Genomic DNA, 72,089 nt, shown 5'->3' with positions numbered 1-72,089 from the left:
GGGTATTCACATAACTGTCACCGTAGTGATATGGTAGAATTTCTCATCTGAAATCATTAAAACATTATAAATTACATGATGTCTGAATATGCTACACATTTATATTTGCACAAGTGTCAATATTTCACAAATAAAAGTTGCAAGTTTATTAGGTACACAGCTCGAGCACATAAATTGATATTTAAATTACCCAGTTAACATAATTTGATGTTATTGGAGATTGCAGCTTCCTGCACTGAGAACAGAACAAACGTCCTCAGAAGAATCAGCAAGACCTGATAGATGATTGTAAGACTATCATCTTTTGATGAGCTGAGACTTCCAGGACTCTGTGGGTTTGAGTTACTCTGCCATGTTCATTGGCTCTTCAGTGAGAGCAGGATGTGAGACAGGCTCATCTCCCCGTTGCAGGATCCTCTTACCAAAGCAGAAGAATATATACCATAAACAGTGGTGCGAGGGGCAGTGGTGGCTTGGCGGTTAAGGCTCTGTGTTACTGATCGGAAGGTCGGGGGTTCAAGCTGCGACTGTTCGGCCCTTGAGCAAGGCCCTTAACCCTCTCTGCTCCAGGGGCGCTGTATCATGGCAGACCCTGCGCTCTGACCCCAACTTCCTGACATGCTGGGATATGCAAAGAAAATAATTTCACTGTGCTGTAATGTATACATGATCCATAAAGACTCATTATCATTATAACACTCCAAAAATAAAGCTTGTACTTCAAAAGTATTATTCTTACTGCATTAGGATCTACATAAGAACAAGCAACTAACTTTCATCATTAATTAGATGGTTAAAACTGCAGTGTCCTGAAATCATGTCTTAAAAATATCTTCAGCTATTGACCTTAAAGTGCCTTATGTTCTAATGGAGAAACATTAATAGCTTGCCAATAGGAAATTCACTCGAAGATGATTAGAGAGTAAAGGAATGAAGAAGTAAAAGATTACCTTTCTTCAACAAATTACTGGAAGCATGTTTAATTTGGCTGCTTTCAGCAAGGCTAGTCATCAAAGCACTGTTTATTTCACTTTTCATACTTTTTGTGCAGTATTCTGTTCTTTACAATTTTCCAATTAAATGGAGATCATTATCTAAGTCAGTGGATCTAAAAGTGGGCTCAGGAACATAGCTAAGTAGGTCTTTAGTTAAAGAAGTGCAAATCACGAGTTATTTATTCATGCACTGATGTTCAATGACTGCTTTATCCTGGTCAGGGTCACGGTGGATGCCAAGGCACCATGTAAACAGATCATCACATGGCACCATGTAAACACATACACTCATTTACACCTAGGGGCAATTTAGAGGCAATGCATTCACTGGCATGTTTCTGGGAGGTGGAAGAAACTGGGGATAAACACTGGAAAACATGCTGGAGAACACAGCAGGCAGTAACCTAAGCTCGTGATTGAACTGGGGACCCAGGAGCTGTGAGTTGACATCACTACTCACTGCAACCCCTCGTGTATCAATAATTAAATTCTCCATACATCATGGTCGCCAATTATATAAATGAATGCAATTAAATCGCAGATTCTATATTTTAGACGGGAAACGTGTTACATAATGTGAAGCAGTTTCCATTTGATCACTTTTACAAATTCAAGTAAATATTTGCTACATCCATTTGCTTCAGCTTTCCTCATTAACATCACATTTAGGACTTCAGAAGACAACTGCGTAGGAGGAGTTGCTTGCAGTTTGCACTACTGCTGTTTAGCTGTAAAGATGTCCAGGGCCAAGTACTGTATTAACAGCAGCCACAGTTGTCCACATGATGTGTTTTTCTACACACAGCAGGATGGTTCGTGAGAGGCTCTGTGGCATAAATAGATTCCCTCATACAAAAGCAGCTTGTCGCTCATGCCAGCCGTGAGATGCCTTCCTCCCGCCACAGTTCATGGGCACCTGCTTGTGGTTATGAGCTCATTACGTGCTGCTTGGCAACCAAAATTCCCTCCCCATTATCACTTCTTATAGCAAAGTGCTCAGTACACTGGTACTGTTGAGGCGCCAGTGGGATGGCTAACATTATAAGGTCATTCTCTTTTGTCACTAAAATCAATAAACTACATACTGTAGCTGTACAACGTGTTGTGGTTGGTGTTTAAGTTGCTCTTTGCCACATGTTCCTGTGCGCACTTACAATGTGGAAGAAGAGACTGTGAGACATAAAAGGAGTCAGTGACCTTGAAACCTTTGTGGACTCCCTGACCACAGGCAAGCTGCAATGTAGTAAAGAAGTATAGAGGTGAACTTTAGACATGCAGAAGATACAAATATAATGAAAAGATGGAAGTAAGTGTAGTTTTTAAATAAAAAAAGAGTGTTCAGTAAAAATCTGTTCACTTTAAAGACTTTGAATTTTAATGTATTTCAATAGAGTTTTTAACAAAAGCAGCTTTACAGAAAGTTAAGTCCACAATAATAATAATAATAATAATAATAAGTATTAAAATAAATATTTATAGTAATTAATGTACATTAATGTATAAATCTACAGTCATTACATAGTTAAGTATAAATAAATAATAATTAACAATGTGATAAATCAATAATACATTTAACAAAATATACTAAAGATATTTATTAAGACAGAGAGCCACTCCTGGGCTCTTGAGGAAAAACCCTTATCCCTCCCCTACTCAACTGTGTACATGGACTGGATGCTCATTTACTGTTTTGATAAAAGTTTATGCCAAAGCATGAATTATGCAAAGAAGCAAAAATTTATTGGAACAGATGATTTTTTAAATGTGAAAATGCACTAAGCTGATGAAAACAGGATAACATTAAATGAGGCAAAACGTTTTCTAATTAAAACAGTCTACTTATCAACCATCGGATTTAAAAACTGATCCATCTTCAAGAGACTGCAGAACTGCCTAAGCTAGAGACAAAACCCCCCACATTATTAAAAAGCAAAGCTTAATTTTGAACAAGAGCCAAAAACTGCTGCATCCCTCTCTTTATCTCTCTCGCTCTCTCCTGAATGAAAAGTCCTCAAAATGCAAGTATCTCATATTGTAAGTGGTATTAATAAGACATTTTAAGTTCTTATTGAAGGTTAGATTCACCTGTAGATTAATGTGGGCTAGGTGCAGTTTCAGTTAAGAACTGGTGTTACACTGGGTTTTCAGCCAAATGTAGGCCACACAAGGGCCTGAACTCACCAATATGTTTATATAAAGTGGAGATGTGGACCATATAAAGTTTTCTACTATAGATTACTTCTGAGATGTGAGCAGATAGGCGCTGTATAAAAATTTATATGAAATTTTGGCTGAATCCTGCTAGAGCTGTACACACACACACACACACACACACACACACACACACGTAGCAACTTCTGCATTCACAAGCTGCTTTTATAAGGAACCAGAAGAGAAACAGAAGAAAACTTGCTTGTTTATGATTTCCTCTTGTGGGTTTTAACATTCCAACCTCCACAATTTATTCTCTTAAATATACAGTATATATAACTCAGTGTTATGTAATTGTCTACAAGGTTTTGTAAAGGTTATATAGAAGTCTGCAGGGTGCACATATTTTACTTGTTTGTGGAAGAGCAAAACTCATTGTTTTTTTCCATCCAGTTTGACAATTTGCTTTTTGTAAGTGTATTTTAATAAAAAAAAATGTCTTCTGTTGAGTTTCTGCTTAAGATCATCTATACTATTTATCTAGACTGTATACAACAATTACATACAAGTCTAGTCTGTGACAGTATGAGTGCATTGCTTGTTAGTCAGGATCCCAGCAACAAGCACAACGCACTTACTCAAACGAGAAGTAGTCAGCATCAGTAGGTGGCAACTTCCTTCAAACAAACCATGCAACAACTTTGCAGTTATTCTGCCACAGAATTGTATCTGTTTTCCTAGTGAATTAATTGACCAATATATACATATTAAATGAATATGGCCTTCTACAAGGCAATACTACAATAATAAAACAACAGATTTTTTGGAGGAATCCTTCTGGCACAGGTAAGATTACTTTAGCCACAATCAGTGCATGAAAAAAACACAGTGGTGGAAATGCCTTTTGGGCCCGGGGTTAAAAGATGTTTGCTATTTTTCCCCAAATAAGCTATTGCCCACATACTATTTAGTTCTCTGCAATCATACAACAACTACCAGCTAGGAACAAAGGAAGCTACTGCTTCTTGTCAGCATTGTCTTATATTCCTTACAAACTCATAACATGAAAACTTCAATAACTATTTTCCACATTTATCAACACTATGGGAAGATTGTTGTACTATTTTGTTCGATTGTTCCTTTTTGTTATACTATACATTTCTCTGATCAGCCTATAACATTAAAAGCACCTAACTAATATTGTTTTTTTTGCCCCTTGTGCTGCCAAAACAGCTCTGATTCGTTGAAGCATGGATTCCACAAGACCTCTGAAGGTGTGCTGTGGTATCTGGCACCAAGACCATGCAGCAGATCATTTAAGTCCTGTACGTTGCGAGGTGGAGCCTCTATTGATTGGACTTGTTTGTCCAGCACATCCTACAGATGCTCGACTGGATTGAGATCTGATCAATCCAGACTGGTTACCTGGAGTGAGATCTGAGGAATTTGGAGGCCAAATCAACACTTTGAACTCTTTGACATGTTCCTCAAACCGTTCCTGAACAGTTTTTGCAGTTTGTCAGGGTGCAATATCATATTAGGGAATACTGTTGCCATGAAGGGGTGTATTTGGTCTGCAGCAATGTTTAGGTAGGTGGTACATTTCAAAGTAACATCGACATCAATGCCAGGGCCCAAGGTTTCCCAGCAGAACATTGCCCAGAGCATCACACTTCCTCCGCTGGCTCATCTTCTTCCCACAGTGCATCCTGGTGCCATCCCTTCCCCAGGTAAGAGATGCACATGCACCTGGCCGTCCACATAATGTAAAAGCATAATTCATTAGACCAGGCCAACTTCTTCCATTCCACCATGGTCCTCTAATGATCACATGCCCATTGTAGGAGCTTTCAGCAGTGGACAGGGGTCAGCAGGGGTGCTCTGACTGGTCTTCGGCTACACAGGCCCATATTGTATTGTGTGTTCTGGCATCTTTCTGTCATAGCCAGCATTAACTTTTTTAGCAGTTTGCGCTACAGTAGCTTTTCTGTAAGATCGGACCAGACGAGGTAGTCTTTGCTCACCACGTGCATCAATGAGCTTTGGGAACCATGACCTTGTCACCGGTTCACTGGTTGTCCTTCCTTGGACCACTTTTGGTAGGTCATACCACTGTGTACTGGGAACACCCCACAAGACCTTACATTTTGGAGATGTCAAAGTCACTTACACTTGCCCATTTGTCCTGCTTCCAACACACCAACTTCGAGAACTGACTGTTCACTAGCTGCCTAATATATCTCACCCCTTGATGACAGGTTCCATTTTAACAAGACCCCCCCCCCCCCCCTTCAGCTGCTTCCATATCAGGGTCGCCACAGAGGATCACCCATCCGCATATTGAATCCAGCACAACTTTTATATGAGATGCCCTTCCTGATGCAACCCTCCCCATTTTCTGGGCTTGGGACTGGCACTGAGAATACACTGGCTTGTCCAACCCTCCATTTTAAAAACATTGTAATTTACTTAACCTGTCAGTGGTTTTAATGTTATGGCTGATCGGTGTGTATTTCAATTCAGTAAAGGAATAAGACATTGTTTAATTCACTGTCTAAAAACACCAGAAAACAGATCTTCTTACATAGCGAATGTCATGGCAGCTTTTATGATGTATTGATGTATCTAAAAATATTATTATTGTGGTCTAGCATTTTTTACTTCAATTCCAAAATAGATCAGATTATATTGCATCAGTATACAGTATGAAAAACGAATGCCATGAATGTACAGAAAAATAAATAAGTACAATATAATCTTCAGGGCTGATGTGATTTCACTGTGAAATATCTGACCCAACTGATACATAGTGTAACACATAATACATCTCTGTCTTCTTCTTTTTAAAATACATACAGTACATATACACAATGATGTTGACAATTCAATTCAGTTGAATTCAATGTGTATTTATGTAGCTCTTTGAACACTTAACAGTGTAACAAAGCAGCTTTACAGAAATCCAGATGTTGATTTAGATCAAGCCAGAGGCAACAGTGGTAATCCTAAACAAGAAAGAATATTAGACAAGAAGCAGCCCATCATAGTATTTTTACATAGAGTTGATGGATGTTCCTTAAATTGCCTCCAGCAAGGAGTTTCACACTGAGAGAAATTTCAATTTCATACCCAAAAACATATACACTACAAACTTTCTCAATATTTTATTGGTGGTTCTAATGTTTGGGTAAGTGAGTCTTTGCTGCATCCATATATGTTGGTTCTAAAAACATCATCCCTCACTTTTATGACTAGAAAAATAGCTCAAAGCATTTGGTTGAGTGTCTTTGGTCTCCTCTGGATGTTCACCTCCTTTCCTCTTTGGGACAAAAGGAGGGAGCAGACCCATATTTCACAGTGACAGCAGTGGGAGAGAGGAGGGGACGAGGGCAAATGGAAAACTGCTGGGGCATGACTGAGGGACACTGATATCAAGGCAAACCCAAAAGACCACTAAGCTTTATGGAACATCAACAAAATATGAACAGACCAGAACATAACAGTCCTTGTCACAGTTTTGCTCTGTGACTCTCTGATGATTTGTTGGGAAAGAAATATCAACGATTTTATTAATACAATATACAGTATATATTATATAGGCCCTTGCTGGACTACACACATCACCTGAGGCACAAACTTCTAGATGGAAGAACAATTTTTACTAGACGATTTAATTAACCTGTAGGAATGACGGAAGCTCTTTCCAGAATCAGGAACATGCAAGTATGTGGAAATAATGACAAATCCAATCAAAATATAGTTCAAAGTAAATCCATCATATAACTCTACTTTCTTTGTAAAACACATCAACAGAATATGAAGACACAAGCCAGATTCAAATAATATGTTTTACAAGCAAAGTGAGTACAGGACACCACATCTTATAGCTGAAATGTTTGCTATTGATGTTCTGGCTTTTAGCTGAGGGTGAAAACGCATTATGCTACATTATGTAGAATATGTTTCCTAGTTTTCTTTGGTAGATGCACCTACCTAGCAGACTAGCTTTCCTTTTAGTGTAGTCAGTTTTTTGTCAACCAAAACACGGAACTGGGCAGGACATTTTTTTTAATTGGTCCATATAATACCACTGTAATATCGTAAGTATTGATATATAATTTTGCCATACATAAAGAAAGCAACATATAAATTTAAATAATGAACTGAGTTCATACCAGTGAATATAACAGCATGCATAAAAGCCCCAGCACTCATGGCTGATACTCCCAAATCCAAGATCAATACCTGACAAAATCAATATATTAAATAAATCCAAATTATTAAAAACTGTGAGTGGTTAAGGTCAGTTTAGCATCAGTGAGCTTTCCACAGCTGATCTGCTAACTGGAAGCTTTTGATGCTGCCTAATTTCAGCAACACCCCAATGACAAATAAACAGGAAGAGACACTGCTAATCCCACATCAGTGTTGTGTTGCTGTCCAAATATGTGTGAGATGTTTGAATGACTTATTAGATTCGGTCACGGTTATCTTATAACATGAGCTAAGACCGTTGGCATCCTCTGAGCGAAACACCTTACCAAATGGTTTTATGGCTTCTTGGTTATCTACACTGATATTGATAGAAGGTGGTCCAGATGGTACCAGTCTCAGAGCTGTTGCCTTATGGAGAGGCCTGTCAGGGACAATAAGGTGGAGTGCAATAAAGTCATGTTTAGAAACGCAGATCAGTGATAAGAAAAGGAACCAGGAATCATAGCAGTGATATAAACTGTGAATGGTGCCCAACCCTGTCAACCAAGCTCAGATAACAATCTGGCGAATAAGGAAATGCCTGTATGCTGGAGCCATACAGGACATTATAATAACAACACTAATGTATAAAGGGGAAACGCACATTTAGCTGCAAAAGAGGTAATCTGCGACTGTCAGAAAAAAATAGATGGACACTGCCTGGCAATTGAAGGATGTTTGCCTCAAAATAACAGACGTATCATTACTGCCATTTTCAATCGTCTCAGAGACCGGACCAGGTGCCAGCGGATTAATAATGATGCACATGATACCAACAGCTGTGCAAAACAACAGCTTGACATGTTGAATTTATTACATAGCCTACAAGCCACTGCTTACAAAAATGCATGGTCTTTAAGGATGCTGCTATAGCATATTCAAGCTTTGTACAATAGGAAGCTTGTTGAGGAAGAGACCCTGAAATCTTTGTCCAATTGGAGAGATGAAGGGTGCTTTAAAAAAAAAAAAAGACATGTACTCTTTCTATCTCTATCAGTACCCATGAGATGTTTTTGGCAGCCTTTATTATTTGCCATTGTTGTGTCTCTAAAGTAGAGAGAAAAGTGATTTTAGGCAAGGGGTCTTGTCTTTTCCTACTTCACTTCTCCACCCCCACCTCTGTGCTTGCCTTTCCCTATGCTGCAAATGAGCTTCTCTCTGACATTTAGCATTTTGAAATGTTGCCAGTTCAGCTGTCCAGTAATATTTGCGTGGCTGTCTGAATCTGTCCCTCAGTGCCGACGGCCTAGATTCGGGAACAGACAGCACACATTATGACCTAGAGATGAGGGAAGAAAGCTCAGGGTTCAGCTCCAATCAGTAGAGTAAAATCTCTTGGCAGTGGAGAAGAATGTGGAAAAAATCCAAAACAAATGTGAAAACATGATTCAAGTAAGAAAGGAAAATTTTAATATCATATGTGTGATTAGATATTATACTGAAGCTTGGCAAGTATGCACATGTTGGAATGAAGCCCTTAAGCTAACTTTTTTTTTTTCAGTTCTAGCGACGTCTGTGAAGGCTCCAATGATGACATGATGCACAATATTTTGGTCTCATGGAAATTTCCACTGGTCAGGCTCTCAAAGGTCTCCTGAAAAAAAGTGATATTTTGACAACTTGTACCTTCTTATAGTAACAGGATTTTGCACAAAATACAGTCCAATTCCCTGTTGGAGAGCTGCAATTTAATTGCTACAATAACTTTCAGTGTTATGTACTGATCAGCTGAAAAATACTTTACTTTGAAAGCCAGATTTATTAAATAACCTTTAGCAATACAACAAAGAAAAGAAATGCCATCACACATAAGGACCATACTGCAAAAATTTCTTTAAGTATCTCATTGTTACTATTAAGAAACCATTGGGATTAGTCTTATAGCATGGAGTCTCATCATACAGTATAGGCATAAATCTATTATGCATACACAGGAACCAACACATACCTATATTTTTAAAATCCATAATCATTCCACATCTATTCCAAATAGCAATTATAGTACACAGAAAAGCTGCACTTGATATTACCCTGTGCTTTCTTACAACCAAAAAAATATACTGTTCTGTTGTTTGTCTTTTTGTGTAATTCGTTCTTCAAATTGGTCTATGTACCGCAACTCCCACCAAGATGAAAAGCAGAAAGAAAATGAATGAATGAATTGGGAATCAATGTGTGCTTGGTTTATTTACTTTCTGTATTTCCTCCAAAGGTATTTTGGGGAAACATTTTGATGTATTATCGAGAAAGGAATCCACTTCATTCATGTTTATTACACCCACTATTGTATTTCACATACACCTTCTCCATCACTTAAATTAAAATGAAATAAATGAAATAAATTGGCTCTAAAGGTCACTAAATCTAGGGAGTGTTTTTCCCGCTGAATAATAAAATGGCAAAATGGTCAGCAATAAGCTGCATGAATCAGCAGTTTGGGCTAGAAAGAATTCATCTCAGGTTTTTTTTCTTATGACCATTAGTGGTACTGTTGTTTTTGGGTTCACCAAAGGAAAAAAAAGAGAAAAGGAATCCATTAAAACCAAGTCATATGTTAACAGAATATTTACTTATTTATTTGTTTCTTGAAAGAGAATATTTATATGAAATAATTCATTAGAATTCCATTAAATTATGTGACAGATTCATTTGTCATTGCTATGCAGCTATGCAAGTGTGAGATGAAGCTTATTTTAGTTATGGGCCAGATTTTTAAATTCCATTTATTTATTTATTTATTTATTTATTTATTTATTTTTACTGTTTATTGTTAGTGAGCCTGCTAGTGTGATAGCAACCATTTTAGGTTAATAAGCAAAGTAGCTAGCCAACAGAATGAAGCTTTTGAAACTAGTCACAGCTAAGATGTTAAGAACTCATCCTGATACTTCTTCTGCTTTGAGTTCTTGCACTGTGCTTCTTCTGCACCTTCTGCTGCTGTGAACTGATCCCACATAGTAGATACCCTAAATATTGCACTTTCAAAAACAGTTCATGCCCAAATCTGACTTCAGTGGATAATCTCACCGGAATACTGTAAATTTGTACATAAAACTGCTGCTGAAATCATGAAAACATTCCTGTGCTCACCCCGGAATTCCTTACAATATGCTCATGAACACACTTACTACTATTTGACTTTAGAGTATACAGCTGTAGAAGAGTAATGATTTATAATCTCACTATCCAGTGTCACCCAGAAGGGGATGGGTTCCCTTATGAGTCTGGTTATTCTCATGGTTTCTTTCTCAGGTTGCCTTTTTTCCTTTTCTGTTGCCTTGTTATGGATCTAAAGTTAAATCCAGATTTCTGTAAACCCGCTTTGTGGCAAGTCTATTGTTAAAAATGCTATACAAAAAATTTAATTGGAGTCTGGTTCTGTCGTGCCTACTTCACAAGGTGCTGCAAATAAGTTTCTACAGTGACTGCAGCTTTATGGTGAGTGACCTGATGAGCAATTCAATGGCAAATTAACAATCAGTGGCATGTGTTAAAAAGATCTCTGATTGATGGGCTCTGACTCCCCATAGAGATTAATAACTAGTAAGAGAGAACACAGACCCAGTTTAAAATGTCTAGGACATGTTTATTAATTAGATCTGGGCGATCTGTCCTCTTGCTGTGGACTGTAACATGTCTTTCTTGGCTAGACGTAACATCAATCCTGTACTAAACACATTTGCAGAGTGCATGTGCCAGCATTTATTACAATAGTGTAAAAACAACCATAAGTATGCAAGAAATAGTAGTCATCCATGGCAGAGTACCTCATTAAATCTCTGACAGCATGACATAGAATGCTGATTTCAGAAGGAAATGAATGAAGGGCAAAGCAACAATGCAGAGCAATGGGGAGCCAATGACAGTTATTTATCATATGAGAAAAAAAAAACCTCCTTGGCTGTCACTGGATCACCCTTCAATGCAAACCCTCTCGGTGCACAATGACCCAAATGTTCTACATTTATCACTTTGTGTGAATTCACAAGCAAGGCTAAATCCTCATTTGCACATTTGCGTGCCAGAAACACACCGCTATATTAACAGGTGCATACTTTGCAGGTAGCCACAGACACAGAGGGTGATTTTATTCTTGGCACAACAAAATGTACTATGCCAGACTGTCCATCTCTGTCTAGACAATCTCTAATCTCCAGGCCTAACACACTGAAATTCTTTTTGTTCCCACATTTAGGTGACATTAACATTCTGTAACCATTTTATACATCAGTGGTGGGTTTGTCGAGAATACATAAGATGTTTGGTTTGTATGATTTCTCTCAACATGAAATTCTATTAGCATTATTTGCAGATTAATCAGGATTGTTACTGCAAATGTTAGACCTGTATAGGAAAAATCCACCTTGAACAATTAATGCATGTTTTCTGTATTATAGTAGTCCTAGACATAGGTTTTATCTCAGAGGGTATGTGCTGAAACTGTGATTGGCTGCTGTGCACTGGAACAGTGCTTTCCCCAATTATAATATTGTAGATAGATTGTGGTTAAAAATGTAACAAGTATGTGTACAATCAATACAAAAATATCAGTGTAGAAAATGGTGCACAAATATTTTACAGAATGCAGAAATATTTCAGTGTCCTATATGTCTGGGAAATGCTAAATGTGAATTTTTTTTGTTTGATAATGTGAGCTATAATTATTTGGCAATAGTAAATCTGCCACTTTGTTGTCAGAATAGGCTACACAAACAGCACATTTTAGTAATTATGGGCGTAAAGTACTAAGAGGCAAACAAATACAGTATGTCAAAACAAAATGCAATCTTGAAAGTTCTTTATCAATATTTCATACACTCTTACCCTCTAAAGCCAAACATAGTGAGAGCTTCTTATCAGTTACCTGCACTGAAGTGCTATTTGCATGTTTCTACAGCCAGAGTAAGATGAAGAGGCTTAGAGTCTGAGGCGAGAGAGCTACCTTTATGGTTAAATGGTGATGCTGAAGGGTTTAAGTGTTTAAAGAAATCCACGTGAGTGAGTAAATCAAGCAGAACCTCCTCCACCATACGTCATGAGCAAGTCTCAGGAGTGAATCAAGCCATTCTCTCTGCAAAGCAGACACTATGAACCAACTCCCTCTACCATGCATTGTTTACTCTAGTGATTTAAAAAAATGTTTCTCTAGCCATACGTGAAGAGGATTATTGGTATGTAATAATCTAATGGCTATTAATGAACTCTGGTTTTTAAAACAAGGAAGTCAATGCAAGGTTACAGTCTCCCAATATACCCTTTTAAAATCTTTAACTGGAATGCTGGTATCTGAGGCTACAGTGGGCACAGGTTCATTGAAACTGGACAGTTGAATATTTGAAAAACATCACTTTTTTCTTTCAATAATCATCTTCCCAATTTTGGCGAACCTGTGCCTACTATAGCTTCAGATTCCTGTTCTTTGCTGAGAGGAGTGGAACCTGATGTGATCTTCTGCTGTTGTAGCCCATCCACCTAAAGTTTCAGCATGTTGTGTATTCTGAGATGCTTTTCTGCTAAACACATTTGTAAAGAGTGGATATTTTAGATACCATATCCTTCCCGTCAGTTTGAACCAGTCTGGCAATTTACCACTGACCTCTCTCATCAACAAAATATTTCAACCCACAGAACCTCCACTAACGGAATGTTTTTTGTTTTTCACACCATTCTCAATAAACCCTATAGATGTTGTGTGTGAGAATCGCAGGAGATCAGCAGTTTCTGAAATTCTCAAGCCTGCCTGTCTGGCACCAACAACCAGGCCACGGACAAACTCACTGAAATGACACCTTTTCCCCAATCCAAGGTCTGATGTGAACATTTACTGAAGCTCTTGACCTTCAAATATATCTGCATGATTTTATACATTGTGTTGCAGTCACATGATTGGATAATTGCGTGAATGTGCAGGTGCACAGGTATTCCAAATAAAGTGGACAACAAGTGTACAGTATATATGAGTGAATATTTTTGTATTTTGTATTTTTCTAAGCCTGAAGATTGAAGAAAAACGATGCTGGTCCTCTGTAAAATGTTTTCACTCTTCAATGCTACAAATAATATACAAAGTATTTACAAACGTTTTTGAATTTATTTTCCATTTAAAAAATACAGACTGCCTGTTTGCATATTCTGTACATAAGATGCAGTAAAGAATTTTACTAGAGGCACTTTGGATAATAAGCTACAACAGCATTAAATTTTATACACGAGCATTAAGATTTATATATGATCCATATATACAGACCTACAGTTTAATAGCTTACTTACTCGCCATTATTATGATGAGTGTGTTTTCATTTCTGTGTTGATATCTGGAAAATGGAGTAAAACTTTAAAGCCCAAAACACTTCTAACATTATATATATATTGTTTCTTGGTTTCAGTCAGGGAAAGTGATAAAAACACACACTCCTTATCCAGGCTGCCAGTACATGAATCAGCATGTATCTGCTATATTTCTACTACAATGGCTGTTTTTACTCCCAGTTAATGGGAATAATTCGTCTGAACATGTGAGACCTATTTTTTTGCCCTTTTTTCCTGTCTCAGTAAAGACAATGTGAAATAAATTGCAAATTCTTTTTAGTAATGTAGTAGTCACATGTTTGTTAGTATGGCTTGAATTTGCTCTATTCTATGGGCACAGGTATTAGCAGAAGGGCTATTTAAAGTTCAACATTTTTCAAAGTAATCTCTGAGTAGTCTGAGTAGATGATTCCACAATTGGAGTCCCATTTGCGTCTCATTAAACATAGGTAAAGTGTCATTCGCAACAACCTTTATGCATATTTTAGAACATATTTAAAATTTTAAAGCTTTAATAAAATCTTTACAACACATAGAAAAACGTCCACTACAACTACACTTTACAGTGAAATATATTTCAGTCATGACAACTCTAGGAATGAAATTACCAAGCGTTTATTGATGAGAATGAAGTGCAAGTAGGTTTTGTTTTGGAGGGCTAGATCCCCTATACTGCTGCTGCTGAAGACTTGTTCAGTTAAACATGCTTGGACATAGACATATTAAGAACCCTGCTGCTGCTTTGAAAGGAGAGGTTTAATTATTATTATAGCTAAAGGACGTGTTAATCCGATGGAAGGTTTAACATGGTGTAATGACCATATAACACTATTCACAAGACAGTACTGGTGAGCTCAAACCTGTCAATCATAAAGGTTATGTATGTAGTATAATTTATTATATAAAATGTTGGAGGGGTGTTAAAGAAACACTAGTGCTATGCCAAACTTATGCCAACAATAAACCAATAAAGCCAGAGCACAGCAAAAATAACCATGACAGGGAATGTTGGTCACCTTGCATGGGGAGCATGGTGCCTCTGTCAGTTGGTGTCAGCATTCAGAGCAGGCTCCTACAAAGAACTGATAAGCCCACCTCCTCAACGAAAGGCTTTTTATAAAGGAGAAGCAAGCAAGAGGCAGGATAATGATCATCCCTGATAATGAGAAAAGAAGGCATGAAAAATACCTTGACACATGATGTAGCTCATCTCTTACTAGCACTCAAGCTAACACAGATAATTTAACATGGTGGATATAGACTTGTGATTGGATATTCGTGTAGAGTAGCTTATTTCTAATGACACTCTGCTGTATTTTGCCTATCTATTTATGCAGCTGGTTAAGAGGAAATGCAAGACAATAAACTCATTAGCTGCTTACTTTGAACACCCAGTGAGCTGCTAAATAAAGAAGTAAATTCATTCTCAAATGGGCGTTATGTACACACTGCAGATGTCATGTTATACGCCACGTACTCGGAACAGATGAGATGTCTGTTTTGAATTTATGAGAGGAAAATAAACACATAGTCCTCTGTTCATTTGACTTTAAAATTTCTGTTTGCCTCATTGACTTTTTTTTTTTAAACAAGCCATGCTATCAGACCAGAAAGGGTAAATAAAACGAAAAAATCTATGAAAGTCTGTGAAAACTTTCCCATTTCTGACTTAACGTCTCTAGCCCTCTAGCTATTTTCTATTGTCTAATTAGCTGTCTTAACGCAATAACAGTCTAACCTTATTATTCAAAGAAAAATAATATTGTATGTTGAAATGCAACACTGCATAGTGTGTAGTTTATTTTTTTCCAGTAGACGTCCTTTAGGGCAAACCATCCAAAGAACACTTTTTTACTACAATCCATGCCGACATCCATCGTACATGCTCACCAAAAAGCTCCTTCGGTTTTTGACCAAGGCCACTTGTGTGTCCAGCTCCTTTGTACAGCCTCATCATGCTAATGCAACAGTCCTTATTGGCTGACAGCTCTCAATTCTGCCAAACACTAGCTCACAGTCAGTGTGAGGAAAAATGGATATGCACCAGTTTTTTTTTACCCAGTAAAGGGGTTGCAACTGAAACACTAACATTCTCTGATGCTGAGCAGGAAAACAAGGTGTGTAAATGTCTATATGAGTTCCAGTTTACGTGAACATGATATGAGCAGAGCTTAAGGAATGATAATGTACTTTGCATGGCACTGTAGCAGCTAAACCCATACAATGATAGCTTAGTTGTGCCTCCCCAAACTAGCGACACCAAACTAGCCATGTTAGAAAAGTTTTATATTTTATCAGTCTGGTAGTCCTACAAACAGTGACCACACCCGAGGCAAGTGTCATGGTAAGTCCAACTTTTTCTGATCATGTCATACACTGTGCACTAAAATTACTGAAAGAACTATGAGTTTCACTTTATAGTGTATTTTGTAGGTTTGAAAGTAACGTGAAGTTAAAGTAATTAGTAATCTGATTACTTTTTACATGCAGTAATCAGTAATGTAACCAGATCACGATTTTAAAGTAGTAATTAGTAATCTGAAGTGGATTACTTTTTTTTAATAACTTACCCAACATTGGGACTCATACACTGGCACTGACTCTCATCCTGGCCCTTGTCTTGTCTCAAACACTGTCCCTGACCCTATTCCTAACTCAAACATGGACTCTGGTCCTCATCCTGGCCCTAGCCCACAACAGTGTTATCATTGCATGCCGTTTGCCATTTATCAGTATGTATACCTTTTCATTGTCAAATTAAAAAAAAACATTTAATATCATCTTTTAATTGAACCCAATTATATATTAGAAATAATGTACAGTAATAATAATAATAATAATAATAATAATAATAATTGCATGAATATTTAAATCTGGTGCATTTCATAGGTAGATTAAGACTAGATTCAGATTTAGAAAATGTACTGTAAATGTATACCAATGTATTTATGTTTAAAAAAGGCATTACAATTATTACAACATGACAATGTTTTGGTGAGTTTATAATGAAATAAATCTCTCATTATGTAAAAAATCTTTATTACATTATGAGCTCAAGATTTTATTATGTTTTGAGAAAATTATTACATTATGAACATTATATTAGACTAATGATGTAATACTTATTATATTATGTGCAGTTATTACATTATGAGTTGCTACATATCCTGTTAGATTTTATACCTTCATATAATCCTGTAGTCATCAGCTCAAAGGGTGATCCAGCTACAGAAAGCTGCCATTAAAAACTAATGACTAATGTACATTAGTACATCAGTCATCAAACAAGTCATAGGTTTATGAATGACAAGTCACAGTCACATGAGTCAGAACTCACTACTCTTATCTCATATCTCAAAACCGAAATATTTCCTTGGTGCTTGCCAGTGTCTTGAATGGAAAATTCAACACTGCTAATTAAGAAACCTTTCCTAGTTACCCACTGCATTTTTATACACAGTCTCTCTTCCATGTAATGTAACACTGACTGTCAAAGTCATGTCCAAGCGGCCAGATCCAAATCATCTCATACCACCTGCTCTGTTTACTTCTTAAAGACTGGAGCGTGTACAGCAAACTGGAAGGTCAATATCCGGAAGCATCAACATTGGAAGCATGAACATTCATCAAGGAGGAACCATATGGCCTGGCAATACACAGAAATGCTCACAGACGTCAGCAATTCAGATGTTTTATATTGTTATCCTAACAGAGGGAGATGTGTGAAGAACGCTAGCACTGTACATAGCTATAGTTAGAACAGTGACTCCATGTGCACCTGTTACTGAGCTCTCCATGCATGCATTTTACTGCCTGCACTGTGATTGTAATCCTCACAAGGCAGCAAGCAGATTTAGATTCAGCCACAGGGGATCAGATCATGTTTAGGAAAGAATACATGTTAGGTGTATATAGTGAACTTTGACAAAAATGAAAGGCAACAATTTTTAGACTTGTAAATTATAAAGAGTGGAAATGCATGGAAAATCATTGCTGACAAGGGGGAAAATGTCCCAAATGTAGTGTGTATTGCCCCAAATGTAAGCATTTGGCAGACGCCCTTATACAGTACAGCGTGACTTACATCTCTCTGTCTCATTTATACAACAGAGCAGTTGAGGGTTGAGGGCCTTGTTCAAGGGCCTAGCAGTGGCAATGCTGGGATCTGAGCTAACAAAGTTCCAATCAGTAGTCCAATATCTTAACTACTGAACTGAGCCAGACAGCAAATTTTTTAAAAGTTTACAGTCTACATTACAGTTTACAAATGTCCACATTCAGGATAAACATATAAAGATGAAAATAACATCAGGGCCATTTAATAAATGTGTTTTCATATTCATTTTATAGCTGAGAATGTCAAAAACTCACCGATGTTCAGGTAACGAATTTCAAAGCATGGAATTCAGCCACTTTGTTGGATTCAGCAGTATTTGATTAACTGAATGATCCCTCATATGCATACTACAGTATTTACCAATAATTTCACTAAGAAATAGAAAAGAAACCTCCTTATGTCTACTACTAATAGTGCCACTGTTCAGTTTTCTATTGGTGTGATTTTCTATGATGGACTAATGATAATTTATTTAATATGGCCAGAAATGTTTGTGATTGGTCATATCATGATTAGTTTTTCCAAAGCAGCAGTTTGAAAAAAGGAATTAAGTAATGGCCTTGTGAAATATTTTCTCAGAAGAGTTTTCACCTGAAGGATTTCTGCTTGTTGGAGTGAGATGTAAAATAAGAAACTGTGTCTACATTTAACTTTCCTCTATCCTTGCTGTGGCTGGAAAAGCAACTTCATGATTTGCAGCAGCAGTAACCATAAAGAGTACTTTCTACTTTCTAGTCTCTACGTTTGAACATTTTTTATGGATTAAACATGAAAGGATGAAGAAAATCATATTCTTTTATTTATTTATTTACAAAAAAAAACAAAAAAAAAAACAGCATTTTTACAGGCTGAAACAGTGCAAATGACCTTAATAGCTCATATTTATTCGCAGACATACTGCATGTGAAAAAGATGAATGATTTTCGAAGCGTCCATTTATACACAGAAATTTAGGAAACCCATCGATTATCCCAAAGTACTTGCCAATGCCCCTTTAAATGAAAAGATACAATATAAAAATTGCATTTCTTCTTCTTTGTAAAGTGAAGACAGTCCACTTAAGCAGTCCTGACAAGCCTGTTTTACTTTGCTGAGTGTGAGCGATTGCAAGAGACAACACATTACCCCAAACAGATTTCATGTCTACCCACTAATGAAAAAAGAAACTCATGGCTAATTTGTCTTATCCTGGACACCATTTAAGACAACATTTCATTTTCCTTACCAAGACAAGCTCTAGCTGACTTCAGATAATCTAATATGTGCAAAAGCTTGCAGGCAGCATGAGAGAGTTCATAAGAGAAGCCCATAGATTGTAGTTGCTGACTGGTTGATGTGAGCACATGTTGGAACATCACCCAAACCCCAGCCCCCTCCCCAGGTATTGCTTGGAAGGAAGCACAGTATCCATAGCAAGATTCCAGTGGTGTTGGAAGGGTGGAGCTATGTGAGAAAGGGTGATTCCCATCTATCTTTAGATGGGGGGACGGGGGGGGAAATCTTATGAACCCATGTGACTGGTGACAAAATTCAGAGGGAAGCACAGAGAGGCATGGGAAGAGGCAAAACCACAATACTTCATTAACAAATTAATTCATTATAATCCGAACATTCTTGCCATTCTATACTTTAACCCCTCAGCCTCCTGTCTTACTTATCTTACTAGCTCTCATTCTAACTCTGTTTTACTGTACTCCAACATCCTTGTTTTTAACACAAGTGCACTATCCTCTATTTCTCTTTTTCATTCTCATGTTCCCTTTTATTTGTCTCTGTCTTTCTGTCACTTTCCTCTGTGATAGCCAAGACCCTGAAATGATAAGGGCAGACGTCTGTTCATCTACTAAGTGATTGTGACCCAGAATTAATTTAAGAAAAAGAATTTAAAAAATCAAAGGCATGAGCACAGGATCTGTTCAATTATTTCATACAGGCTCAATATATCAATATATCATGTTAAAAATTTTGAAGCAGGCACATATTTAGCTTTGCATCATAAATGTTCTAGATACTGGTAATCATATGTTCCTTGTTGTTAGTATTATGATAGCAATGTAGAGTCTGGACTTAGTCTTGATTATGCCTACGACTCTGACTTTATTTTTATACCGTATATTTTTTTTAATGAAAGTGCATTGTGTAATTTATTTCTTCTAGCTAAAATAATACTTAAGTCGTGTTACTATAGAATACAGTTCATTATGCTATTCATATGGTGTCAAAGTCCCTCTGTAATTTAAAGAATCAGTTGTGGCAACATTCAGTCAATCTGAGCCAGTGGTGGCTGGGAGATTTCTGACAAAAACGAATGAAATTGTCAGTTTGGGCAATTTATTCAGTACTGAGATCTATTCTTATTACTTCACCTTCCTTTTGTTTTGCATAAAGTGGTATATCATAATAGCAAGTGATCTGAAAAGCACTACCAATCAGCAACAGTAAGTAAGGTATAATATGATGGGGCATGCTGTTATGGGGAAATAATCACAGACAGGGTAGCATGATTCATTACCACTCTTAAGTCCTGAAGTGTTTTATTCCCCTCTTACCACAATAATTTACCAACACTAACATTTTGAATTTATTTTTGTCCACTTACAGTTATGTTTAATGTTGTGGATAGTCAGAGACAAAAAAGTTCCTGTCATCACTTACATTATGGCAGCTATAAACAACTGTTCTCTCAGCAGCCTCTCTTTCTCTCTCTCTCTTGAACTTAATAAAACAACAACAACAACAAAAAAACACACTAAAGACTAAAGTCCTAAAGACTTTCCCATTGTCTGTACACTCAGTTACTCTGACTGTTACAAAGATACTGTTACAAAGACTCCTTCCAAAAAAGTTAAATAAATGGCTCCTCATAGAAAATTCACCCTATTAACAATTACACATATTTTTAAATCTCTTTATGTAGCATGTCTGCAATATAGTCAAGAATTCAACCGGCCTGTGATATCATTGGCTTTATTATATTAACTCCACAACTGAACTCCAAACCAGCATCAACCAAAACAACACAACCAGCAAGACTACGCTAGTCACACCAGTAAGACCTGCTTTTTAGCAAAGATTTTTCTAGGCAACCAGACCAGTTCAACCAGCACCAGACCAGCACTAAACAGCATGAAGCTGCTTCTAATGAATGTTTTAACCTGGTTTATTTTCAGCAGGGAAAAGAGCTGAAAGATCAAACTGCTCTCTGGCAAATTTTGGGCTTTAGTTTTATAAAGAGATTAAAAAGGTTTCTCTAAAACCAGGTTTTACCACAACTCAAAATTTGGTTTTAAAAAAGAAACTGAGCTCATGACATTCAGTTAACTTAGCAAACAAAAACAAACTCTGGACAAAATGACAATTTATTAAATTAATGTACACAAGAATTGGCTCTGGCAAAAGATAATGACTACTGAATTTGTCTTCATCTGCATTTGCTTTTAACTGATAATGCACCATGGGTAGCATTGCTGCCTCACAGCTCCAGGGTCTCCCCATGAATGTGGGGTTCCTCTGGGCTTTCCGGTTTCCTCTCACCTCTCAAAAATATGCCAGGAGGTAAACTGGCTATGCTGAATTGCTCCAAGGTGCAAACTAGTGTGTGAATATGTGTGTGCATGGTACCTTGAGATGGACTGGCATCACATTTAGAGTGTATCCCTTTCTCATTGTTCTGGGAATAGGCTCTGGATGCACCATGACCTTGGCCAGGATGAAGTGGTTATTTAAGATGAATATATACATAAGCACATTTGCACTGCAAAAACAGCCCTACTAGAAAGAAGCCAAATATTTAAAAGAAAAAAAAAAATCTAATTGTCTTGTATCAAGCAAAGAAATCTTCCAGTGGGGTAAGCTAAAGTTGCTTGGTTAGAATTCTTAAAACTAGCATAAAAGTTTAACAACTAAAAGACCATAATGAGCCTTAAAACCAGACAAATATGCCAGAATTTAACCAAGTTGAGCTTATTACAAGCAATGGAAACTCAGTTATTTAAGACATACTTACTTAAAATTAGTGTTTTGGTCTATTTATTGAGCTGAATTTAGGAATTTAGCACTTAATTTAAGATGAATAATTAGCAAAAAAAAAAAAAGAAAAAGCTTATAATAAGACATCATTTCGTCAAACAGCATAATAAACAAGTGACTTATTAAGGCACCAGAAGCATTGTTATTTTTAGCATTTTTACTGAAACAGCGAAAAGTTCTGCAATATAGTTTCAGGGATTGCAGAAGGCTGCAGATGCAAGTATGGATTTTTATTGAATAAAGTGTAAAGCAAACATCCAAAACTGTGAAAACAAGAACCATAAACATAACAGTGGACACAAGGCAAAAACACATGGACAAAGAGAGTGGCTGTGGCACACATGACAACACATGAACATGACAACAACAAAAGCTTGACAATTAGGTGCTGAAATACTGGAACTAGCTGTATATAAGTGTTTATTAGGGGCACCACAGGTGTGAGTGATCAGAGTGATGGTCATGTGATGTGCTGGGGCTAATGGGTAATGTAGTTCAGTGTGGATTTCAGCATACCATGACACACAGCTGCTTCATTGAAAAATTTAAGTTGTGCAAGTGGTCTTACTTTTAAAATAAGTAAAACAATCTTGTTCCTCTGCTGGGATATTATGCACACCATTGCTGCAGCTTGTTACTGGTTCAAGATTGCTCAGTATTAGCTGAAATATCTTATTAAGACAACGTTAGATATATTTTCTTAAAATGAGATTACTTTTTTAATGCAAAACATGCTTGACAAGATTATTTTTCTTTTTTACATAAAAAATAAGGCTTATTTCCCAGAAACAAGGATTTTTTTACTTGCTTGAAATTCCTTTTTTGCAGTGTAGAAGAAACTGTGCTTCATATGCAGTCCTAAAGCCCTGACCTCATTCAGCACTTATCTTGAACTGGACTTGAGTAGCAGCTGGGAGAAATTTTCCCATTGAGCTAGCTGCTGACTTGAGACTTGATTAAAACTTTAGGATGACAACAATAAGTCCTCAAACTTCCTGTAGGAAACTTTCATAACTATCATGCACATTCACCAAATTGTCAATATCTTTGTACTGTATTGTTAACTCAACACTACTGTAACACTGAGCCCACACACAAAGAACAAGGTCAAACCAACTATAACAGAAATTTATGCTCACACATCTGAATTTGATCCAGGTCAGCTTGTAGGAGTTAATCCAATGGTAGTGATTTTACAATGAAGAAAATATTGCCCTTGACAAGAGCAAAGCCACTGCATCCGGCCATTAGTGTAGTGCAACACCTATGTACCCCGATCCTTTAGCTTTACACACAATCAGCATTTTTTTCATCATCAGCACTCCGTGGCCTTCATGCGTGTCTAGCGGTCACACGCTGAGACCCATTCACACACAGATCCCTCCTCACTGCTTCATCTTTTGCCTGACTGGATAAGTCATATGCTCCCACACAGGGTGATATAATGTGCATAGCACCATTAAACCTGACCTCTAGTATCACTGCAACTCCTCCAGGGCTGATCAGTTATTAGGGTTGGAACACCTTCCCAAAGCACAATGAGGTTTGCCATCTTGATATGAGGTCTGAAAGCCTGAGGTAGATCAGGCAAGAAACCTGGATCCATCACTCTCTCTCTCTCTCCAGACTATTAGGATGTGCATTATGATGTGGACTGGTATGATCTGGTTGTGCATGTGTTTTTAGCATTATGTTCCTTTCCAGTGTAATACAATGAATCTAATCTGCATAATGTAAGAGAATCTAATAATACTGTTGCTGTTAACTCTAATATCACATATGTGTGCTATCCAGTACTTAATTCTCTTACTGAGTCTGCAGTAACAGCTTTGACTTGCAGATGGTAGTTTTCTGGAGACTGCAAAAGGGCAACGTGAAGGTGAAAAGGAAGAGATTAAATGAAAGGAGAATAAAGGAGAGGAGAAAATATCCTCTCCATAACATCCATAGCAGAACACCTGTATGAGACTCTTGGTGTAGCAGGGACTATTCATTATGTTATCTAGGGGACCTTAGTGGGACGGTCGATATCCTGTAATCAAGATGGATATTTATAGGTTCATCAGCAAAAATATCTTCCCAAAGGGACTCGTTTCAGAAATCCTTGGCTCCCATGTCTCATCTTTTTATGGACAGGAACAGGCAGTGTGTATTCAAACTACACTTCCTCTTTTATCATAATACTGTAAAAGTTAATTTATAAACTGAATATCTTTTTGTGCACTTGTCCAAGCAGAGTGAAGCAAGACTGTAAAGCAATGCAAAGCATCCTATTTCCAGTTAATTCATGTTAATGATCAACAATTTATGGCCTTCAGGAACAGAAAACCTTTGTGAGGTGTGGAACCGAAAGGCAAATGAGGACTGCATTGCCCCAAGTCCCTTATTGATCATTCTTATCAGTCTCCATTGTGAAGGCTGCTGAAATTGAAGACTCTGTCCAAATCAAATAGAGCACTTAGAGAGACAAAAACAGCTTCCCTTCTAACCATTGGCAATCATTCAACAACTCAAGCTGATGGGGTGATAAACCAAGTTGTATGTGCAGTAAAATGGACGTGACTGTATCCACCCTGACTTGGATAATATCACACACAGAACTGCTAATTCAAGAAAATATAGCACACTTTGGTGGTGGGGATAATTGGTGGCTTGAGAAGAAAATAGTATTCTCTATTGGGAGGATTTCCTCCTCATCAATCATGTGATTCTGGTTGTTCTGACAGTAGATTGCACTTCTGGCGAGCTGAATAGCAGCTGGGCTGACTAATTTGTCATCTCTGCTGAAAACTCATGCTTTGTCTGATGAGCTACCAGTTGCTTAAACATAGACCAAGTTAATCAAGCTGGTAAACCTACTTGTGCTGTTATTAAATGATGTGTGATTACATTCACTTTAAAATATATGATCAATTTGGACACATACACCAGGTTGAGGGATCCTGATCGTATTCTCTAGCTTCAGGGTCCCCATGTGAGTTACTATCACATGTTGTCCACATGTCTATGTGGGTTTCCTTTGGGTTTTCTGGTTTCCTCCTGCTTCCCAAAAACATGCCAGTAAGTTGACAGACTGTGTTAAATTGCTAAATGATTGTGTGAAGGTGTGTGTGTGTGTATGGCTCCTTGCAATGGATGTCCCATCCAGGGTGTGTTCCAACCTCACATCTAGTGTACCAGGGATAGGCTTCAGATCCACCATGACCTGACCAGGATAAAGTGGCTATTGAATATGAATGAATGAATTATTACTTGATTACATTGGTTAATAATTCTATTGAGATTTTCTAGTTTCCTTGCTTTGACTATAACGTTGCACTTGTAGTGGTAATTCCAAAACTGTTTCCATCTGCCAACTTGATCAGTTCTGCCTACATTTTGGCACCTGGTAGCTGATAAGAATCCAGATAATCCACATTTGCTAGCTTAAACAAGAAAGAGGTTTCATACAACCCAAGGTTTTGAATGGTGTACAAAATGTGCACTGCAACAACTTACAACCAAAATTTCATACTAAATATCACATAATCTCCAACAGCTGTTCTGTATCATGATTGATTCTGTTGATTAAGTGTCCATGACTCTTGACAAAAGCATCAGCTGCTGTTTATGAGGTCAGTAGAAATTAGTACTTTGTCAGCACACAACATTGTGTCATGATAGTGATATCTGACACCAATGCATGTAGCAGCTGGGAGTTCCTTCTCTCTGAGATATACTGTATGTCAGCATGGCACTGCTAAAAAAAAAGTCCTTAATAAAGGCTGAAGACTTGTGGAGTCATATATATCTTCCTGACTATATCAACAATGTCAGAGAGCCACAATCAAGGCTCTTACTCACTAAATCAAGAGCAACAGTTTAGAGCTGCACTTAAAAGTAGTGACTTCTGGTACTGCAGATGTGCAAATGACTTTTGCAATTGCTTTAGACTTCTAGTGGTGCCATTTTCTGTCTGCAGGTGGCTGGAGGTGCAAAGGGCTACAACAGGATAGTAATGAAAAAAAAAAGTTAAATCAATGAAAACAAAAAATCATAACAACACCAACAACAATGACAAAGAAATCATAACATCATCATCATCATCAACAACATCATCATCATCATCAACAACAACACCAACAACAATGAAATTATAACAACACCAACAACAATAATGAATAATGGGCTATTCAGTGCACAGCAAGACTTCAAGGCAGTGCTCATATTTATTATTGTTTCCATTTATCAGTTCAGCCTTAAATGTGGCTGTCTGGCATTGTGATACAGACCAATTCAAAATCCAAATTAAATATTCTATTGGCCATAATTTGCTGGAATGGGTCAAAATTGGTCTGTCTGGCCTGCAACATAATTTCAGGTAGAACAGGGAATCACAAAGAATCCTGGACAGTGGTGTCCCAATATGTCATAAAAACAACTACTTATGCAGAATACAATTTGTTTCCCATCTTCCATGTCTTCCAAGTGGATATGACCATGCTGAAATTAATGTGCAAAATTTATCTTTAAAGTTAGGCAACAACATAGATTAGACATGTACACAATTAAACAATTGAATATGTATCAATATACATATTATAAACCAAATAGCTATATCCCTTACATACTGGAACTAGGGCACCTATAATGGAATGGGAAGAAAATTTCAACCTGACATTATCTAATATTATTAACATAGGAGACAAGGACATTGGGACATTGCCATAAAAAGGACAAAATTGTTTGCCCTTACATGCCACCATACCAAGTACCTAAAGGCAGGCTCATATTTCCAATGAGTCCTTGCCAGTAGCAAGAGAACATTTCGACAAACTATAAAATTGATTTGCTGGGAAAGCCGTGTCTTATTTTGGACTTGGCTTTTTGGGTGAGGTGGCTCCTGCTCTCTCAGAGTTCTAGTGTATCCAGTGTTTATTTTCTCAATGAGGGTTCTTTGGTGTGACTAAGTACATTCTAGTTGCCAATAATGTGTCATAAATAGGGAACCTGGAAGATGTCTCACAGCAAGACTGAGCTTCTAGTTTGCACTTCTATTTGCCACAGTAGTGGATCCAGTACTGAGCAGTTATAACTGAGACATTGAGTACAAGTACGTACATGATTAAAGTATTTGACTGTGAAGATGGTACTTGAAGAGAAATTCCCCCTGACTGGTATGCATATTAACCTTCATAATCAACATGTGATCTTCAGTGGGGAAATTCTGAGTTGATTTTTTTTAGCTGAAACTTTAATTGACATGTTGGTCTGTTGTCACTGTGGTTAATGGTTTTCTACATTTTATCCACAATGCTGTTTGACTAGCTGTGACATTGCTTCATCTCTACCTGAAGAGATAAGCAACTGAGTTTTTAATCTGCCCAGCTCTCTCACCTCAAATAGATTACACTTCAACTATTATCCTAATTCACGGTCAACACCATCATGCTCATCATCTCTTAGATCTCTAACTAGCTGAGCTAGCTCTTCCATAACTCAGCAAAGCAGCATCATATATCTGCATTGCATTCTGAAACTTTGAGTCCAACGTTTGCTGCTTCCACTACTTTTACATTGGATTTTTCATTAATATGAAAGCAAATGCCACCTCTTAAACGCCATTGTAACTGCCCTATGATGGCACAGTGGCAGACAACCAGTAACGTCTTGCAGGAATAATACACAAATACAGAACTGACAAACAAATTAGCACCAGAAATACTAAGCACATCAGAAATATTTCAATATAAAATTTTAGTGTGTTTAGGGTGGCATTTTCCTTTAAATTCACAGTGAAAGCAGACTACATGAGATTCAATGAAGGAAATTGCAAAAACATTCAATGACTGGTGATTTGCACTCAATGTAAAGCTTTACAAGGCTAAGTAATTCTATAATTAAACAGATGTTACCAATGTTTCAGGTTGGCAGTGGTGAAGGCTAATGTGGAACTGGCAATTCACAAGTCTTCCCCTATTTTTTGCATTTTCTGAATTTAAGGGTAATTTATTATTATTATTATTATTTATAATAATTAAAAAAACCTTTTTTTTTTTTTTTTTTAGAGAAATGATAAGCAGAGTATTGCATAATGACTGGTACTGTGTGTTTGTTCTTAAATGTAACTAAATTATGAAAATTATTGGAAAGTCCATGTTTTCACCTTTGCCTTTTGAGAACAACAGCAAATACCTGAAAGCAACTTTTATTCATCGGTTTCTGTTTACCAGAGCAAGTACAAAGCTTCATCGATAAGATATTTGCTCATAAGATTAGATAAGTGGGTTATTTATTGTTTATTCAAATTACCATAACAACAGTTATCTTATCATGATGATTCAGTATGCCAACAGTACCAAGTTTGGGTATCAGGATATAAAATGCAGAATCAAAATTGAAACGCTGAAACCACTGACACTGATGATATCTGAGATTCAGATTTACATTTATTCCTTTAGTAGATGCTCAAAGGTGGAAACCCTAATTCCGAAAAAGTTGGGACAGTATGGAAAATGCAATAAATAAATAAATAAATAAATAAGTCATTTGAAAATTCAATTCACCCTGTACTATATTGAAAGCACATTATTAACACATTATTTGATGTTTTACTTTGTAAATAAAATTTATTAAAATATACAGTCATTTCAAATCTGATGACTTTGAATTCAGAAGTGGTTTTCGGCCTTGCCCTTTACGCACTGAGAGTTGACAGGATTCCTTGAATCTTTTAATTATATTGTGCACTGTAGAAGGTGAAATGCCCAAAATCCTACCGATTTGTCTTTGGGGAATGTTGTTCTCAAAGTGTTCGATTATTCGCTGACGCATATGTTGGCAGATTCTTGGATGTTGGAGGCTCTTTATATACTATGATTAGACGATTGCCTCACCTGTTTCACATCACCTTCTTACTTCAACTTGTCACATCACTATTAGTCCTAAATTGCCCTGTCCCAACTTTTTTGGAATGTGTTGCATGCATCAACTTAAAAATAAATGTTTTAGTTAAAAAAGCTATCCAGTTGATTAGGTAAAACATCAAATAGCTTGTCTTAATATGTTTTTTTGTTTAAATACAAGTCAAAGTACATTTACAAATCACTCTTCTTTGATTTTATTAGCATTTTCCATACTGTCCCAACTTTTTCGGAATTGTGGTTGTACTTGAGTATCTATTCTTTACTTTACTTAACTATGCTTTGTTACTATACTTAAGGACTACTTTGGAAGATTTGCACTTTACTCAGGTATTAATGAAATTGAATACTTCTACTCTTATGTATTCTTTTTAGTCCTTACATTTTTCATTTGGACCTTTACAGTATTCATAAATCAAAACTGAGATTTTTTTCTGTTTTTTTCTTTTTCTTAGTAATGTATTGTCTTTTGCTGGAGTTACTGATTCATACAGAAGTAACAGACTTAAAATTTTGCCATCAAAGGTTAAGAAGTACATTGGGTTAACTTTACATTTGGTAAATTAGCTAGTTAGGTTTTGTAATTTAGCTAGTTATATTAGCTAACTAGTCAAGTTTTATTCATTAGCTTGTTAAATATTCCACTTAGTTTTGTTTTTGTTGCTAATGCACCTTAGTATTCATTCCAAGAGGATTATTTAACATTAGCTATCCAGCCAGCCAAATTCTAGCTTCATCTTGGCAGAGTTAGCAGAATATTTTTCTTATGACTGATCGCTTAGCAAGCTAGCTCTTCATGCAGGCTTGGACATGCTGAACTTGTCAGCTTTCATTAGTTAAAATATTTACTTTTACTCCTGAATTCTTCAGTATGTTTTAGTGTACATGCTTTTTGATACTTGTAGATACTTTTACACAAGTAGATTTTCACTCCATATTTCTATTTCTTTTAACTGAGCTAAATTTTGACCCAGTACCCATACTTTTACTTAAGCACAGTTTCTCTGTACTTTTCCTCCCCTGCAGATGCTGTTATACAAAGTGACACAGGACACAGTGAAAGAGCACAGAGCTGAGTATAGCTGAGGGTCGAGGGCTATCTGCAAGGGGCCAGCTATGGTTCCCTAGTAGCGTTGGCATTTAAACTAACAATCTGATCACTTCTCAGAATCTTATCCTCTGAACTGCTACACCTATGCTACTATACCTATGACTGAGTGTGCTTAGAAAAATGAAAATTTTTATTAGTAGGAAAGACTGCTGGTAATGATACAGTAACCCAAAGGTTCCCAACTCTGGTCCTTAAGTACTTACTGTCCTGTGCACTTAGGTCATTTTCGTTCTAGTCATATATTTTTTCTGCTTCAAGTTTCATGATAGGGATTTATGGTTTGCAGGCAGTGGAAACTGAACACTTTACTGATATATCAAAACACAAATCTCATCTTGACATACGTGTCTAAAAATAATATTATGTGAGAAGGGCTCCTTGTTTGCAGGTATTCTAGCAGAGACTTTGTATTTGCCTTACTAGAGCATTTTGTATTTGCTTTGATGTGTGCTAACATGTTTGATAGTGCTACATAACTAGGCCTTTGATGAGGTACAGTGACTGCTTCATATAAAATAAATTAAATAAAAATGTATTTGCTTTGCAAGCAGTGTTGGGTAAGTCACTAAAAAAAAAAAAAATTAATCCACTACAAATGACTAATTATTACTTTAAAATTGCAATCTGATTATATTACTGATTACTGCATGTAAAAAGTAATCAGTTTACTAATTACTTTACTTTCAAGTTACTTTCAAAATCTCTCAAACCTACAAAAATACACTACAAAGTGAAACTCATAGTTCTTTCTGTAATTGTAGCGCATGTCAATGTTTTACATGATCAGAAAAAGTCGGATTTATCGTGACACTTGCCTCGGGTGTTGTCACTGTTTGTAGGACTACCAGACCGATAAAATCAAACTTTTTTAACTAGGATAGTTTGGTGTCGCTAGCTAAGGGGAGGCACAGCTAAGCTATCATTAGCTATCGTGTCCATTTTTATAATTATTTACTTGATACTGTAAATTATATTTGGAACTTGGAAATCTGTATTGAGATGTTGTGGTAGAGAACATACCTTATGCTATGAGTATTTAATATATTGCTTATAGAGCTGTGTTAAAAAAAAAAAACAAACAAAAAAAAAAAACAAAAAAAAAAACAAAAACCATCATGTAAAACAAATGTTGTTTGCACCCAACATTTGGTTATTTTAATTATTCAATATTTCGTATCCAACATTCAGTCAACGTTTTAAACTCACTGTTTTGTCTCTGATTTAAAGAGCATTCACTGAGGTATAGTTATGCAGCCAAGTGTCCATTCTCCATGCCACGCCCAGTGAAGTTTGACAAGATTTTATCCTTATATAACCATCTTACTAACATTCTGTTGAGAAGTGTCAAGGGTAATCAGATAAAGAGGAAGCAGAGACTGTTGTAAAACAGGTACATTTGTATATCTCAAAGTACAACAAGAAACAGAGAATAACATAGATGCAGTTTTATGGATCCCTGAGTTGAAAATGTTTCTAAGGCAAATTAGATATTGATTGAATCATTTTATATGGCTCAAACTGAGACTGCCAGACGCCAACACACAAACATCTGATAGTCCAAATATTTTCTGTCTAGTGCCAGTCTACCTAAAATTCATCAAGGAGAATTTTCCTTCAAATCATGAAGGAATTCAGGCAGTAAGTGAAAAAGGAAGGACTTGTCCTTTTCAGCTTTAATTCCTGAGCCCTGCTTTATACCATGGTGATATATCAAACTAATGTTTTCTATTTGAGTGTGTTTCTGTACTAATTAGCCATCACAGTTTGAGTAGGCTGCATAAAGGTATGGCTGGATAAAGATAAAGGCTGGAAGGTCGGTCTTTTCTGAATTCAGAAGGAGGGAACAGAAGCAGCAGCAGAGTTACCAAGGTTACAGGCAGCAGCCGCTACGGTAGGTAAGCAAAGCTCAGGGGAAAAACCGAATTAATTTCACTTTGGACTTCCATTTCAGCAAAGACAGAGGCGATGTGATAGGGCCAGCCCTGTCATGCCTCATTGGATGCCATTTGGCTGATGGGCATGACAGAAGAGTGCACAGGGAAAATTGCACCGATCTGATGGGCTGATTTTCAGAATGATCATATGCAGTGACACAACGTCGACCCCTGAAACATCACAGTTTATTATGTACAATAGATTCTGATTTGGATTTATTATTGCTAGTAAAAGGTGCATCTGAGCTGAATGTCATGACAGCCAATTTACTGGAATAACAATCGGCTCTCTGTGATGGGCTTGTCCTGTGCTTTTGCTTTGACACTTCAATCTGTGACCTCACATACTGATTGTGGGATGTGAATAAACACTATTTTCTAGTTTTGTTTTGAATAATAAAGTGACTGAAAATCTGTGTAGTTAAAATGCATTACATACGATAATATAAGCAATATAATGTCACTGCATGATGCAAAAAAATTAGTTAATGCTTTTGTTACCTCTAGGTTGTATTACTGTAATTCCTTACTGTCTGTCTGTTCCAGTAGGTGCATAAACAAGCTCCAGTTCATCCAGAATGCAGCTGCAAGAGTCCTTACTAGAATCAGTAGACATGAGCACATCCCCCCATCTTAGCCACACTGCATTGGGTCCCGGTATAATTCCGCATTGGTTATAAAATACTACATTTGACCTATAAAGCACTAAATGGTCTTGCCCGAGTCCCTGCTTGCACTTACGCAGAGTACATCGTCCTTAACCATTATGGGACAATAAGCATAACTAATAATCTCTACCCCTCTCTCTCTCTCTCTCTCTCTCTCTCTCTCTCTCTCTGTTGAGCTACACATGTTACTCCTGAGATACCAGTGGTCCTGACCCCTTCTGCTCTCTGCACCTGCCTGATCCATCCTGATGCCTTACTTCTGGTTGGAGTTCTCATCAATTGGAAGTCACTTGCTAATGCTGAGGATGGCCCCACATAGTCTAAAGATCATTGGGATTACTGAGGATGGTACCACTTAAAAACCATAAAGATGGCTTTGGACCTAAATTTATGCTATGATGGCTTAGGACAATTGCTATGATAGCTTTAGGACTGCAATTGCCACAAACAGTTTTACACTCAAGTCTCCATCAATGAACAGTGGATAAGTTCAACAAAACAGACTTCATGTAAAAACTGTAATGAATTTCCTGGTTACACAATTGCACTATTTGACCATCTAGTATTAGCACATATATAGAAGGGAAATATTTATAATTGCACTATCCAGATGAACTGCACTATCCTCACCCAGATGAGGATGGGTTCCCTTTTGAGTCTGGATCTTCTCAAGGTTTCTTCCTCATATCGTTTCAGGGAGTTTTTCCTTGCCACCATTGCCTCTGGCTTGCTCATTAGGGAAACATTTATACATTTAAAATATATATCCTGAATTGATATATTTCTGTAAAGCTGCTTTGGGACAATGTCCATTGTTAATAGTGCCATACAAATGGTTACGGAAGAAATTCCAGCCTCCAATTCCCAGCAGCCTCTGCAGCCCTGTCTCGTGATTACCACCTGCACCTGACACTCCTGTGTGTATTTAAGTCACGATTGGTACAGCACTTGGTGTAGGGCTTTGACTGTTTCTGTTGTCACATTATGCTCTCTTGTCTCCTAGATCTTGATTTATGTTTGTTTTCCTTGTTCATGTATGCTTAGTGTCTTTTTGTGTTTGTTTGTAATTCTATTAAGCTTTGAATCTGCATGTGCATCTGCCTCCATCTCCACAATCATTACACAAATAACACTGAATTGAATTGAATTGAATTTTAATGGTGGGTGCTGAGATCCAGAGAGATGGAGAATGAAAAAGTAGTATGAAGAAGAAGTGGTTAACAAAACTCTCCCACACAAGGTTATGCAAATCACTAACTTACAGAGCCAATTATGTTCTTTTAAAAAAAGTAGTTAGAGAGGCTAATTTGTTTATGAGCCTAAGCCTAGATTATGTAACACAACTTCTACAAGACAATTCTACTGTATCATTTTATCTGGTAAGTGATATTTTTGTCTCAGACAATCCAGCAGAAAAAAATCAGTGGTATTCTGACTATTCTGACCTCCAGAAAACGTTATGGAAATTGTTACCAAGCATCATATGTGTCCATATTGTTGTGTAATTACCAACTCAATGTTTTCTCTCTCACTCATATCCTTCTCATCACTGCAGCCACATCAGTAATAGTTACCCTCATTATTTTTTTTACTAATGGATCCATATAAATAGCAAATGTTTCACTGCTACTGATTTAGTATTTAGAGAGAAACTAAATTAAAGTTGCTCTCATTGAGACCATTTTAACTATCATTATAAAGATAATCATTTTAATTTACACACATAATTACCAATTATCATGGCACTGTAGGAAGTATTGCCTCCTCACAGCTCCAGGGTCCCTGGGTTGATTGTTTCACTTGTTAGCCCCCACTGAAAACCCATGTGGCTTTTCTTCAGTTTCTCTGTTTTTCTCCCAACTCTCTAAATAATTTTGTTAGGTGAATGAGTGTACAAATGTGTATGTTCCTACATCCCATCCGGAGTGTATTCCTGCCTTGCACCCAGGGAAAGGCTCTGGATCTTCTGTGACCCTGACCCAAAGAGGTTACTGAAGATGAATGAATGAATTGCCAATAGCTTTGAAACAGGATCTTAGTGCTGTACTTCCTCTTCTCTGTTCCTTAATTCAACCAAGGCACATGTGTTTTAAAAGGATTAGAGCAACACTGGATAGTAATAGTTTACATCGAAGAACTCACAACATTACAGTGTGATTGTATATAACCATCCTCTTTTTTTCCCAGCTCACTCAGGATGGTTGGTCATGGTCAAGATGTGATCAATGGGCTATAAATATACTTATGTAAAAGCAGTCACATGCTAAAAATATGAGTATCCCTTTCAGGACACTGTTTGCTTTAGCACTGACCAGCTCTGCACAGAGGTCACCGCTCCCCATCGCTCACTCCTGCTGCTAGGCCGAGTTTACACAAAAATGTTCACACAGCGCTGTTCTGAAAAGGACAGAAACCCTCTAGAGGCTGTGTGGGCCACAGTGACTATTTGCAAGAAAGCAAACTGTGGACAGTACAGTACAATAAGAATGTGTGTCGCTGTTCAAAAATCCCTTTATTTCAACCCATTTTTATAGAATTGAATTTATAAATGTTAACTATTGTACATTCCACAAACATTGCTGGGTTCATTGGACTTATAGTATTTCACTCATTCATTAAGCTTCAGTAACTGCTTTATCCTGATCAGTGTCATAGTGGAACTGGAGTCTATCCTGGGAATAAGGTGGGAATACACACTTGATGGGACGCCAGTTTGTTTCACTCATCAAAAAAAATGAGTGAAACCCTTAAGGTTTCCTTGAATTGTCATTCTGTGGGAGCCTTAATGGTTCTATGTAAAACACAACGTATCAGAGTGTGAACGCTTTATGAAGTTGAGAATCGGTGGCGGCTCAGTAGTTATGACCCTGGGCTGCTGTGTGAAAGCTTGAGAGTTCAAATCCGAGCACTGACAAACTGTTGGGTCCTTAAGCAAAATGCCTTAATCCTCAACTGCTTCATTAAGCAAAACTCTTAATCCTCAACTTTTTATCAGATAAAAGTGTCAGCAAACTGAATAATTGTAAAGTGAAACTATTCAAAATATCCTTAAGGAGCTCTTTTATCTAAGAGCATAAGTTAAGATAAGTAACCGCTTTATCCTGGCCAGGGTTGTTGAGGATCAGGAGGCAATCCTGGCAACACTGGGTGCAAGGCAGAAGAATTCTCCTAGCATGGTACCCTGCACAAACACTCATTTAGCATAGCCAATCCTAACTGTATGTTTGGCACAGTAGCAGTAAACAAAAGAACCCGGAGGAAACCTGCGCAAACACATGTTCCTGCACAGACTACTGTGCTCAAGATCAAACCCAGGACCCTACAGCTGTGAGGCAGCTATACTATCCATTGTGCCACTGTGTCCAGTGTAAAAACAATAAATACACTATATGGTCAAAGCTTTGTGGACACCTGACCATCACACCCATATGTGCTTTTTTGAACATTCCATTCCAGATGCCAGATTCCTGAAACTTTGCTGTTATAACGACCTCCAATCTTTTGGGAAGGGTTTCCACTAGATTTTCAAACCTGGCTGTGCGGATTTGCCGATTCAGCCGCATGACCATTAGTTTCAAAGATGTTCAGTGGGGTTGAGGTCAGGGCACTGTGCAGGCCACTTGAGTTCTTCCCCACCAACCTTGGCAAACCATGTCATCATGCTGGAACGGTTTGGCCCGTTAGTTATAGTGAAGGGAAATTGTAATCATACAGCATAAAAAGACATCCTATAAAATTGTGTGCTTCCAAATTTCTGGAAAAGGTTTGGGGAAAGCACACATATGGGTGTGTTGGTCAGGTTCCCACAAACCTTTGTCCACACAGTGGATTAAAGTTAAAATTTGGATGATATCCAGTGTCACTGATTTATCTTCTTCTCTCTGATTAATACAATAATTATTATACTAGCATATTTGTTTGATTGAGTTAACTCATAAAAAAGTGAATGGAGAGTAATAATAACAAAATAACATGATTTGTTGCTATTGTTCGGCAAATTTATGCATTTCTAATGAATGCTAGCAAGTCAGCCCCTATATTCTACCTGACACCAAGTACATTTAAAGCCTTTAAAGCTGACATCATGTCTGTGGTTGTGAGCTGGCACACTGGATATATAAATAATTTCCTGGCAATTACTGTTGCAAACTTGTTGTAATCTTGATCTTACAGCTGAAAGAAGAGCCATCAAGATTACTCAGGGTCTGGGCGCTTCATCACTGACTGAACTTTTCCCAACTACATAGATATGAGGTCATTTTACAAAACAGCTGTTTTGGTCATGATAGCAGGAAGACTTTGAACTCATTTGGCAGTAACCTTAGCTCTAAGGTCTGATAATTTAAGACAAGTCTTGGAATCAAAACTGTTTCCAGTTATGATGAAGGCAGTGGCATGCTGTGTGCAGGCTGTTCTCTAACTGCCATGACAGCTCTACTTTATTATTTGTGGTGGTTAACATAACACATATAGAGTGCGGATGATTATATATGTGTCAGATAATGCTGTTTTGACAATAATTGAACTATAATCCTGTTCATAAAAGATCAACAAAGTCACCATTATGATTCCTTCTTATTTAACCACCCCAGACAGCAAATGAACGAGTCCCTTAGTTTGTTTAATCACATTTTATCAGATATTATTGTGAGAAGCAGTACTAACCAATCAAAATCATGCATTTTTCCTGTTTCTGTTTGAAAGCTATGACCCAGCTAGTTACACTAGAGATCTGCCACATACTATAAACATAAGAGAAATTAAAAATCAGTGACTTTTTCTGTTCATTTCAGACAAAAAAAAATGTCAAATGGTGAAATAGATTATAATGTTTCTAAATAAGCTGTGTGTCTTAAAGAACCAGAAACTACATTGGGATGAGTTGATGTGCATGGGAACTGATAAAGAGGACATAAGGACAGAAACTCCCATGACATCTTGGGCTTAATTTTTCACACACAAATAAATGAACTTATAGATAAAGACTGACAACACATTTACAGACATGACTGGATACAACACATTTACAGACATGCAGTTACCTGTATACAATTTCCCTGTGAGTAAAAGTTAACTAAGTTCTGAATACAAACAGCACTTCTAGTACTGTCTTGTATACACCGTCAAACTTATCAATTTAATGTGACACATGACAGTGATTGTATTTAGCACATTTCCTCACCTCCCTTGAAATGAATTCCTGGAGCATTTTTGAGACTCTTAGGTGGATGTAAGGATGAATATCCAGATTAGGCTGTTATGAATTTAACATGAACTAATGAGCAAAATGCTTGTTTGTGTATTTTTAAAAGTAATTGAAAAATCAATAAGACACATGTATAGTTAATGTACTGTCACAGTTTGTGAATGAATTTTATATTTAGCAAAGTAATGACAAGATTTCCTCTATTATGTTATGCCATCAGAATCTACTCACCGTCTTTGTTGTATTGAATCTAGTAATTGTTTTAAAACGAAGCAGCTGACAAAGATTGAAACAAATCAGCATAAATCCAGCATTCAAAGAGCACATTAGATGTTATGATAACAAATACAAGGTTTTGTAATTTGCATAAAAATATGATTTAAACATTTTCATACGATTTAATGTTCAAGTATGATTTCCCCTCTGTAGCATGTTCTCCCACTCTCTCTTTTCACCACTTTTTCTTTCTTTTTGCTTTCTATCTACTGCAACCTCAATCCCATATTAAAAGGAATCACATACAATTTTCTAACATTCCATTCCTTCAATTACATTCCATCGCAACTATAAACAAAATGATAATGATACTTTATTGATCACATATACATATGCACAGTGAAATTCTTTTCTTCACATACCCCAGCATGTCAGGAAGTTGGGGTCAGAGTGCAGGGTCAGCCATGATACAGCACCCCTGGAGCAGATAGGGTTAAGGGCCTTGATCAAGGGCACAACAGTGGCAGCTTGGCAGTGCTGAGGCTTGAACCCCCAACCTTCTGATCAGCAACCCAGAGCCTTAACCAGCAAGCCACAACTGCCCCCATTAATATGTACATCTTTAAACAGACTCAAGTCCATGGGTTGTGTACATAATACATCCTTTAACTGACAAGTAATGACTCCTCTCAGCAAACAGACAAAAGCTTCGGTTTACTTCAAAAGCAGACAGTCTGAACCTGTGACATACTTCAATGTGCTTGGTAAGCATTACACCCACTCTTCACACAGCCAGACAGCATGTGCATGTAGTGGAATAGAATTTGACAGATTACTTTAGTGCATGGAGAAAAGAGAGTGGCTTTTCCCAACAACACAGGTGTTTCTTGAATTAACTCCATCCCGTAACAGGCTGTATAATATAAGCTGCACTGCTTCATAATGAATTGAGCATACACTGTGTAATTATGCCTGTTTCTGCATGAGTGCTAAAGTGCATGTGATTATCATTTAGGTGAAGATGGTTAGCTGGAAGCTGTGTGTGTGTGTGTGTGTGTGTGTGTGTGAGGAACAATTAGAATTTCTTCTCATTCTGACATGGTGCTTGTATTGTTGCATGTGTAGCGTGTATGTCTGAGGTTAGTCTCATTAATTTAGCAGCACCTCCTTAATAAGAGTTCTAGAAAAAACAAATCTTGCTTTGAACTCTTCATACCACTGTAATATACAGCTGTTATTTTCACTGGGAAAAAAGACGATTCCCAGGCACTTCAAAAGCAATCTACTTTACCCAAAGCTTGCTTTGAATAATAGCTGCTTGATGAGGCATTCCAATAAAAAAAATGGCATTAGAAAACAGAAAATGGCACAGAAACACCTACACTTTTACCATCAAAACATCTAGGTATTATGATTATCCAAATTGTAAGTGTTCCCAGCCCTACATTTGCTTATTGCTAAATATTTGGCACAATAATGCTTTTTATAAAAGATTATGTGGCAAACACCGCAGTGATCATTTTTACACTTTAAACAGTCTGTGAACTTCCATCAATTACATTAAATGTATTTACTTGTATCAATCAATTACTATCAATTACATCAAATGTATTTACAAGTTTGATAGTTTTGAGGCTCACTGTAGCCTCAGGATCCATACCCAATGCAGTCTTCTGTTATCTTCTAGTTTTTGTAGCCCTCCTGTCAGCTCAAACCACTCTGCCCATTCTCCACTGACCTATCTCATCAACAAGGAGTTTCCACCTTGAATCAGGAAATATCCCGAGTATTAATAACATCATAGAATCTGCCTGGCAGAAAATAGCCAACAGAATATGTCATCAAACATTAGGCTATTTAAAATACCAAATAATTCAAGAAGGCATCATCGCTCATCATACTCACTGTTAGCCTGAGTGACCTTGTCCAAAAGCATATGTTGCCATAGTAACTGAGCTAAAGTTAAGATCAGCTTCCTTCATGGAAAGGAAATTGGGTCAGTCCATCTCAAGTGGTTCAATAATTGTAAAATTGATTGCTTTTTCATTTTTCTATTTTTTTAGTGATTACCTCTTTGTATTGGCATTGCAAAACCACCAGTATTTTATTTCATTTTATTTTACTTGGTTGAACCATGACTGCCATCTTTGTGTCATAGCACACAAAAAATTTTGCTTAACAGCTGTTTATAGAAACCTCAATATCTCGGCTCGGGATGGTTCTAGCTCCTTGGAACAACAACTGATCTCTAGAGCGCATTACACAGTGCATGTACTTATGTAGGCCTACATAAATCCAAATGTAATTCTCAAGATTGCTCACAGTTCCACTTTTAGAGTAAATTCATAATGGGAAGGGTTCAAGTCTCAGTCTTAATTTTAGGGCATACCTAGGTAAGTATAGTGTGCATGCAGAACATTTCAGGTTTTTATACATCTCTTTTTTTATGGGAGTGAGAGAGTGCAATTTTTGAAAATTCCCAATTTCAGGTTGAATATCTCTGGTAGGGGACCAGATGTTAACTTGAAATTTTCACAGAAATAAGTCTTCTATAGTACCATTCTGCTGTAAAAAAAAAAAAAAAAAAAAATTTGAGCTTGAGATTCCACTGGTTACAAAGCTAGGGCTAGTAGAAATCTGCCTACTTTATTCATGCATTTTGAGAAATGAACAGATGTAATATAAGCATAACAAATAATAATAAAAAACAGTATTTTACAGTAATTATGCTGCTGATTGACATAGCTTATTCTTGTCAATGAGGTCTAAAATATTACTACATTTAATATTGGCAACAGTTAAGCATGATCTATCCCAGTGTTCTCACAGGGTTTAACGCCAACCTCCAAACTTACCTGCCTATAATTTTCTAGTAATTCTGAAGACCTTGGTTAGCTTGTTCCGGTGTGTTTGATTCGGGTTTGAGCTAAACTATGCAGGGCAGTGAACCTTGAGGACCATATTTGGAGAACCCTGATCTATCATGTTGGTACAGGTGTACAGTTGGTATGTGTGAATATATTTTATCCAAATATAGAATTACAGTGTTCAGTTGGGTGTTTTACAAATGAACAGGGTCATAAACAGAGCTGTGGTGTTGTTTCTTTTGTGATAAAAGCAGTAAGTGACTTCTGTAGTCACTTAAGTGTTACAATAAGTTACTCAAAATGACTAATTACTAATTACAAATAACTAATAATTATTTTAAAATTGTAATCTGATTATATTACTGATTACTGCATGTAAAAAGTAATCAGATTACTAATTACTTTACTTCCATGTTACTTTCAAAACCTATCAAACCTACAAAAATACACTACAAAGTGAAACTCATAGTTCATTCAGTAATTTTAGTGTGCAGTGTATGACATGATCAGAAAAAGTTGGATTTATCATAAAACTTGCCTCGGGTGTTGTCACTGTTTGTAGGCCTACCAGACCAATAAAATATAAAACTTTTCTAACTAGACTAGTTTGGCGTCACTAGCCAAGGGGAGGCACAACTAAGCTATCATTGTATGGGTTGCAAAGCACATTATATTTCCTTATGCTCTGCTCATATCATGTTCATATAAACTGGAACTCATATAGACATTTACACACCTTGTTTTCCTGCTCAGTTCAAACTTCTCAGTTTCAACCCCTTTACTGATTTAAAAAAAAAAATCGACATATATGTGTTTCCACATATTTTCCTGTAAACCCTGTCTGATTGGTCTTGTAGAGAATTATTCGGGGATAAAGAAAAAATCTTCGTGGCAAAACATGATTTATTTTAAAAATGCATTTTACTTAATATTTTTTTCTTAATAGTAAATTTGTAACACAATTAATGTAATTTTACACAATTAATGTAATTTTACACAATTAATGTAATTTTGACATCAGTAACTGTAATAAAATTACATAAATTCAAAATGTAATGTTTTACATTACTGAATTATCATAAAAAGTGATTTGCTTACAATAAAGTAATACAAAGTAATGCGATACTTTTCAGGTTACTTACGCGTTAATATTCATGATGTCTTTTCTTTTTGCATGCTTTGCAAGTTTGACTACAAGGAATTTCTTCTTTTAGTAAACATCGCCTAATCATTGGTACAATGCATGAAGGAAGCAAATTAGTTGAACTAAAGGCTTAGTCTCAAAAAGGATTTTTATTGGTTTTCAGTCTTCATCTTGATTCTCTTTCATTTGGATTTGATACTGACTTGGGCTCAAACCATGAAGACTTGACAGTTTGAAAACCAACATAATAAATGATTTTTTGCTATGAATTAAAGTTGTTTTTATTTTTTATTTTGCCCTAAATGTATGCAAACTTTTTCACTCAAGGGTACAGCGCCCTCCAATAATATTGGCACCTTGGAAAATATGCAAAGCAAAGAATGCTGTGAAAAAGTCTTTATTGTTGAACCTATTTATCTTTAAAATTCACAAAAATGCTCTGCTCTCATGGATAACAAACAATTGCAAACAAAACATAGGTTTATCCAAAAATAAATATTGTTGTTAAATATAGGTGTGCAACAATTATTGGTAGTTTTTCACAGCCTTCTTTGCTCATATTTACCAAGGGTACCAATATTAGTGGAGGGCACTGTCTGTGATACATCATTATGTATACCATCATATGCAAAACAAGAAACATGAAAAGGTTATCTCCATTATCAACTTTGGGTTGTTTACAAAGGAAGTGAGCAAACCTACATGAACTTTAAGCTATTGTCTAACACTATACAAATAAAGACAATAAAGGTTTGTGATTTAGCATCAGTTCGGAAAATATGAACCACTCATTATTTATAGGCTACTGTAAGATCTATAATTTCATACAGTATTCATATCCTCGGCCCACATTACTGTCACGTTAAGCACGTAATGGAGGTTAGGACAGATAGAAATGCAGATAATAGCTTTATTAAAGAGAGGCGGGCAGACAAATCCAAATAGCGAATCAAAAGCAAAGCCCAAAACAGGCACAAGGTCAGGCAATTGGAAAATGGGCATAAACTAGGCATGGAAAACCACAAAACAAGAAACTAGGCGCGAGATCAAAACCCATGAACCAGAACACGATGAACATAGGCTTGGCATGATAAATACACTCACGCAATACTTCGCGACGAACAAAGAGACACAAGGGGTTTAAGTACTAAACATAATCAGGGGTGAAACACAAAACAGCTGAAACTAATGACACTTACACATACGGGAAACAACCAATGGTGATACAGGGACGGAGACAGGACAAAAATCACAATAAACACGTGACACATAAAAACAAAGTCAGTGTCACTGAAACCCGGAAGCGTGTGACAATTACCAGATCTGTAAATTTGTTATTATTATTCTTTGTTTACTTAGTGGCTACATTGTTATTATTATTATTATTATTATTGTTGTTGTTGTTGTTGTTGTTGTTGTTATTATTATTATTATTATTATTATTATTATTATTATCTGTCAAATAGGAAACATGGAATCAAGCAACACTTTGTTGTTATTCTGATAACCTGTGTTGCATCCCTTGTTGTTGTTTCTCTATAATATTGCAAATATTTATAGCTGAGAGCACAATATTCTTTAACAAATTCCAACACCCTGATAAGGTTAATTAAGTAATAATACCGCAGGGCCGCCACAGTGGGGCCGCCCCAGTGATAATACAAAGTTTTTATTGCATGTGAAGATAACAGTGGCTCCTACTCCAGGTTGCAATTAGGAATTACATTATGTTGTCAAAAAGAGAGACAAACACAGAGCAGAGTCTAGATTATGTCTTAGATGGTAGAAAACAAAACAGTAGGAAATGAGAAGTGTACACTGTGTACAGAGTTCAAAAATTACATGCATGCTGCTATTATGCTGTTATATATTGACTCAATGCCTACTGTGCATCACTATTGTTACTCATCTACTGTAGGAATATGTGATAAAGGCAGGCTGAATTTTAAAACTCCTGACATGTTCATCTGACTTGAGTGATGCAGAACTTGCAGTCAGGTGGTTGGAGGGAGGAGTTTGTATGCTACTGTATGCAAATGGAGTGTATAAATGCAGTTATATACACATATATTAACATACACTCAGTAATCACTTTATTAAGAACACCTGTACACCTGCTTATTCATGCAATTATCCAGTCAGCCAAGTGGCATGATTGACAAAAGCATAATGCAGAAAATCAGATATAGGTCAAGAGTTTCAGTTAATGTTCACACCAAATATCAGAATGAACTTTAACCATGGCATGGTTGTTGGTGCCAGGTGGGTTGGTTTGAGTATCTCAGAAACTGCTGATCTCCTGGGATTTTCACACAAACAGTCTCCAGTAAGCGACAGTTCTGTTGGTGAAAATGTTTTGTTTATTGAGAGAGGTCAGAGGAGAAAGGCCAGACTGGTTCAAGCTGACAGAAAGACTCTGGTATCTCAAATAATCACTCTTTAAACCCATCTCAGAATGCACAACACACTGAACCTTACGACAGATGGGTTACAATAGCAGATGATCACATTGGGTTCCTCTCCTGTCAGCCAAGAACAGGAATCTAAGGCTACAGTGGTACAGGTTAACTGAAAGGGGGAAGATGATTTTTGGAAAAATATGTTTTGGTTCTCTTTGTAGTTTGAATATACAGTAAATACACTGTACATAGTGAAATGATAACTGAACATCATATATGACAATATATATGGTGATCAATATTTCTAACTGTTTTAATGTTAGAAAGACAAAGGAAGAGCAAACTGTTACTGGATCAGTCAATTTTAGAACACATGAAAAAAAAAAAAAGGTGAATTCCATTGTCACATTCAAGAGCCTAAACTAGACTGGTTCGTAGAAAATGATTTCTATGTTAATACAGCGAGGAAATACCAGCACCCCACAGCAGAAAACATTATTTAACACATAACCATATGATTATGGATTGCTTTTTTTTTTTTACTTCCACAGAGTAACGCTTTTTTTTTTTTTAAAGCTCCCAGTCAAGAGCTTAGCTGCAATGTCTGGATCAACATTAACATGATGTGTTTTTGCCATTATTCCATGTTTCAAATGCACAAACTACATCTTTCTCTATGATATTTTATAAAACATTTATGTCAACATTAGAATATTAAGAACTTCATCCTCTCGATCAACGTGCAGCATAGCATGATATAAAGTGATATGTGGAGGGAACGACCTTAAAATACACAGTAATCTTAACAATGCTTTTTTTTTTTTATGGAAAAGGCTATCCAAGTCCATTGCATTATATATGTACAAGAAGAAACCCCCTATATAGTACTTATAAGACTTATTTTGAATTTACATAAAGCACAATTATAGGTTCGGTTTTATAATGAACATTATTGGGCTGACCAATTATTTTGATTAGAAATTAATCAATGAGAGTTAATGGGAACAAGCAGTCTGCTATGACATTTATGTAGCCTTAAGTGTGATAATTATAAAGTGAGTAGGCAAACAAGCTACTGTACATGCTTATACCTATAATTTGTCTGTCCGAGATTGTGGCATTGAAGAATGAGTGATAAGGCCATTGTCATGTAATGGATGCAATTGCAGTTTGAAGTTTATTGAAACTGGCAGACAAATCCAAAACCAAATCCAAAACCAAAATTGAAAACCGGGACAGGGAGAAAGTCAGGCAATCAGCCAACAGCAATTCAGAGGCAAAATACAAAATACAAAAACCAGGAAGCAAAGCGAGATTAAAAACGAACACAAAAACAAACAGGATAAAAAACACAAAACAAAGGACTGGTAAGTCAGGTAAGCGTACACCGAGCTTATCTGAGCTTATTTAGGTTGAGGTGTGATGGAAACAGGTGTGCCTTGTCAGTATTCAGGTGTGTTAACATGCCGGTGGGGAGAGGTGTGTTGGGGATTGTAGTCCGTGGCAGCCATGTTTGTATACCGTGGTGTGGTTTGTGAAGTGGTGTTCTCTGTGGATTCTGGCATTGGTGTGACAGCTGTAAAAGGACTGCTACGCACAATGGAGCTGGAAGAGATTTTCAGGTTGTTGATGAAGTTGATTGTGTTTATTTCATATTTTTATATTATCTTTCATATATTATATTACCTTTCATGGGCCTTTTATTCTTATATACTGATCATATATGAAGTATAAATTCATTTGCACAGGTGAGCAATGACGTGCATGAATTTTGTCTCTTTTACAAAAAAGGCAGTATTCCATCTGCGTTAGAAATATAAGGAGGTATTTTTATTCCATTTCTCAATTTTTTTGCAGCTGCTGCCCGAGGTATTCCATGGGAAAAAGAAAGCTCTCTCGGCGAGTATGAGAAAAAAAGCTATTTTCGGTGTTTACGTCACTCTTTTCTACTTGGCCTACAACTCTTTGGAAGAATCTCAAATTAGTCCCTATTTTAGTGCACTACAGAAATTATGAAATAAACATTTCTGTACTGTATGTAATGGACTACTATATGACATTTGGGATTTTGGACACAAACAGAGTAACATAGGCATCATTCTATATACATGACATTATTTTTTCATTATTTTCATAATTATTTGTTTGTAGAAGCATTTATTTCCCTGTTGGCTCTCCCATGATCCTGTTAACTATCCTTGTCATATGGCCTAGGTTATACATAAGCTTGCAAACTATTTTGTATGGCATGTATCCTGGTTTACTACTTTGACCAACTTTTATTTCTCTATTGCTACTCTTATGGCTCACTTTAAGTTAACTTTATTGATTAAAGTCCTCCAAGAAAAAAACATTTTGTGGACTTAAAGAGACAATTTTTAATATTGGTCTCAAAAGTCATTCCACTGTTTTTGAGTGTATTTACACTACAAAACATATATTTCAGCATAAAATTCAGGTTATATCAAACAGTGGTTGCATCAGACACTGGCACTGGACTCAATACTGCTCCTCGTTCAAGAAAAATGGGCATAAGTCCAAGTTAAAAAACACAGCACCTCTGTTTTAACTCCACCCTGTATCTACAACTGCTGCACAACTTCTGAATAGTGTTTAAGTCTGTAGTTATGTTGGAGGTTTGAATTCTGATGTGCAAAACTTTAGTATTAAATCCTCAATGCATATGCTTAACTCACTTCTGAATGTGCCCCTAAATTCTCAAGTAAACCATTGAATCATTTACATTGATCATTGTTTATTTAACATTGTTTATTTAACGATGTCATCACAATTTCCTGATAATAGGTAAATAATTTAGACAATTGAGGCACTTGGGAGTCCTCATTTTAAGCAACACTTAATTATGGAACAGGGTTGTTTAATATTATACACAAAAGGTTTCATTCCAACTAAGCAGGAGTCACACTGGTTCCATCTGTTGAGTGAGTTTATAACTAATGTTATAATATAATGTTATAATGTTAACTTAATGTTAATGGTAGGTGTGAGCTGCTGTTTTGCTGGAATGAAAACCCTAACCCTTATGTGACTCTTTTCTACTTGGCCTACACCTCTCTGGATGAATCACAAATGACTCCCTATATGTATTACATATAGGGCAGGAAATAATAATGTATACACCATTTGAAATGGACTATATGTAATTTGGGAATCAGTGACTATTTTCAATGGCAGTAGCATAGGCATCATTTTATGTGCAAATTTTATGTGTTGTCCTGTCAGCTATTCAATGGCCCAAACTGTTAACTGTGTAAGCACAATCCTGCACATATGGCCTAGTTTATACACCAGCATGCACACTATTTAATATCTATTCAAGTCTAATGACTGCAACACTACTTTCCTTAAATTTTGTGCTCAATTTGAGTTTTCATAGACTATGCAAACTTTAATGCTCACTTCCTGCTAATATGCAATCTTAAACAATACAGTCCTTCCTTGTTTCAAGGTCTCTCCATTCCCTTCACACCTGGCCCGATACATAAACAATGAATAATTATCTGATGAGTTGAATTGGGTTTTAGGAAACTTTCAAACTGTGCAGTCAGAGGGTCCATCAGATCGAAACAGTGGCTAACCATGTAGCAGAAGGATCTAGTGCAGGGATATTCAACAGTTGATGCACCTGCTCTAGTTAGTAAATGATTGCTTAAGTAAAAAAATGAATCACACAGTGTTGTGACCTTGTCACCTTGATGATTGTTAACCCATTTCTGGTAACAAGCAAACTTTAGTTGCCACAAACTCTATTCCTATTTTTGCTTTTAAAATTTTTTAATAAAGTGTTATAAAGGTTTTAAGAGAGTTGCGCATGAAAGAGTACAACTGTCTGAGTTTTGTAGACACACAAGAATTTTACTTCCTGTCATGTGATAAAGCCAAATTCCTACCACTAGTTTCTGGAAATACACCGAACAGTCATAACATTACAACCACCTGCCTTATGTCAATCCCCTGGAAAACCAGCTCTGACCTATCAAGCCAGGGACTCCACAAGACCTCTGAAGGTGTGCTGTGGTACAGTATCTGGCACCAAGACATTAGCAGCAGATCCTTTAAGTCCTGCAAGATGCAAGGTGGGGCCTCCACGTATTAGACTTGTCTGTCCAGCACATCCCACAGATGCTTGATCAGATTGAGATGCCAAAATGCCAAATTAACATGACAGTGTTTTCAATTCCTCCGAATCAAAGATAAAATTTCCTGTACATTTTTGTTGACATGTTGATATTTATTAAATTGTGAATGCAGGTAATTTCTATTGCTTCTTTTTTCTTTTTTGGAGAATGACAGAGAAATTGAAGTGTCTATTGAATGTAATAATAATGAACATGATTTATTGTTACATGATTTCTAATGTTACATTTAATTTAATTTTAAGAATTTGTTTATTTTCAAATGTCTTTATCATTGCTTTATCAATGAGAACAGAAACTTTTTGACATTAAATATAAGTTTAAACTGTTAAAACGCACGGCATACATTCCCTCAACTAATATTGCCATCAGTGTTGGGTAAGTTACTCAAAAATAGTAATCCACTACAGATTACTAATAATTACTTTAAAATTGTAATCTGATTACATTACTGATTACTGCATGTAAAAAGTAATCAGATTATTAATTACATTACTTTCACGTTATACACTACAAAGTGAAACTCATAGTTCTTTCAGTAATTTTAGCACGCAACATGATCAGAAAAAGTTAGATTTATCATGACACTTGCCTCGGGTGTTTTCACTGTTTGTAGGACTACCAGACCAATAAAATATATAACTTTTCTAACTAGGCTAGTTTGGTGTTGTTAGCCATGGGGAGGCACAACTAAGCTATCACTGTATGGGTTTAGCTGCTACAGTGCAATGCAAAGTACATTATCTTTCATTATTCTCTGCTCATATCACGTTCACGTAAACTGGAACTCATATAGTCATTTACACAACTTGTTTTCCTGCTCAGCATCAGAGGATGTTACTGTTTCAGTTTCAACTCCTTTACTGGTTTAAAAATAAATCTGTGCATATCCATTTTTCCTCACACTGACTGTGAGCTAATGTTATATAATATATTGTTATTTCCATGTATTTTCTTGTAAATTCTGTCTGATTGGTCTTGTCTCAATTCACTGAAGATATAAAATTACAGGTGGTCTTCTTTTACTGACATTCTGTTATGTAGTGACAAACTACATCAAGTGGAGAATTACTCGGGGTTCAAAAAAATCTTTGGGACAAAATGTAATTTATTTTAAAAATGCATTTTACTTAATATTGTTTTCTTAAAAATAAATTTGTAACACAATAATGTAATTTTATTGACATCAGTAACTGTAATCAAATTACATAAGTTTAAAATGTAATACATTACATTTACTGCATTATCAGAAAAAGTAATTAGAGTACAGTAACACCCAACTCTAACTGGCACCCTTGATAAATATGAGCAAAGAAGGCTGTGAAAATTTGTCTTTATTCTTTAAACTTTTGATCTTTTGTTAAAATTAATTCACAAAAATACTCTGCTCTCATGGATATCAAACAATTGCAAACAAAACACAGGTTTAGCAAAAAAAAATTATCTTTGTTAAATATAGGTGTGCAACAATTATTCACACCCTTTTTGTCAATACTTTGTGCTACCTCCCTTTGCCAAGATAACAGCTCTGAGTCTTCTCCTATAATGCCTGATGAGGTTGGAGAATACGTGGCAAGGGATCAGAGACTATTCCTCCATACAGAATCTGTCCAGATCCTTCAAATTTCTAGGTCCACACTGGTGGACTCTCCTCTTCAGTTCACAGCCTTCTTTGCTAATATTTACCAAGGGTGTCAATATTAGTGGAGGGCACTGTATCATTCATTAATAAATGAAACATTGTAATCATTGGCAAATCACAGTGGAATAAGCGGAATAACATCACTTATATGAAAATAAAGCACTTCAAGGTGGTCATGGCACTTTACTTTGTGTTGTACTGCATCACACCCCCTCAGCATGCATTATTTTCATATATATGCATGGTCTGGACTCTGGGGAGTGCTATTATTTCAAATAAAAACCCAAACAGAAAGATTTTTTCCAGGTAAACATGGTAAACTTCTCATAAGTGACACTTTGTTTTGTTCTGACTATTGTGAATAACAGTAGCAAGTAAAGTTGCTACGTATTCGAATACAGTTTACTTTTAAGACAAACAAACATGTTGAACATATATGAATAAGTCAGTGGTTGTACCACAATGTGCATAAAATCACAGGTAAACAATTTAGGCACACAAATTGAAACAAAGTAGGCTGTTCGATAAACACATTCAAAACATATTTAACATTTTCATGACAAAAGATCCTCAGAAAAAACAAAGTTTAGGCAAACATGGTTATTTATTCATTTATTTATTTATATAGAGTGTAGGGGACTGCAAGAGAAGGCAACATAGCTGGCACTTGCTATTTTTGCCTACTTTCTAAAAACAATTTTGAGTGTCATGGTACTACATTTCCCCTCAGCCTCAGCATGTCACATGTACTAACCACTATCACTTGTGTCTTGTCTCACCCTGAATTAGCACCCCTATATAAGTCTAGTTTGTAAGCAACTTATTGTACATCTTTTGTTGTTTTTGTGTTCATGTGTTGCTGTAATAAATCTGCACTTGCATCCACCGCTGTGGACTCCCCATTCCTGATCGTCCCTGACAATGTGCCAATTTCTAAGAAAGTGTCAAGCTCAAATATGTGTCTGAAGAGACAGTGTTAGAATTATTTCATATTTCCAGAGAAATAGATTACGATCCACAAATAAATGTAGCGAGATTCACAAAAAAAGTTTACACTCAATTCTAACCCCATAGCAAAGGCACTAGTATTGACAGGATTAAACAGATGCGGTCATTAAATGCATGCTACTTTGTTAATAAAGTCACAACAAACCACTTTCCACGAGTAAGTGTGCAGCCATCTGTGGTTCTGTAGACTTTTTTAAATTCTGCAAGCTGGGCCAAGTGTGGAGGAAGGAGCTTAAGGGAACTGAAAGGCGGGCAGTAGGTTTTAAACATGAAATGCTTATATGTTCATAATTAACAACCATTTCCAAAAGATAATCTAGAAATGGTTGCTGCTCCTTGAATCAGTAATAACTAGATGAAGCCATGCAGACTAAACCATTGCAGTCATGATAGTCATGAAACTCATGATAGTCAAAACTTCACTTTGAATAAGATGTCCCAGGTTGGATGGAAGTGAAGTCTCAGGTTGGATGAAAGTGAAAGCAACTTTCAGAACAGTGAATTTGTGAAACAATGAACAATTGAAAGTGATTCAATGCTAAACAATTTCCATAAATTCTTTATATATTAAAATTGGTAGGCAGTCTGTTAGTGAGATAAGTTTCTTATCCTTCATAAAACATATGCTGTAAACCATAATTGTTTACATTATATGCAGTAAAGGAAATTATTATTGGTTTCTCATAAAGTTATTTACCTAACAATAGCTACATTAATTAGTTAAGTAACATTAAATGATGGCTAAATTTGCAACCAACAACTACCTACAGTGGTGCCTGAAAATTTGTGATCCTTTTTGAAGTTTGAATATTTCTGTATAAATATGATTTAAAACTTCATCAGATTTTCACACAAGTCCTAAAAGTAAATAAAGAGAACCCAATTAAAATGAGACAAAAATATTACACTTGGTCATTTATTTATTGAGGAAAATGATCCAATATTATGTTTCTGTGAGTTTGTGAGTTGCAAAAGTATGTGAACCTTTGTTTTCAGTATCTGGTATGACCCCCTTGTGCAGCAAAACTGCACCTAAACATTTCCGGTAACTGTTGATCAGTCCTGCACATCGGCTTGGAGGAATTTGAGCCCATTCCTCAGTACAGAACAACTTCAACTCTGGGATGTTGGTGGGTTTCCTCATATGAACTACTTGCTTTAGATCTTTCCATAACATTTCTATTGGATTAAGGTCAGGACTTTGACTTGGCCATTCCAAAACATTAACTTTAACTTTATTCTTCTTTAACCATTCTCTGGTAGAATGATGTGTGTGCTTAGGGTTGTCGTCTTGCTGCCACTTTCTCTTGAGACAGTTCACGGACAGATGTCCTGACATTTTCCTTTAAAATTTGCTGGTATACTTCAGAATTCATTGTTCCATCAGTGATGGCAAGCCATCCTGGCCCAGATGCAGCAAAACAGGCCCAAACCATGATACTACCACCACCATATTTCACAGATGGGATAAGGTTCTTTGCTGTGTTTTCCTTTCTCCAAACATAACCCTTCTCATTTAAACCAAAAATTCTATTTTGGTCTCATCTGTTCACAAAATATTGTTTTAATAGCCTTCTGGCTTGTCCATGTGATCTTTAGCAAACTGCAGATGTGCAGCAGTGTTCTTTTTGGAGAGCAGTGGCTTTCTCCTTGCAAACCTGCCATGCACATCATTGTTGTTCTTTGTTTTCCTGATGGTGGACTCAGGAATATTAACATTAGCCAATGTGAGAGGCCTTTAGTTGCTTGGAAGTTACCCTGAGCTCCTTTGTGACCTCGCAGACTATTACACGTCTTGCTCTTGGAGTGGTCTTTGTTGGTCAAACACTCCTGGGGAGGGTAACAATGATCTTGAATTTCCTCCATTTGTACACAATCTGTCTGCCTGTAATTATTGCACTGGTTCATTGTATTGCACATGTAAGTATTGCGCTGGTTTAGTGTGTTGCACATGCAATTGTTGCACTTGTAGAGTGTATTGCACATGTAATTATTGCTCTGGTTTACTGTATTGCAAGTGTAATATGCTACCATTAAACTAATTTTAACTTAATGGTACCATATATTTACTGTTGTTGTTAATACCTGGCTGATGTATTAAAGCGACTGAAAAATAACCTTTGGAACGTTGGACATTTTTTGGATTTGGTAGTTGTAGTCTGCCATGTAGTAGAAAGTGTTGTGGATAAAAAATGTCATAAAATAAACATAAGGGAGACCTAGCATCCAGCAAAGGGGAGAAGAAGAAAAGATGGGCACCTAGACACATAGAAGCGGGATTAGGCGGACATTGACAAATTGGAATTACACTTTAAAGATCTTTAAGAGCAGTAGTAGTCAAAAAAGTCAAAAAGAGGTATACGAGCTGAGCTGAGGAGGGCTAATACACACACACACACACACGCTCGTACAGTCAAGGGCGGGCAAGTAGACACAACATACACACACACTCTCTCTTTCTCATACACACACATGAATAACTTTAATAATATCTTATAGTAATAGAGAAACTCTCTATAAAAAAAACAGAATAGTAGGATATGCAGGACAGTAGAACTGTAATGATATTAAGAAGTTGGAAGTACAGTAAACCGCTTTTCAAGTAGTATAAATATATATAAAATAAGAAATATAGTGCAAATATGAAAATAAATTATAAACTAGAAATACAGGAAAATGTAAACTTACTCATGACTCAAATGGTGAGGGTTCTTGTCTCGCAAGGAAGGCCTTAATTTTAAGAAAGAACCATGAGGAGCCATTTATAAGGGTGGCTGAGTCAAGCTGCCCCCCCCGCGAGATAACAGTAAGACCAAGGTCACTCTAGATTGTTTAGTCATGTCCACTTTCTGTTTTACGGGCTATTCAAATTCTCTGGTTTCGATTCTCTGAGTAACTGAAAAATGAAGTTTCTGATCCTCTGGGTAACTGAAAAATGAAGTTTCTGATCCTCTGGGTAACTGAAAAATGAAGTTTCTGATCCTCTGAGTAACTAGAAACTCTGTGTTTTTATTTCCTGGTTATTAGAAATGCCTGTGTTCTGATTTTATGTGTAAATTAAAACCCCTGGTTTCAATTCTATGTGTAAGTGAAATAGCCCTTTTCTGGAACATAAGAGCAAGGTAAATGAGCTCTTTTTTAACCCTATTGGCAGTGAGATCATAGTCTTCTTGAAACATCTGGGTTATTTAGTGTGTAAATACAGTATAAATACTGGAGCTTAAGCTCAGGGTGTTGGGATCACTTCTGAGAATTCTCATCGGTGTGGATCTCGTGTGGTGGAATGGAACAATAAAGCTGGACCCTTGCTTCTTCTCACTCACGGCTGGTGTAATTTTTTCTATCTCCAACTGGGCTCAGAGGTAGATGTGAGTATTGGCTTCTATGTTGAATTTTAAGTGTTTTTGGGTAATAGGCTAAATTTAAAAGGCGGAGCCATCATAGGGACACTGCAGCTTAAATTTTGCTATATGCCAGACACACTGAGCAAGAGCACCACTAGACCATAGATACAAATTAGGGAAAAAACAGACGTTAGGTTGTGGAGGCTTAATGATGTGTGGTGCCGCACAGTAATATGTTGTTTCGGTTTAAGAGTGTATTTTGCATTGCATGAGACTTCACACACAGCTGTACTTCAATTTTTTCCATGACTCCGCCTAGCTTTTGGTCCATTTGGCGTTCCATACTGCACATACGCTGACATGGAGGCTGAAGTGACCGTGAAAAGTAACCAACAATAATTTATCTCTTGCAGAAGCTTGAGAGTGGACATTTTTCCCCCAAACAAAATATCGACCTCAAGGTGAACCAGGACTAGAAACACAACCGAAAGTCTTAAATGGGATTATTTATTTAAAGAAAGATCAGAGCAACAGGTAAAAGAAAACTCTCAGTGACAGTATTATTTTGTGAAGCTCTGTATATTGAATGCATTTTAAAATAACGCATGTGCTGTATTTTTATCGTCTTCATGGTGTTTAGCAAGTTTAGCATTTTTATCGTGTTTATCATGCAATGTTTTTGGTGAAATAAGGTCGAATGAATATCTTGAATTTGGTTAGTGCTCGCACTTCTGGTTCAGCGTGAACGTCTGCGCACGTCATTCTGGGGAGGGCAATGAGATGCTGCTTATTAATGCTGCGCGTGTGACAACAGCCAGCCAGGAGCAGTCCAGACCGCCAGCGCGCGGAGGCAGCTGGGGACAAAGAGCGCGCGCGCGTCTACCGGCGCGAAAAAACAATGCGTGAGAAAACAGTGGCGGCGTGAAAAAGCGAGTCGGAGAGACAAACAAAGAAGAAGATAAGCGAGGGGAGACAGAGACGGAGCCGAACCCGTGGGGTTCTTTCGAGACGGCACAACGCAGACCTGAAGCGCGCACCTAAACGGCAAGGCAGCAGCAGGCACCGAGCGGCGTTGCCCTGTTTTAGGACGCTGAGAAAAAGATGACTGTGGTGCCTGGGGAGAACCTTGACGAGACCGTGGCCTTGGCCGCCCTCTGTCACGACGCTTATGAGCCCGAGAGGGCGGACCAGGAGTGCTGCGAGCGGGTGGTCATCAACGTGTCAGGCCTGCGCTTCGAAACGCAGCTCAAGACGCTCGCCCAGTTCCCAAGAACTCTGCTCGGCGACCCAAGAAAGCGGATGCGCTTCTTCGACCCGCTCAGGAATGAATACTTCTTCGACCGCAACCGGCCGAGCTTTGATGCCATCCTCTACTTCTACCAGTCGGGCGGGAGACTTCGGAGACCTGTCAACGTGCCCGTGGACATCTTCATAGAGGAGATCAAGTTTTACGAGCTCGGCGAAGAGGTGATTGAGAATTTCAAAGAGGACGAGGGTTTCATTAAAGAGGAGGAGCGCCCGTTACCGGAGAACGAGTTCCAGCGACAAGTGTGGCTGTTGTTTGAATATCCAGAGAGTTCAGGACCGGCCAGAGGGATCGCGATCGTCTCCGTGCTCGTGATTTTGATCTCCATCGTCATCTTTTGCCTGGAGACGTTGCCAGAGTTCAGGGAAGACGCCAAGTCGTACGACGTGCAACTCCCGCTAAATGGCACGGTGAATGTGAAGAAGCCGAATCCGTTCACGGACCCATTTTTCATCGTGGAGACGCTGTGTATCATTTGGTTCTCCTTCGAGCTGGTTGTGCGCTTTTTGGCGTGCCCAAGCAAGGCAGCGTTTTTCAAAAACATAATGAACACTATCGACGTGGTGGCAATCATGCCGTACTTCATCACACTCGGACTTGAGCTTGCCGAGCACCAAGGCAACGGGCAGCAAGCAATGTCATTGGCCATCCTGCGTGTTATCCGGCTCGTGCGCGTGTTCCGCATCTTTAAGCTCTCGCGCCACTCCAAAGGCCTTCAGATCTTGGGCAAGACGCTGCAGGCGAGCATGCGCGAGCTCGGTCTTTTGATCTTCTTCCTCTTCATTGGTGTCATCCTCTTTTCCAGCGCAGTTTACTTCGCCGAGACGGACGACCCCGAGTCAGGCTTCAGCAGCATCCCGGACGCCTTCTGGTGGGCCGTGGTCTCCATGACCACCGTGGGTTATGGAGATATGTGCCCCGTGACCATTGGAGGCAAGATCGTGGGCTCGCTGTGCGCCATCGCTGGTGTGCTCACCATTGCGCTGCCTGTACCCGTGATCGTGTCCAACTTTAACTACTTCTACCACCGGGAGACAGAGCACGAGGAGCAGCTTCAGTACACGCATGTGACGTGTGGTCAGCAGCCCCAGCAGCCGCAGCCTGGCTACGGTGATTTCGGCAGGAGCGAGAGCAAGCCTTCCCTCTCCAAATCGGACTATTTGGACTCGGAAGACGCGGACTCAATCAAGTACACAAACTGCAGTCCTCCCCATAAAGCCTACACGGGGAAACTAACAGACGTATGAGTGTAAAACACAAACACGAAAGGTGACCCGCAAACACACAGGCGCATTTCTGTGAGCACAAGTCCTCATCCTGAGCTCCAGCTTGATTAGATCTGGTTATCGGGCTCTGATTAACAAGCATCCTGCGCGCTAAACAGAGTCATTTTCAGTTCAAAACTCATTAGCAGCGGATTAATAAGACGAGGATGCGAAAACAGGACGGTTCGGGTCTTTCTTTCTTTCTTTCTTTCCTCATATTTAAAAAAAACCTGTCTTCCATGTTTGCGATCATCGACATTAAAAAGAAAATGACTGCATCTCTAGCCTCAAAATATAGCCTAATAATATAAGAAAACAACTAGGCTAAATAACCAAGGCCAACCTCGCGGAATAGCACTTTACTTATGTACTCTTAGTAATAAATAATTTATTAGGCTATCAGCTTCGGTGGTATCTGTGGGTTAAAAGTTTACATATGATTTACATATTCGGAACAAAGCGAAAAGGACCAATATATCTAAATCAATTAAAAAAAAAAAAAAAAATTATATATCTTCTACGCCTGGCGACTGCAAGGTCACTCAGTGTCGCTCTTGTTTTTGGTAATGCTCCTCTTTTTTCTTTTTTCTTTTTTCCATGGCTGTAAAGGTCAGGTGTGATTAAATATGATCAGTGGGCACTTATCGACGAGCACTTTCACTATACAGTTGTTCTCTTAATTACACTTCGTCCCATTTTAAAACAGGTTTTAATCGCCGTTTACACTTAATTTGCCCTGTGATTACATTTCTCTCTAATTATTGCTTGTCATCCAAATATATATGTGTGTGTAGCTAATCCAAAAAGAAGAGAGATAGTATTTAGGTCTATGGTTCTACTTCAAAGAACAAGATTAGTAGAAGCTAAGGTTTTGGTTGAGAAGATGGCAAAATGTGCATCTTTACCAAAACCAGTGGTTTGTGTGACCACGTTTCTAAACCTAGAGTGCCATCTATTGGACAAGACGGAGGGGGCGGGGTCTGACGCTCTTTGGAGACGGAAGTGTTTCTATAGCAACCTTCCAGACTGTTCTGAATCTCCTGCTATCAGCCAACGGCTACGTCCAAAACTGTGTACTACTGTACTAAACATTAGGCTATGTATGGTGCCCTTTGTAGTTTTTGCATACATTTTTGTACAGTAGTATGTGCTTTGGACGTGCCTAACGTTTTGCCTTAAGTTCTTTTTTTTTCTTAGACTAGACTATGCCAGGTTGTTGTTGCTTTTAAGTTTGCTGCTTTACATAACGCCGACCGAGTAATGTAGCCTAAATAGACAAACGACATTAGATTGAAGACGCCTATTCGGCAGCTATAGACGCCCAAATAATACTTTTGCAAAGAATGTCTAAATGAAAGCAACATACAATTGTCGCTTCACTTATCAGTCTGTTTCTCGAGGATCTCAACATCGACATTGCATATATATATATATATATATATATATATATATATATATATATATATATATATATATATATGGCTCGAAGCGCCACACTTCGGACAGAAACAAATATTATGTGCACTGCAGCAAATCTGGAGACATTTTCACTTCACAACGGGGCAAAAATGAACAAATGGACAACAACAACCATCACTATGACTGGCACTTGCATCTGTCGCGAGGAGCAGAAACCTGGAATCTTATTGGCTGGATCAGGAGTTTTGGCGACCAATCACTGATCAGCAACGGAGAATCATGGAACCTCTTTGATCTGCTGAACTTCTTTTCTGCTGAAGCTGTGGAGCAAATTCATACAAAAGGTGAGCTTGATTAAAATTCTTGCACAGTCGTTGCTGAAATCAATTGTGTGTGTGTGTGTGTGTGTGTGTGTGTGTGTGTGTGTGTGTGTTTCCAGCTAACTGTAGCTGACTTTTTTTAAAATTACATTAGCCTAAAATAAATCAAACATGCAGTCCCACTAAATTAACTTAATTGATTCAGAAATTGATTCAAAACGTATTATACATCCACATAGGCTAAGATAAAACATTGGCACCATTCCTGATGTAAACACTAGATGGAAGCATTTACTAAATTTATACTACTAAGTGTATGTCCTTCATGCACAGTTTCAAGTTCTCCTTGGACATGTCATACCTGATCCAGTTTATAAAGGGATATGCAATGCTCTGATTAACTGGATCAGTTAAGTAGGAAGCCTTGGGAAAACGTGAAACTGTGCAGATTAGTGGATCAGCATGACTGGAGTTGAGAGCCCAACTTTATAAGGTAGCCTTATGTTAATGAGATCATAAAGTGACTGAAAATTGGAAAATGTTATTATGTGGTAATTTATACAGAACTGTAATAAAGAATAAAGTCTCATCTACTATGCAGCTGTGTTAAATACACCAAATAATAATAATAATAATAATAATAATAATAATAATAATAATAATACCCCAAATATGAGTAATAAAAATAAACAAAAGTAACTGGTCACATTATGATATTCATGGCATCTTGAATAGATTTATTTGACATATTAAAGAATTTTGCTGTTACAATAAATCTGGCTCTTGATCACCTACACAGCAAATTTCTTCTCTGTGCATTTCTTGTTTTGCAACCCATTTCATAATCATTACCAACTCCACTGCTGCATAGTGCCGTGCACGAAACCATCACTAGAGGGAGTACCTTTAATTCAGCCATTAGGGAAAATTACAGTTACACACTGCCACTTTGCACACCTGCACACCTATATTTAACAAAGATAGATTTTTTTGGATAAACTTGTGTTGTGTTTGTAATGATTTGATATCCATGAGAGCAGAGTATTTTTGTGAATTTTCTTAACAAAAGATTAAAAGCTTAAACAATAAAGACAATTTTTCACAGACTTCTTTTCTCATATTTACCAAGATCACCAACATTAGCATAGGGCACTGTATATGTGCATGCACATAAATGGTTAAGAGCTGCAGAGTATGAAAGCATTTATGTAGAACATGTCATATGATCTGGCTGTGAAGAGGAATTTTCAGTACACTACTCTTAACTTAGAAAGAATGCACATTCACAGCCCACAGATTTGATGTTTTTTTATTATTATTATTTTTTTATCTTACTTCATATTCTTGATCAGTGGCAGTGTGTAACTGTAATTTTCCCTAATGGCTGAATTAAAGGTACTCCCTCTAGTGATGGTTTTGTGCACGGCACTATGCAGCAGTGGAGTTGGTAATGATTATGAAATGGGTTGCAAAACAAGAAAGGCACAGAGAAGAAATTTGTTGTGTAGGTGATCAAGAGGAAGATTTCATGTAACAGCAAAATTCTTTAATATCTGAATTAAATCTATTCTAGGTGCCATGAATATCATAATGTGACCAGCTCACTGAGGCACTTGCATTTAAACTTGTGCATTTCAATTTTTTCCACTATAATGAATACATTTCAATGTGGCATGAATACTTCTCCATACCTAATGCCTTGGTTAGCTAGCCATCTTATAACAGAATTATATCCTCTGTGGGCCTCACTAAGAATATGTAATGAAAACAATTTAAACACACTGTTGTGAAACACAAAACCAGCTGGCTAAGCAGAATATATCAAATTGAGCTAGCTAACTATCTGAGTTTTAGGAAACTACCATACAGTTTGAAACCAAGCTGTGGGACAGACCAAATAAAAGCTTGAATATGTGGAATTGACATGTTAGGTAAGATTAATGCCACAGAAATAATGCTAATGGCTGGTTTTATTGGGTTTAGTTTTTGTTTAACCACTTTTCCCCAATGTATTAGGAATTGAGGATGATAATAAAGGATTTACTCACTAAATTATTCATGGCTTAAGTTTTATTCCGATGTGGATCTGTTTTGTCTTAACCAAATTTAGACATAAAGAGCTCTTTTAATTGCACACACATCATAGCTTAATTAACATGTGCTTAAATATTAACATAATGTAACAATGTAACATAATCTAATGTAAGCTACTATTGTTTAAGTTTATATTAATCAAAAATTTAATTCTTAAACTTTAGCAATTGTGTTGTGTTTACTGTGTACAACATACAGTATAGTGTTAGTGTAGTGATGCATTTGCTTGAACAGTGTTACATCCTGAGTCAGAAGCAGACAACCTGCCTCAGTTCAATTTATGTGTGTAACAAAGCAAAACTAGTTTGGCGTAAGTTTCCGGGGAAAAAAAGACACTGGGCTGAATCATAAGATTGATGCTTGAGCAAGTGTTACTTGGAAATGACATAGATCACAGCCTACTTAATTTCCTAAACATTACATCAGGACATTACAGGAAGGATTCCTCTGTTCACTGTATTGCATTGTATTTATGAAAATAGACTGCCAGTGGATATTGTGTGTTTTTGGTAATGCACATTTAGATTGTGACCAAGAGAACAGGGTTCAGTCCTGGACTCCCGCAGTCCTGAAGAGTATTCCCTACACATAAACATACTGGATTCAAGCTTACCATTACTTAATTGAAGTGTGTTTGGGTGTAGAGAACCCTTGTAACACTTCAGGGTGAGAGTCCTCCTTGAGTAACTGTGGTCTAGAAATAAAGGGGAAAAACCATAAACATGATCTATTCAGGCATATTTTCCATTCCATCAGCTCTAGTTGTCATAAAATGATAAATGGCCAAAAGTCTAAATCACAGCACAGATGCCTGATATGGAATCCTCAGGGCGGCACAGCAGCTAGGCCATCCTTGATGTTATATTGTACCGTTCAAATTCTATATGGTTTAAATAATGACAAGAGATTTAGTAATAAATCATAACAAGGTTAACTATAGCCAGTGTAATGGGATGGGTTTCACTTATCAGATTCACACTGGGTGCAACTCTCTGAAAGGCACTATGCGAGAGAGCCTAGACGGAAATTATATAATTTAATAGAGTGCACATTTTTGGTCTGTAGGCCCTTTAGTATAGGAAAGTCAATAAAGCAAATAACCTGTACCAGACAGACCTTAAAAAATAAGAACACAAAATCTAGTCATAGTTACATATTTTATCATACATTTATATATGTCCTCCATGTACAGTACTATGCAAAAGTTTTAGGCACATGCAAAGAAATGCTGTAGACCAAAGTTGCCTTCAAAATAATGAAATTAAATGTTTCTACATTTAAAAAAAATACAGTAAAGAGCAGTAAATAGTAGCAAATGAAACAAAGTCAATATTTGTTGTGACAAAAAATAAATAAATAAAAATAGTAGTCTCCGGTACAGTTAGTGCAGTTTTATAAGGAAATGAGCTGTAAGTTTTATTGAGCATTTTGCAGAACCAGACACGGTTCTTCTGGAGACTTTGACTGTCACACTCGCTTCTTATTTTTGCAGCAAAACCCAGCAGCCTTCATTGAGTTTTTTGTCTGAAATGTGTTGTCTTATGTAATATGCTGCTTTCTTTACTGACATACAAACATTTTTTTGTAACATGTTTGGAAATCTAAAATGTTTTTTGTACTGCCTTGATAATGTAAAGTCATAAAATAAAAATCTATAACAAAGTTTGTACAAAAAAAAAAAATAGGGCGCCTAAAACTTTTCCACAGTACTGTATGTCATCAGCAGCTTTTATGAAAATGAATAAAACACAAATAAATATAAAAAGTAATATGCAATTAGTGATAATTTGATTGCACAAACAGACATGAATAAAAACCCAACCATTATATTTAAATACAGATGTTAATTTAGGAAGAAACATATGAACACAAAATCCAGCTGCACCCACAGATTTGATCATACATGTACTCTATATATGTGCTTTGTGCAGTCAAATCCAGAATTATTGCCACCCTTCAAGAAAAGGTTTTTTTTTTGTTTTTTTTTTAATTAACAGAGCATTAGAGCTCATACATATGTGGACATTGTACAGTATATCAAACATAAAGTGTTTTCTTAAGTAATACCCCTTTTTCATCAATTCAGCTCTTTATTACTAGTAAATAATTTTTTCATAAATAAATTATACAGCATCTGCTAATAATTGCTTTGTCATTTTCTGTTTGCACTCATTTCCCTTTTTAAATTTAGTCATAGTGCAGTGATGCACAGTGGGTTGGACAAATGAAGGCACAAAATCAGTGGGCTGCAATAAATAAATAAATAAATAAATAAAATAAAATATTACCAAACGGAAAAAGATCAATAGATGAACAATAAATACAATGAATTTCCAAAATGGAAAGTTATTTCAAGTGGGAATTACAGATTTATTTATGTATGTATGTATTTATTATTGTTGTTATTATTATTATTATTATTATTATTATTATTATAGTTCTAAATGTGTCACACAGAACCATGTCTCACCTCTTAACACCCCCTGTCTGTCAGAAATATTTCCACACATGCCAGAAGTGTTCTGTTTGTTTCCGCTGTTGTAGTGATGAATTGGCAAGGACTCCAGCTGCATAGCGGTGGACTCCTTTGTGGAATTTGTGGCTTTGTATTGTATTACAACACGTGGATGGTTGCATGGAACACAGTGGTGTCCTGCTGGCACAAGCATCAATACATATTACGCATCTTCAGGTTTCCACTATTTTTAGGAAATCATTTTGCAGCATATTTACTATGAATTATAAACATGCCAGTTGTTGCTTCTGTCTTAGTCATCTTAAAGACTGCCTCAACAAGCTATCACACTTTTAATGGATTAGTGTAAAACCATCCCCAAACCTAAAAATTAAAGCATACACAAAGTAACAAGAATTCAAGAATCAATTCAAGAATTGTGTATAAACTATATTTTAAAAAAGCAATTCACCTAACCTATAAAAAGTTTGCATTAATATATTTATCTGTGCTCACATGGCACTAGTACATGCCAAAATGCAATACACTGGACTGAGAATGGACCTCAGCAACTAAATATTTTAACATGTTCCAACCTATTGTAGTGTATTTTAACATATATGTTATAATACATGTACAGTAAGTCACTATTCACACTATATCACCAAAAAGTTTGTGGACACCTGACCATTACACCCACTTTTGGTTTTTGCACATTTCATTCCAGATTTAGTATCAGATTTGTTATAATAACCTCCACTCTTCTGGGAAGGCTTTCCACTAGATTTTGGAGCATAGCTGTGGGGATTTGTGTACTCACCTACAAGAGCTTTAGTGAGGTTAGGTACTGATTTTGGGTGATGAGGCCTGGTGTGCAGGGTGCAGTCATCTTTCCAGTTCATCCCAAAGGTGTTCAGTGGGTGTTCAGTTCCACTCCAACTTTGGCAGACCATGTGTTCAAGGAGCTCACTTTGTACACAGGGACATTGCCATGCTGGAACATGTTTGGGTCTCTAGTTCCCATGAAGGGAAATCTTAAATCTGCAGCATACAAAGACATTCTAGACAACTGTGTGTTTCCAACTTTGTGGTGACAGTTTGGGGAAGAACAACATATGGGTATGATGGTCAGGTGTCCATAAACTTTTGGCCACATGCAAACATTAGTCATTTTCACACATTTTCCTACGCTCATATATGAGCAAAAAATACACTAACTATGCAGCTGTAGTCTCTTAATAGCACAACTAACTTCACTAATATTTTATATTCTTGCTAAATTTTGAGGTATTTTCCATGACTAGAAATCTAGCCTATACAACTCCAAGATGCATCTTATACCTTCATTTTATTATAAGAAAGACGGACAGTTCTGTGGTCTAGTAAGTATTGTGTGATGAGCATTTTCTTTATAATTTGTACTAGGTTTTCTAATTGGAAACAAACTCACATTTTTAATGTTGGAATAATAGGAGTAGAACAGTGTGGAAAAACTCACAGTATGATGAAAGATAATAAATACAGTTAAGTTTCATGACAGTGTCTCTGAAGCCCAACATTTTCAAACGTCAATTCAAGTTCACTGTCACATTGAGAAATAGACTCATTTTATAGCTCACTGTAGCTTTAAGATTAATCTTTGTTTGCTAACTAACAGTGTTGGCAGTGGGACTGAATGTAATTGTTAAATAGCCATTTAACAGGTGATAAAACAATGTAGCGTCACTGTTTAGCTAAACATGGAAAATTCAACTGTTAAAGCATACAGTAAGGTACCACGAATCAGTGAATTTGAGTTTAATGTGGGTTTATTATCAGTAATAAAGTAATCGAGGTAATCACTCAAAAAAAACAACACTAATGTTGCCTAAACAATGGCCAGTAGTACTACTTGAAAATAAAGTTTGCCCTTGCCTTCTAATGCTAATTCTCTAGCCTTTGTCTAGCTGTTCAGCAACGCTAAGCTTCTTTAAAAAACTGTAGCCTTATATCATTATCAAGATGTTGATATGGTCCAAGCTCCTTTATCGTTTTATTCCCCTTAATTTGAAAGGGTCTTTTTGTGAAGATAAAACCGAATTTTCTTTCATCTGGAAGAAATGTTGCGCCTACTTCTATGTTGTTAACAATCTCTTACAGTAACCCTAACCCGGTCAACTGTCATGCTGCTGAGTGGGAAAGAGAGTTGTTGAGAACGGTCCAATCACATGAGCTCAAAAAATATAAACTCAATATTGATTCGCTAACAACAAAAGTGGACGTGTCTGGGGTGCAATGAGCTGCGCCTCCAGAGGACAATCTGAAGCAAGCCAGTGAGAGAGCAGCTTCAAGTCACCTGCTTTTCAAAAGTTCAAGGATCTACATACACACTCATTTGGCCGTCGCCCTGCACACAGATATAAACGAAATACAATGTTGATTTTTTTGTTTTTTTAATAAATGCTAACGGGGCGCATGGTGGCTTAGTGGTTAGAACGTTCACCTCACACCTTCAGGGTCCGGGGTTTGAGTCCCGCCGGGGCCATGTGTGTGTGGAGTTTGCATGTTCTCCCTGTGCTGCGGGGGTTTCCTGCGGGGGTTTCCTGCGGGGGTTTCCGGGTACCCCGGTTTCCTCCCCCAGTCCAAAGACATACATGGTGGGCTGATTGGCATGTCTAAAGTGTCCGTAGTGAATGAATGGATGTGTGAGTGTGTATGTGATTGTGCCCTGCGATGGACTGGCACCCTGTCCTGTCCTTGTGCCCGATGCTCCCTGGGATAGGCTCCAGGTTCCTCGTGACCCTGAAAGGATAAGCGGTAGAGAAGATGGATGGATAAATGCTAACATGACTACCAGGCGAATAGTACGACTAAGTAATTTTATTTCATAATTATTTAGCAATATATATTTAACTTATGTTTAACATGTTTAAGTAGCCTTCTTCTCTGTATAACTTGAAGGGGACGGCACCAGAGCGCCCCCTATTGACCAGCCGCCACTGCTAACTAATATTAGCAGTTAGCATGTATGGCACAATGAGGATTTTCAGGGCACAAACTCAGCAATGCATTGCATATCTGTTATTTTCTCGCAGAGTTCCATAAGTGTGTGATTAAACCGAGTAATATTTAAAACATCGATGTAGTATATAATCATGGCTTGAGAAAATGGCTTGACGTAGGGGCCGTACACACTCTCAAGCTTGCTCTTTGCCAGAGCAGTGGGAACATTTTGTCGGTTGCTGATATATGCTGACAGTTCTGTGTCAGTGTTGCATTGTAGATCTCCTTAGCAGCCTTTAAAAAGCCCCATCCTGTTTGGGACAAAACAGAAAACTGACTAGTCTTTCTGAGAACATTAATCTCCTGGTAATAGTACACACAAAGCTATGCTTACACATGTAACATTCATGTAATGCTGAGATGACAACTTATCTACATATTAATAATAAATTAGCCATCAATTGGTTTCACTTTATATAATCATACTGCTCATGTTTCAGAACTGTTTAGTTAGCTATAAATGGCAGGTTGTCTACATGGCCCAGGTTATTAATATCCAGTAATACAGTATATTCTCACTTTGTTGTGTTGTATGGATATGTAGATGCCTGTTGGTTTCACATAATTTCACAAAGAATCTTTGACTCATAGGCACACACCAGACAGCCTCAACAAAAGGTGTAAACTAGACCGGAGTGGTAGCCCAGTGGTTAACCTCTTAATTACTCAACTTATTATTTATTTGTTAATCCTAATGCATTTTATTTATTAATTCTATCAATTATTCAGTAACCACAGTGACACTAGGAGAAAAGGAGAGGTATGTAGTTACATGACAAATGTGTGAAACAGTGAGAACAGCTTAGACAGCTAAGTCATTCTCTCATGTCCACCTCATCCTGAGCCATTTTTCTTTAGCTGCAGTTTTGAATTTGATACTTGCATATATCATTCATCATCTTCTCTTAGACGTCTATTATAAGTGTGTTTTGACTTAACAGCTTTTTGGTCTTTTTCAGTGCAGGGAAATGTGTCGAAATTCTGGTCCATGATAGTGCACAATTGTTACAGCAGAGGAACACTGGGTTGATTAAAGGAAAACAAAGTGTTCCTTTAGAGTATTTCTGTAAGACAAAGTTATACAAAAGTGTAATAACCTGCATAAATCACGATGTGGTGTTAGGTGTTAGGTGTCAGGTGGTGTTATACAGCTGAGTGGGAAATAGCACCTCACAAAGTTTTTTATTCGTTTTGCCCACAGCAATTTACTAACAGTTACGTATTTTTCATTAAAGATAACATAATAGTTTTTGTCCATTTATAGTATTAATGTTTATAATATTTAATGTTCATGACACAAGATAGTTCCTGTTATCAATTATGTTAACATAAGTGCAACATTTATAAACCTTCCATCACCAGTCTCTCTATTTTTCTTTCTCTTGAATAATATTCTCCTATGCTGGAAAACGTAAAGTTACAGCTTTACATCTGACTGTTACTAAGCACTGACACTGGAGACTCCTTCCTGTCAGAGCTGCTTTTATAGAAAATTCATCAAGCCATTCAGACCAATCAGTTTATGGATTTCAGCAGAACTTGGTATACATACCATGGTATATGCACTCACAGTGGCTTCCATGTTTTCCAGCACATGTGTATTACTTGAGAGTTGTGTGGTTTCTATACAATTTGAAGTTGTTGTTTCCATGTCATGATAACTGTACAAACACAATACTGTGTTTCTGCTTATTTTGCTTAACTTGATGTTTTAAGTGTGCCACATAACACGCTTTGAGTGTTTTGATAACATTATATCAGTAGACTAGAGAACTCGTTTCTCTTTTTCCCCCCAGGAGCAGAATGATAAACCTTTTCCAGATCTACAAAAACGAGCAAGGAAAATCAGAGGAATCAGAACAGCCTCGCCAATATATGGAATTGAAGATCAAATTGACCAGACAGCAGCTTCACACATCAACAATTACATCAAATAAAGGAGTGTGAGTATGGTCACGTTCAACGGAGAACCATAAACAATTTCTTTTTGCAGGAGCTGAGAGCACCTCTAAGAATCCATGATAAAGGAATACTTTTCACCCATGGAGTCTAAGTGAATTTCAAGATGAAGAAAAACTGATAGTCTAAAGACAGAAAGTGGCTTACACACTGAACTGAACTGGCATAGTGGAGAATTTACTTGAATAAAAGATCATATTCATACATGCTTTATGACACACTGTGTTCCTGATGCATTTTAGGCTATAAGAACAGGAGTGTGTGAGTATGAGTGCGTTTGTTTGTTCTCACAGGTACACATCAAGAATATGGCGCATACGAACGTTGCATATCACCTGCTATACCAAAATATAGAATTGCATGCTTGGAAACAGCATGAAAGACAAAATAATCAAAACGGCTTCAAATCTATTCAGCAAGGAATATGGGAGCAATGGCAGCATTAATCAAAAATAGTTCTGTTGTTTGACAGCTGATAGTAACATTGTTAAATCTATATTTTTTAATCTTTTTTTTTTTTTTTAATTTATGAAAACCAAAATGGTTAGACTGGTGACACTTTTTTTTTTTTTTTTTTTTTAACATGTCTACTGATTTTATGAAATGATTTTTTTCTTTCTTGTGAATGATTTTGCCTTCAAAGAGTGGATGAACATTAGAATATTCACATCATATGAACAGCCTCAGTCCCCCTTTTCAACAATGTGGCACAGGGCAAAAGCTGCAAGCTTTTGATTTCACATTATTCCTTTTTATAATGATGTGTTCATATTGTTTGAAATAACCTTCGGATCAGAATGCTGTATCACCTGTCATGTAAAACATCTACCTCAATGTCATGATCTTCATTTCTGCCAAAAGCTTCGCCCTGGGAAAGCAGCATCAGTCATGTGACTGGTCCTTCATTAAAGCAATGTGTTGTTTACTCTGCCATGCAGTCAGAAGCAGTTATGTATCATGTTCAAAAAAGCATGACTCACTTGTCCTCATTGTCCATTCTAAACAGCTGTTGTGTCTATGCATTGCTGGCTGTTGTGTCTATACGTGTTCTCATCCATTGCCGTGCCAACTGGTATCCTGCTTGGTACAGTTATGCAAAGTCTTTAATACAATATCTAACCATGATCACCAGGTAATTAGCAGTGTAAGGGTGTAATCCATATCATATTGGTACATTTCACAGCATCCAAATGTTAAATCCTTTTTTGGTGTGCTGTCTGTCAAGCTGCATAAATATTTCACTGTATTGTGTATATATAATCTGTTTCCATCCAAGTCTACTTTATCCATATAAAAGAGAAATCTGCAATTATAATATGCAACATCAATTACGCAACCTTAAATCTATGGAAGAACAGTTACAATATTCAAAATGCAAATCTCTACTCACATGTACTATACATGTTCTGCAGTAAGCACTGTTCCTTAAGCCAACTTGTTGGTAAAGTGTGTCAGTAGCCTTCCCATATGATAGATAGAAAGAAAGAGAAATATAGTTTTTTGTCCAAGAATTTCCTTCAACTCCATAAACATAACCACATGGCAGCCAAGAACCAATGGGACTGTATGAAAGAAAGCAATAGTAGAGAAAGCCATGCATTTCAGTCATTATACATCTTGAGGTGTTCCTAGAGGAAGCAAAATGCCTTTGAATTGTTTCCTGTAAATAGGTTCTTTTAATTTTTTTTCTATTTAATCTGACCTATTTTGATGAATAAGTGTTTGTTTCTGGATTTTCTGATGATTTCTTATGGACAGTGTAGATGTTTGAGATGATGATTGTTGGCTTACTGATGGCTAGCTGGCTGGATGGATGGATAGATGGGTAAATAAATACATTTTGAAAGCAGTTATGATGTAAGGTAATTGGTATTCAGTGAACAAGTTAGTGTACAACTGTGCAAAGTACCTCATTATATTATGCACATATACTCACTCATGAGCGGATTGTGATCATAGATGTTGGTGGGGCAGGACAATATTGATAGGAATATAGCCTTAAACAAAATTCAATGAAGAGCTTAACACACTTATCACAATTTTATGCTACAGGCTACTACCTAGTAAATTTTTATATATATTCCTAACATATTAGGAAGTTGAGAGTTGTTACTGAGTCGTGTTCAAGATGTGACTGAACGTGTAACTAACTATGTAAACCAATTTTTAACAAGAGAACAGATAAATTGCAGCCTGGTCTAAAGGCCAGCGACCGCAGTATAGACGAATAGACAAACAAAATATCAAATGATACAATTCCCTTAGCTGATCAAAATGAACATCTCTGACAAAATACCTCACTTTTAATTTGCCGCATTTCTAAAGAAATTTGATCTCTTGATCTTTCAGATGCGCACATGTTATGATCATGGCTTTAATGAAATAGATTTTTATAGTTTTTTTTTAATAGTTTTAAGTAATTGGTTTAATTATGATGCTTTCTGGTTGCTGATCATTAAAAATATTTGATACAGCAGGTGTGGTTCTTGTCAAAGTGTGTGATAAAACACAGGAGAGGCAAATATTAATAACACCTCCGACATTCATAAACAAAATGTTGAGTGTATTCCCACTGCAGGCTGTAGCACGATGATGTATTAGATTAGATCCACTACTTACTGGATGTTCTAACTCTAACCGTAAACCTAATAATTACCTTAGATGAATGTCAGCACACGCGTGTTACAACATCCAGTATGTAGTGGATCTAATCCAATACGTCTTTGCGCTACAGGCTGCAGTGAGGACCTCTTGAAGATGCTTATAGAGCGAGTATGGGGCAGTGACTTCTTCCCCAGTAGGCCCCTGTTAGTGCTTGTTGTAGTTCCCATTTTGACCACTAGGTGTAATATTAACCCTATGTAGATAAACAAGGCAGTGAGCACACTGTTCCATGATTACACAACATCTAGAAAGAAGAGCAAATCAGTGGAATGTCAGCTTATATATGTATCAAATAACAACATTTTAAAAAATGTTGGCCACTTAAACAAGGTAATTAGTATTTCAACAGAATTTAAAATGTATGGGGTTGTAAATGAGGACTTTATGAAGGATAAGATTTGTTGAATGGCTGATATATGATTGGTCTCTGCCCCACCAATTTCTATGGGCAAGCCGCCACTTAACCTCATCCTATTATGCATATTACTCATAACTTTGCAGCCTGAATAGGAAAGCTCACAATTAGCAGAATTAGAGAGTAAAGACCTTAATGCTCTTCCTTCCTGATTTTAAAAAGAACATTTGTTTGCAACATGTTCAGTGAAATACAGTGATTTAACTGCATTTGAAAATATGTGTTCTGCTGTATTCATGACATGCGTATTTGAACCTATATGAGCACAGTGCTGCATGTGAAGATGTTCTACAGTTTCAAGAATGAAATCTGATTTCATACTGGACCCCACACACATCAAATATATCAAATTATGGTACTCCCTACCGTGCTACCCTCTATTTTCAAATGATTCCAGATCTTGAGGGCTGCATATATTTAACCACCACAAAATGGGATTAGCCAACTGTGATGGAGCACAGCTTTCATCAGCTACTGACTGACCCACTTATGAAAAAGTAGACAGGTATTATTGTTATTATTATCACAACAAGTTTTAATATCACTGCTGAAGTTAGGGTGATGATTTTGTCCCACGGTGCATGTTGTCTCTTTCAGTTTTGCACAGCTCATCACCTAACGATGCTTATGTTACTGCAAGCCCTTTAGTATCAGTACACTTGAGAGACACAAGAGAGTTGGAGAGAAATTCAAAGTA

General features: G+C 37.0%; 1 protein-coding gene across 1 annotated transcript; it reads left to right on the top strand.

Moving 5' to 3' along the window:
* Positions 1-55,380: 55,380 nt before the first annotated feature.
* On the top strand, positions 55,381-57,520 carry LOC128623461 (shaker-related potassium channel tsha2-like). Its single transcript, XM_053650541.1, has one exon. The coding sequence runs from the start codon at positions 55,555-55,557 to the stop codon at positions 57,004-57,006; it is 1,452 nt and encodes a 483-aa protein (XP_053506516.1). The 5' UTR covers positions 55,381-55,554; the 3' UTR covers positions 57,007-57,520.
* The last annotated feature ends 14,569 nt before the right edge of the window (positions 57,521-72,089 follow it).

This window comes from Ictalurus furcatus, chromosome 19 (assembly GCF_023375685.1).
Source record: "Ictalurus furcatus strain D&B chromosome 19, Billie_1.0, whole genome shotgun sequence".
NCBI classification, from domain to species: domain Eukaryota; kingdom Metazoa; phylum Chordata; class Actinopteri; order Siluriformes; family Ictaluridae; genus Ictalurus; species Ictalurus furcatus.
The sequence above is the reverse complement of the archived record's forward strand: the minus strand, read 5'-3'. Positions and strand labels throughout refer to the sequence as shown.

Bases quoted from the DNA above. Each gene is read 5' to 3' on its own strand.
- LOC128623461 (XM_053650541.1), top strand. From the start codon at position 55,555: ATGACTGTGGTGCCTGGGGAGAACCTTGACGAGACCGTGGCCTTGGCC.